Source organism: Chenopodium quinoa, unplaced genomic scaffold (assembly GCF_001683475.1).
Source record: "Chenopodium quinoa cultivar QQ74 unplaced genomic scaffold, ASM168347v1, whole genome shotgun sequence".
Taxonomy (NCBI): domain Eukaryota; kingdom Viridiplantae; phylum Streptophyta; class Magnoliopsida; order Caryophyllales; family Amaranthaceae; genus Chenopodium; species Chenopodium quinoa.
The window spans coordinates 1,738,503-1,810,591 of NW_018742483.1; the positions used below are offsets into that span (position 1 = coordinate 1,738,503).

At 34.9% G+C, this 72,089-nt stretch overlaps 4 protein-coding genes across 4 annotated transcripts; 3 read left to right on the forward strand and 1 right to left on the reverse strand.

Annotated features, from left to right (window-relative positions):
• The first annotated feature begins 6,760 nt into the window (after nt 1-6,760).
• Nucleotides 6,761-12,955, forward strand: LOC110719117 (ATP-dependent zinc metalloprotease FTSH 2, chloroplastic-like). The gene is made up of 5 exons (XM_021898020.1): nt 6,761-6,909; nt 8,689-9,892; nt 9,996-10,309; nt 11,597-11,837; nt 12,451-12,955. Exons 2-5 carry the CDS (start codon nt 8,714-8,716, stop codon nt 12,790-12,792), a joined length of 2,076 nt encoding a protein of 691 aa, XP_021753712.1. The 5' UTR covers nt 6,761-6,909; nt 8,689-8,713; the 3' UTR covers nt 12,793-12,955.
• Nucleotides 12,956-26,721: 13,766 nt separating this feature from the next.
• LOC110719119 (pentatricopeptide repeat-containing protein At2g41080) lies at nt 26,722-29,073 on the forward strand. The gene has a single exon (XM_021898021.1). It carries the CDS (start codon nt 26,811-26,813, stop codon nt 28,830-28,832), a length of 2,022 nt encoding a protein of 673 aa, XP_021753713.1. The 5' UTR covers nt 26,722-26,810; the 3' UTR covers nt 28,833-29,073.
• Nucleotides 29,074-30,424: 1,351 nt separating this feature from the next.
• Nucleotides 30,425-38,953, forward strand: LOC110719120 (ras-related protein YPT3-like). Its single transcript, XM_021898022.1, has 2 exons — nt 30,425-30,821; nt 38,194-38,953. Exons 1-2 carry the CDS (start codon nt 30,601-30,603, stop codon nt 38,624-38,626), a joined length of 654 nt encoding a protein of 217 aa, XP_021753714.1. The 5' UTR covers nt 30,425-30,600; the 3' UTR covers nt 38,627-38,953.
• A 4,680-nt stretch (nt 38,954-43,633) lies between these two features.
• On the reverse strand, nt 43,634-47,954 carry LOC110719121 (probable WRKY transcription factor 69). Its single transcript, XM_021898023.1, has 3 exons — nt 47,409-47,954; nt 46,914-47,060; nt 43,634-44,554 (listed from the first exon to the last, which is right to left on the reverse strand). Exons 1-3 carry the CDS (start codon nt 47,552-47,554, stop codon nt 43,978-43,980), a joined length of 870 nt encoding a protein of 289 aa, XP_021753715.1. The 5' UTR covers nt 47,555-47,954; the 3' UTR covers nt 43,634-43,977.
• Nucleotides 47,955-72,089: the final 24,135 nt, after the last annotated feature.

The following is a 72,089-nucleotide window of genomic DNA, read 5'->3' on the forward strand; positions in this document are numbered from 1 at the left end:
CTGTGCAGTCGGCTTGTCAGAGCAGGCGGTAGGCAGAAAGGGTCCAAAATGTCAGAGCAAGTTCAGGGGTCCGAATGTTCTCTCACAAAGTTCTCAAGTGTGAAAATGACTGAAGTCAACACTCCCTTATATAGGCGAAGTGAGAAGGCGAAGGGTCACTTCCAGAATTCAAAATTTGGGCGGGAGAATCTCTCGGCCTTTCGCCGAGTGACACCTGTAGCAGGCCGTCGCCTGTTACAGTGCGACACCTGTCACAGGTAACACGTGACCAGTCACGTGCCACCTGTGAGGGGCAAATGATTAGGGGATTTTGCTCCCACCAATCGGAATGCGCCACGTGGGCCAATCAGGTCCTGCCAAGTGTCCCCCAGTTGGAACTGTCAGGGCTTGCCACGTGGCACACGCTTATTCGTCCACCTTGGACCTATTATGTCATGACACGTGGCATACTCCATGCCTAATGGAGAAATCGGCCACCCAGGCCCAACTTCCGAGGGAAGCCCAATCAGCCCTAAGTTAACCTAAACCTAGGATGGGCACGTTTCCCAAGGTTATAAATACCTCCCTTAATCCTCATTAAGGGAGATTACGCAATAAAAAACTCACATAAAACACTCTCACCTAGAGAGACCCAATCACTTTAATTTCCGCATTAATTACTCCTTAATCAAGTACTAACTTGACCGTTGGAGGCGGAGCTCCCACCACCAGGAGTCTCCGTTGTTTTGCAGGTACAGGCGTCCGGTTCCAGTCTCGGAATTGTAACTCTCCCGCAGGACATCAGAAAACCCCGAAACAATTATTATTATTATTATTATGCCCCCCCCAACTCACCCCGTTTTTGTTCAATACATTAGTATATTAATTAGTAACCGTGTACTTGTAAGAGAAAAACTTTAATTTAATAACTTTTTTAATTAGTAACAGGAAATGTTGATTCATGAAATTAGTTATAAACAAAATGGAAAATCTTAGAAATAATAAGTTTTTAGCAATTGAAATAGTCATTTAGTTTAAGATTTCATTGTGTCATATATACACGAGCAAAATAATAAAGAAAATAATATAAATCTTATCGATGGATCACCTTAAAACAATTAAAAAGCGTTAGTTTACTTGTCAAAGGAACTTTCTTACAAGACTAGCATCGAGATATGATTAGTTCCGTTGAAAAATTAATCGTTGAATTGTGTTTCATTCTTTAATAAAAAAAATGTAACTGAAAAGTCTTCATTTTTATACGTATGCGACACACGTTATGTATAATAATGAAAGACGCTGATCCTCTATGTCTCTTGGAAAGAATGTTAACTAAAGCCCTAAGTAATCAATTTAGGTCAAAGTTGTACGCTTATTATGATCTCATAAAGTAAAGGAAATGCAGGCCACATTGTTATTGTTTTTCTTACAGTAGTTGTTGTTGTGATGTTATTTGTTTTTCTTTTTCTTCTTCTATTGCTCTGGATTATTATTATTATTATTATTATTATTATTATTATTATTATTATTATTATTATTATTATTATTATTATTATTATTATTATTATTATTATTATTATTATTATGGGCCTTTGTTAAGACAATAAATCTTATCTTAAGAGCATCAATAGGTAAACCGTACATGTTCTAGTTACCAAAAATGAAGTATGATTTTATAAAGCGATTGTTATAGTTACTAAATAAATAACTATTTTTGTATAAGCTAGGATAGTCGCATACGCATAATATATTCAATGAAAATAGGTTTTTTGTAAGTACATACTTGGGTTTGGAGAGAATTTTTTTTAAAACAAAAAGTCATAAATATTTAATTTTAAATTAATGAATTGATTTATAAATTGTAATAGTGAACTGTAAATGTCAATTAATACTTTACGGTTACTAGAATATTATGTATCTAATAGCATAAGTGAAGTGTTCACCAACCGTTACCTATTTACGTAATTGTCAACCGTTACTTATTCACATAATTGGCAACCGTCTCAATGTATCCATATATATATATATAGTACCATACAGTAGAGGTGAGCATGGGACGGGTACCCGTACCGTTAGTACTAACGGTTCGGGTACCCGATACCCAAAATCCCTAAAAGTGATATCCATATCCCGAACCGATAAGTTCGGGTACCCGGACTTCAGGTACCCGAATTTTCAGATCGGTTATCGGATACCCAATAAGATATCTAATAATGATAATTAAACTTAATTATGCATTTATTATAATATAATTTACCACTAATTAACAACAATATCATATAATTTTGACCAAATTATTAATAATATTACAAATCATTGATATTATAAAATAATTATATAGTAAAGTAAGAGTTTAGTTTTGAAAAAAGATAGATTTAAGTAGGGAAAAAAGGCAAAAAAATGCTTGTCGGAACGGATCGGGTAACCGTTAATTTTAAAATGATACCCAATAACCATACCCGATAACAAATTATCGGAACGGGTACCCGAACCGTTATGATTATCAGATCGGGTACCCTAATTTTTGGAACGGTTACGGATCGGTTTTTCGGGTTTTCGGTTTTTCGGGTAGTTTTGCTCAGCCCTACCATACAGTTGTAACATTATAGAAACATTCTTTTTTTTCAATTTTGAGGATTGATCAATAAGAATGGAGGGTTCTGATGATGAGCCAAAAAAAAATCTAAATTGGATGGGCATAACAAAGATAAAGGAAAGAGGCTGCTTTTAGAAGCAAACTCATTTCAAATGTTTGATTCAAAGGCTCATTAGCGAAAGAAATTCGAGAAGGTGATGTCATATACTGTCATATTTTACATTACAAGTTTGGTTTATTTTGTTTTTAAAAATTACATCCATGTATAACAACTAATTATATGAACACGTTGTACATTATTATTGCTACATTATAGAGAGAGTGTTCGATCGCTAAAAAGATGGTAAAATGTTGTTGTCAAACGAGGATCAAAATAATGAGGAAGTTGGTTTCGATTGGTGCATCACCGAAGTCAAAAGGTTTATTCTTTCAATTATGTGACAGGCATGATTTCCTACCAAATGATGAAAATGGATTAGCGTCTTTTGTAGGGGATGAATCTGTAATGCACCATATATGGTTGAAATTATGCGAAAAAGATCTTGCAAAGTGTATGGTAGTTTGCAGGGAATGGGGAAGGGCTATACCCAATTGGAGGCACTCCATGGGTGATCCTTGGTGTATTCCACCATATATTCAAAGACCAAACAACCTCGATCCATGTAGTGATGAAGAATCGAATACCGACAGTGATGATGGACAAAAATACGTTCAATTGTATATAGATTTCTTTGGTTCATTGTTTGTATTAATTATGATATATTATTAGTATTATTTGTGTTAATTCATTATTATCTTTATATATTGAGATATGTTATGTCATGCATATGTGTTTTATAAGTTGTTTTTTTTTACTAATGTAACATGTGAATAGGACTCATTTGTAATGTAACACAAGTATGTATTTTTATTATTATTATTATTATTATTATTATTATTATTATTATTATTATTATTATTATTATTATTATTATTATTAATAATAATAATAATAATAATAATAAGCGATCAATTACAACTCCGTACATATTCTAGTTAAAATGATATGATTATAGTTACAAAATAAATAACTATTTTTGGATCAGCCGGAAACGTCGCATACGAAGAATATCTGAATATATATAATCAATTCATAGGTTTTTTGTAAGTAAAAACATGGGATTGGAGAGATTTATTTTTTAAATTAATGTATTAATTTATAAATTATAATTGTATGAAGTGTGAATATCAATTAATACGTTGATGTTACTAGAATTTTTTGTATTTACTAGCATATGTGAATTGTAGTGTTTATTTTAAGTACGTATTGAATTATACATATAATCAATAAATACTTTTGGACCAATCATATAATGAGAGATGTACGTATATGGTCTTTATATCTACATAAAATTTAACACATTTGAAATTGTTTATTCGTAATGAAATTTTAAACTAACTCATGTACGTAACAAACTTTATCTGAAGTATGACGTAACGTAGGTTTTCAATAAGGTATGCGCTAAATGATCTAGTTTTTTGTCGTTTAGATAAATTTGTTTGAACCTATTATTAAGGGAGTTGTCCCGAACATCAACAGTGTTTTAACCATGAAGTGATAAGATACAATAGTTTAGGATACAATAATAATGTTTTTGTTAGTAGTTTATGACACATATTTTATATTCATGTTACTTATAAAATATTAAATATAGTTATTGCAAAGAGTAGTAAGACCAACTAAAACTCAAAACATTTTTCACATTAGTATCTATTGATACTACAATTTTGTACCTCGTTACTAAAATAATATGTAACTTGATAAAATCAACTACAACTTCACACATGTTCTTAATGGGGTTCTCTAAACCTTTGTAATAAAATGTTATGTATTAGTAGTTTGTCAAAATCAAATTTATAAATCAAATCTATCTAAATCTGAAAATATTCAAAAACTCTAACTAGTAACGGCACATGTTCCCAGCCCATTACATTTCTGTAGCTTTTTCTCTAACCCAAGTACCAAATGTTTTATTGCATTTATTAATCTTTTAAGTCTTTCTGTAAGTCTTTCATTAAACTTATACTTCATCTTAAGCTCCCTTCTTCAATTCAACTTTTTACTTTTTTCTTTTTAATTTTAGCCTCTCCTGGCCACCTCCTTTTTCCTCGATGGAATCAAACAAAATGTAATAAATTATAATTTAAAGACACGATATTATCAATATATATAAGTGACGTTTTATTATAAATTCGTAAAACAACCAATACATTGCACTTTATTTTATTTTACTTTTTTTTTATTTACAAACAATGACAGGACCATCATCCGAGCCAAAAACTAGTTAAGTTATATCTTAACTAGTTAAGTTATATCTTAACTAGTTTTTGGCTCGGGTGATGGTCCTGTCATTGTTTGTAAATAAAAAAAAAAGTAAAATAAAATAAAGTGCAATGTATTAGTTGGTTTACTAAAGTTTAGAAAACGCTAATATAAGTGCTATCTCATTCATATGTACTAAAGTTTAGAAAACGCTAATATAAGTGGTTAATTTGTACATAATACAGGTCGGGATAGGTAAATTTACTAAATGAATTAGCAATTAAATATGAAATGAATAATACGAAGGTTGTATCTAGGACGTTTTAATTTTTACCCGGTCAATCAAATGATATGACTTTTCTCAAACAATTGTTATTGTTACTATATAACTATCTAGCTCTGGATCTGTCGGGGAAGTCCCATGCGAAATACATATGCACTTATTGAATAGAATTTTTGTAATGGTCTGTTTTGATTTACTGAACTGAACTATTTTATGAGAGAATTATATAAAAAACCGAATTGAACTGAATTGAATTTAGAATATGTTGCGGAGAACATCCCCTTAGTATTGTACATAAATGGGATTGGATAGTTTATTTTTTAAAAGATATATAATTAATTATTATTATTATTATTATTATTATTATTATTATTATTATACAATTGAAGGATAGCTATGTTGATTATAGTTGTTGTTTAAGATTATTTTGTTTTTGACATGATTATGTAGTAACAATAATTGTTTGGTTAGTTTTAATTTTTGTAATTATAACATAACCTAACAAGCCATTTGTATTCGGGGCTTCAGGGTATAGTGTGCAAATTATTAAAATAAATAGTTAATTATTTTACTTATACTTAGTATACGCTAATGTAAATAGTTAATTTTTTTCTTAATAAAGGTCGGTATAGGATTTGTTACTGATTTAATTAGTAATTGATTAGTATCTAACACATTTGAATTTGTACATGATTAGTGGAAAAATATTATTTTACTTAAACAATTGTCCTTGTTACTAAATATATACTTGTATGTATCTATGTATTAGCCATGAAAGTCGCAAGGACTGAAAATTAATTACCCGTTCAAGTTCAGAATCTAGTTTGGAAATTTTGTGGAAATCTTAATACGAGAAATGAATGACATTATTTCAATATAAAAGTATATTTTATTTAAATTGATATCATATACTGGAATTTAATTAGCCGTTCACCGTTAATTGTTTAATTGGAAAAGCGAGATAGATAAAAGCAGTGAAATTCATTTAATTAAATTGAAGAAATGTTAGAAATAAATCGATCATGGTGGATTGTTGATTGTCCAAAATCGAATTTGTTTGTCCAATAAACATGCTTGCGAATAGAAAATTCTGATTCGAGTAACAATTGTCGGCGCTGAATTCTGTAATCTTCACTGGCGTCCTTATCATATCAACCTGTATAATAGTTGTGATACCATCAATGATAAAGTAATAGAAATTTCAGGAAAAAAAAACAAAAATTCATTTGTGTATTAAATGCGGTTAGGCGTCAAGAATTTTCGCCAGCCATTTTCCCGCTTTAGTAAGTCCTTAGCGCCATTGGAGGTGAAATTTTTCCCCCTAATATTCCCTTTTTTTTTGCTCTTGCTTATGTGGCAGTACCTCATCGGGAATGTATGTGGGCTCCACATACACTAAATGTATGTGTATCATTGTCCATTACGTGTACTCAATGACTTAAATATCCAAATTCTTTTGTCAACAAATCCAAACCTATTCGTTATTTTTACGGATCCAATCGTAAATTTGAAACCATGAATGCATCCAAAAGAATTTGTAGGCAAGAGCAAAACAACACTGACAAAAAAATCTCAAAGTTTAGAAGGTAACTAAAGGATCATCACTTACCACTATAAGTATGCCACGTAACCAATTCCGAACCACATCCACCTCCTCTAAAATACTCAACGAACCCCTCTTCTCTTGTATCCTTCTTCACCCTTTTCCCTCCTCAAATCCCCACTTTCTCTCCTCTGAATTCTACCCGGGTACTTTTCCTGCATTTTTTAGCTTATGTTTTTCTGGTTTTGTTTTATTTATGCTTAAAGTTTATTATTGTTGTTATAATTGTTCATGAATTCCGCTTAGTTTCATATACTGTCTTGAAATTTACTAACTTTTTACAAAATTATACATACCCACTTGTGGTATTATGTTAATTGAATGGTTTTTCTTTGAATTGACTGAATTTTTTTGAGGGGTTTGGAATTTGTTGCCTATTTAGTTTGCTTCATTAGAAATGAGATATTGGAAGTGTTTTTAAGGCTCATAATTTCCTGGAATATAGTAAAAGTTGAGTTGACCATGATAATTATAAAGTTTTCATCATTAATACAATCATGGGTGAGGAAAATTTGCTTTCAGTTTGTAGCAGTTTTTGAGTATTGGTTTAATTTGAGCCAAAGTGTGTTACTTAAGAAGCTTTACAAGTGAATAATTGATTGAAGTGTGATTGATTTATAGTAATGGACTTTAAACCCTCTAAAATAATCTTGAATGTGTATGAGAAATTGGGTTTTCTTATTCATGATAGGGGTGAATTTTCCATCCGCTGTAGTGCCTTGTCCAACTGCTTATGCAAACCAAGTAGTGAATCTTCTATAGTCCTGCCTTTCTGAGAAGTAGGAAGAAATTAGTTCTCTGGTCCTTAGACTTTGTATGCTTCTCATTGCTCTTGATCCACCATATAGATGAAATTCATGTGATATCTTAGCTGCAGATCTCAGTTCTCTACTCTCTAGGGATATCCCACTTTAATTATTTAAGCGTATCTCCTTTCAAATCCTTTTAAAGCATGTTTGGCATGGTGTTTAAAGGGATGGAAATGGATTTTGCTAGTGATTTGTGTTCCAAGTTTATGCAGCTGGATATTTTTCACCGAGAAAAGAAAATTCTGAAATGCAATGCTGGAGAATTGTTAGTGTCCTCTAAAATATTCACCCCCATATGGCCATATAGCCCAAGTTCTATCTTTACCTTTTAGGATGGCATTTTCTTTAGTGCTCTTATTTACTCATTCATCAAGATAGCCTTTTGGGCTTAGGTTTCATGTAGATGTCATGAGAGCATTGCAATTAATAGTAACTCTCTCAGTGGTGCTGCTGGTGCATCAAAGGAATTACATTGAAGTTTGCTTCATCCCTGTATGATAACCTCAAACTTTGCGAACATTAACCATTAGGCTCTAATATATACCTTACCAAAATCTGACATTATGATTTTATAGAATTGTTTATATCAAGGTTCAAATTTGAAAGCTTGCAAGGCTTGAGAATATTACAGAAGCACCAAGTCATATTGTTAAAATGAAATAAGGCATAGGTTTGTATTCTGATAAAGATAAAGAAGTACCTTCCCATCTCATGTCAGTAAATGAAGGTCAATACCGGCTTTTATGTTAAACTGCATCAGTAAGCTTCAGATTTGACGATTAAGAGTGTTATCAGGTTGCGAATTGTATTGTAGTGTAGAGGTACTGTGTTCACAAACGAAAGAATAGTGTTTTCATTACAGAATACCAAGAACTAAAGATAGTTGGTTCTCCAAATAAATATATAATCTAAGCAAAATATAGGTTTGCAACATCATAGAAAGGGGTAATGGCTGCATTAAAATGCTTTATTATATGGGGCTTATAGCTGTAAAATACATTATAAGCAAGATGTGGGGCTTTTCCTCTTAAATGTTGTTGAGCAATTGTTATTTTTAATATTCATATTATTTTTTTTTTGAGGCTTTGAGCTGATTTTTGTCCTTCATTTTAATAGGGCAATCACTTGCAGATAGTGTGAAATGGCTGCCTCATCAGCCTGCCTTTTGGGACATGGTTCATCAACCTCAAGCAGTAAAACTATTTTGAAAGAAAGGCTTTTTCATGGGCACCTACTTGCAGGACGTTCAGTATTGCTAAGATCACAAAAAGCTTTCATTGTAAAAGCATCTTCAGACAAGGCACAAAGTAATGGAAGAAGAGGCTTCTTAAAATTATTGCTTGGGAATGCTGGAGTTGCTTCTACTTTAGTCGGTACTGGAACTGCTTATGCTGATGAGCAAGGAGTTTCTTCTTCAAGGATGTCATACTCGAGGTTTTTGGAGTACCTTGACAAAGACAGGGTGAAGAAGGTAGATTTGTTTGAAAATGGGACCATAGCTATTGTTGAGGCCATATCTCCTGAGCTAGGTAACCGTGTGCAACGAGTTCGGGTGCAACTTCCAGGTCTTAGCCAGGAGCTGCTACAGAAGCTTAGGGAGAAAAATATTGACTTTTCGGCACATAATGCACAAGAGGACTCTGGTTCCCTGCTATTTAATCTGATAGGAAATCTTGCTTTCCCACTTATCTTAATTGGGGGTCTTTTCCTTCTCTCTAGACGTTCTTCTGGAGGAATGGGAGGTCCGGGTGGTCCAGGATTCCCTATGGCCTTTGGCCAGTCGAAAGCCAAGTTTCAGATGGAGCCTAATACTGGGGTAACTTTTGATGATGTTGCTGGAGTTGATGAAGCGAAGCAGGATTTTATGGAGGTAGTGGAATTCCTGAAAAAACCTGAAAGGTTTACTGCTGTTGGAGCCCGCATCCCTAAGGGTGTCCTGCTTGTTGGCCCGCCAGGGACAGGAAAGACTCTACTGGCTAAGGCTATTGCTGGAGAAGCTGGTGTTCCTTTTTTCTCCATTTCTGGGTCAGAGTTCGTTGAAATGTTTGTTGGTGTGGGAGCATCTCGAGTGCGCGATCTTTTCAAGAAGGCAAAAGAAAATGCTCCTTGCATTGTGTTTGTTGATGAAATTGATGCAGTAGGAAGGCAAAGAGGTACTGGAATCGGGGGAGGAAATGATGAAAGGGAACAGACATTGAATCAGCTTCTAACTGAGATGGATGGCTTTGAGGGTAACACTGGTATCATTGTTGTTGCTGCAACTAACAGGGCAGACATTCTTGACTCTGCCTTGTTGAGGCCAGGACGCTTTGACAGACAGGCAAATCTTTGCTAAAAAAGCAGACCCATCTCTGTGATTTTTTAGTATGTCTTTCAGGTTACTTACAGGTATAGGGTATTAACTAATCTTTGTTATTATACAGGTATCAGTAGATGTTCCTGATGTACGTGGACGAACAGAGATCTTGAAGGTTCATGCTGGCAATAAGAAATTTGACACTGATGTTTCCCTTGATGTGATAGCTATGCGGACACCTGGTTTCAGCGGAGCTGATCTGGCAAACCTGTTAAATGAGGCAGCTATATTGGCTGGACGCCGTGGGAAGACAGCCATTTCTTCCAAAGAGATAGATGATTCAATTGACAGGATTGTAGCTGGAATGGAAGGAACAGTCATGACAGATGGCAAAAGCAAAAGTCTTGTGGCATATCATGAAGTGGGACATGCCATCTGTGGGTAAGTGGAAAAGACATACTACTCAATTTATGATATGTAGGTATAATTTTTGAATGATTGGAGTACAATTAAAAAAACAACTTGATATATTCTTGCTAGTTGTTTTAACAAGCCCAACATGTTTGATGAATTTAGCTAAATGTGATTGAGTTTAAACAATATCAGTGATTGACTTTCCAGCAATCATTACTTTGTTAGTCATACTTAGTATTCGTTATTTTTCATGTCTTCCTAATTTTCCTTTCAATTAGAATCAATGGGTATCAAGGTCGCTGAATTTGATTTTTTGTTCCTGTTTTAAAATAAGACTTCCTGGCCCTGAGAAAATTTGTTCTGCTGTTATTTAACAATATCATTTCTCCCTTTTACTATGTTCCTATTCAGCTAGGTGTCCAAACTCCAAAGGACCTAAACCCTAATTATAATAATATCTTCCTCCAAAATAAAACCAGAGTACTTGGTCATAATTGTAAAATCTTTTGCCAATTCTGAAATGTGTTAGTCCTATGTTGCACAGACTTGAGTTTGGATGTCTTATCCAAGATAGCCGATACGAGGATACGGTCAAAAGAGTGTCTTGACTGATTTTTTAGACACAGTTGACATAAAAAGTGTCTTGACTAATTTAGGTCCTTTCTGTAGCAAAGACTTTAGAAAGATAATAATGGAAAGATTACTGCTGCAATTTTGAAAGTTATTTTTTTTGGATGCCCTCTATTGCTAAATTTGGATGTTTACTTAGATATGGAGGTAAACTTTAATATCAAACATGAAAGATGTAATATTTGCTTGTCATAAAAAACAGATAATATAAAGAATTTAACAATGATGGATTTTGTTGGCCTTCTGCCAGATCATTATGGCTTGTGGAATAAACTGTCTGGCTTTGGTATCTGGTTGTTTCTAATCTATGTGATTAAGCTTGGATTTCTTCAGTTAACCATTTCTAGTTGCTATATGTTCTCCCTGGTTTGATTGTATGAACTTCGACATATTATATGTATTTCATTGTATGAACTGCTTTATCACCACAACATTGCTAATATTTATGTGGATTTCATTTACTTTCTTGTCATTCTTATTGCCATCAAATTTAGCTCACAAGTATCTGTGAATCACAGTAAAGCAGGTCACTGACTTTTATCATGTTTGCTTGTTTGTTTAAGTGTAATATTATTGTCGAAGATGTATGTCCATTTGTCATCAATAAATGTTCAGAAAAAATTGAGCTTATTGGTTTTCACAAAGCTAATAGTAATAATTGTGGCAATTTTCATGTGGCTGCAGAACTTTGACTCCTGGACATGATGCTGTCCAAAAAGTCACCCTTATACCACGTGGTCAAGCACGAGGACTTACCTGGTTCATTCCCTCAGATGACCCAACCCTCATTTCAAAGCAGCAACTCTTTGCGAGAATTGTTGGTGGTCTAGGTGGCCGAGCCGCGGAGGAAATTATATTTGGTGAACCTGAAGTCACCACTGGAGCAGCTGGTGATTTACAACAAATCACTGGTTTGGCTAAGCAGGTAACTTTGCAACTACCTCCTCCTCTGTTGGTGAAAATAGATGACGGATTGGCGGTAGTGCTATCTGTGTTATTCTTCGTTGCATCAAGTCCCCAGCCCCCCCATTCCCAACCCCAACCCAAATAAATAAAAACAAGTACAAAGAATCCTGCCAGTTTCAAACAATGGTTAGGTCCAGATTGTCCCCTAATTAGTCAAGATCTTGATACTCTTCCCCCCCCCCCCTTCTCTCTCTCTCTCATTTTTTTTGTCTTCCCTGTTGTCAGTAGTAGTTTATGGATTGCCCTTCAAAATGTGAAGCAGGTAGCCAGAGAATTACCTCCCTCCTAGTCAAAAAAAAAAAAAGTGCTTGATTATATCATTATTTCCTGTGCCCTTGGTCAACAGAAACCAATATGAATATCGCTATTTAGATATGGTTTATTGATCGTCTTTAAGAACTAGTAGCAATGAACTTAAAGTAGATCGTGATTACTCTTAGTTTGTAGCTCGAAGTCGTGAATAACTTGTATATGTCTTTGAGGTTGTTGAAGCCAATTCATTGTATTCTCTTGCCAGATCTTTTGATGGTTTTGACTAGGAAACTGATGCATTAATGTGTATAATCTTACAGATGGTGACTACTTTTGGAATGTCTGAGATTGGTCCATGGTCTCTTATGGATTCATCCGCACAAAGTGGAGATGTCATCATGAGAATGATGGCAAGAAATTCCATGTCGGAAAAGCTAGCTGAGGACATTGATGCTGCCGTGAAGAAACTCACAGATGATGCTTATCAGATTGCCTTGACCCACATAAGAAACAACCGAGAAGCCATGGACAAAATTGTTGATGTTCTTCTAGAAAAGGAAACTATGAGTGGGGATGAGTTCCGCGCACTTCTGGCTGAGTTTACCGAGATTCCTCCTGAAAACCGTGTACCTGCAGCAACTGCTTCTGCTGTTACAGTATAAGCTTATATACATATACAACCAGGTGTACTTTTTCCTCTATACCAAGATATAGCATTTCCTATAAAGATTTTGACCAAGTTGTTCTCTTGTAATTTAGATACTGTATAATTGTAATTAATTAATTAATACTTGGAAACTAATTCCTCTGTGATCTCCATCCTTCCCTCCATTTAGTTCTTGTGTGCCCTATACTGGCCTACACATCAAATACTTTGCCATTGCTACAACACATCAAATCGAGAGCTGCAGAGTGATGCAAGCCGTGCATTTAGCGAGGACGTCTAGGACCTAACCCCCCCCCCCCCCCCCCTCAAACGTCACCCTCTTTTTGTCCCAAACAAAGGAAAACAACGGTTGTTTTTCTCAAGATTAAACATTTCCCTCCTTTAAAAATCCAAACAAAGAACATAAGCATTGTGGTTAACTGATTATTATATAATTCTCTCTATCAGTTCTTTTATCAGACAATTTCAAATTACTATTTTAGCCCAGCTCACCGGTAATCCTAAACTGCATTAAGGAAGTTATCGTGTGACCTTAATTTGCCATATTATTTGTTTCACAACATCAAGTCGATAAATTGAAGGCTCAAAGTTTCACAACATCAAGTGTATAAATTGGAGGCTCAAAGTTTCACATTGATCCAATTGTTTTGAGTCTTAATTGGTTTCCTTTTCCATGTCTATTGAGTTTACCAAGGACAATGATAACATACATTGTATGTACATACATTATATGTATGTGGTCCCAACATACATTACCAATTAAAAATTGACAACTCATTATTAGTTAAAAAAAATGAGAGGGAAATGTTTATTCCTTGACTTTCTCTACCCCTAATCTTAGTAGTTTATTTTCCCTTCCATATTATTAATTTGTTACTTAATAATTTAGATTGCTTTAATTAATTAGGAATAGAAAGACCAGTTTTCCTGTAGATTCGAACCCTATTTCCCTATCTGCATTAGTTAGATGATTTAGGAATTACTTTTGATTGGGTGATACGACTTTAGCTTGTCATAGCTCTTGAGTTCTCATAAGGAGTAATTATATTGGTTGAAAGGGTATAAAGTTAGGAATTCATGACAAAATCACGCGTTGTTCGGCGTAATTAATGTTAATTTTACTCTAATAATTTCACTTTAATTCTCTTATCTAACGCCCGGGGCGCTCATTAGCTTTTGCCTTTGTATATTAGTATAGAAATTAATGGTAATTGAAGTTCATATTTATTTTGATATTTTGTTCATATTTGTATTTATATATGTTCATTTACATATTGGTAAATGTTCATTCACACATATATGCACATAATTAAATTAGTTTGATAGATTTTTATATAATTTAATTAAATGTTCAATTGCACATTAAAAAATATTCATTCGAGTTTAATAATGGTTCATCTTTATATTGTAAAACATTCTTTGAATATTAATACCAAGAATTAAATATAAGAGAGGATGTTCATTTTAATTTGAAAGACAAGTTTTACATTTTGGAAGCTAAATAAATGCTTATTTCTAATTTATGAATTCATTCTAATTATTGGTGGCTAGATGATACAAAACATTTTGAGCATGCATATGATATTTCTATTATTGATTGTTGTTCCTTATGAAAGGTAAACCTGGCGTGAATGATCAATCATACAAAATTCAATGCTCATATATATTAGAAAAGCAATATGTTCATAAACATAAAACTAAATGTTCAAAGCAACTTCGTGATAGTCTTCTGACTACTCCGAACAATAATATAGAGGTAAATTTAGGACCGATACCTTAGTGGGAAGAGTAGTGTCCTAAAACGTTCCTTGTGAATTGTAGGCGTCGTTTGAAGTGCGCCTACGTAAAAAGCATGTTGTGAATATGCTTGGCACTCATAGGAAGTGGGAATTGACATTAAGATTAGGGACAACGTTAGGGACAAATAAAGTAGGGAGCCGTCAACAAGTTTTTGAGGAACTTGTAAACCGTTCACGGATCATAAAAAGGCAACCACGATAAGGGACAACGATAGGCAACAACGATTGACCCGTGAAGGTTACACCCCATTCATAATCCATGAGATTACTAACTCCATATGGTTCGGAACCACGAAAGGAGGATCGGGGATGATGGTACGAAGTGAGTCATGGAGTCACATTCGCCTGTATTGGCCTCTACTCGATTCTTATATTGAAAAGCATTCCTGTGATCTCAAAGGCATACAAACAATAATTCAATTCGCTCAAAACTATTATTTAACTAAATTGGTTTAATATTAATGCACACATAATTCTAAAATATCATGATCACTTGAATTAAATAACAAGATTAAAAGAAACCTAAACCGGTTGTCCAAATTATCTTATTAGGCGTGATTTTCAATTACATATTCCCTTTAAACATGCAATATGGTGATCATAATAAAAATAATAATAGAATCAACATTAATACCAATTTAATCACAATCCCAACAACATAAAATTGTTAGAAAAATAATAATAATAATAATAATAATAATAATAATAATAATAATAATAATAATAATAATAATAATAATAATAATAAAAGAGCATGATCCTTACTTTGAATCTGTTTGCTTGCAACTACAAAATAATAAACGAGTTAGTAACTTCAAGGAAATAATAAAACAATAATTAAATTAAATTAAATTAAATTAAATTAAAGTTGATTTTGGGGCCAAACCCTCAAACGATTCTACCTTTCACGCCTTGGCTTAAGGACAGAACCTCGAGTAAAATATGGACTCCTTTGAGTGCTTGAAGAAGGAATTTTGAAGTGAAAAGGGTAGGCTAGTGTTTAGGTTCGTAGCATAGAAGAAAGAAAATAAGAATAAAAAAATTCTGGTTGCCCCGTACATCAGAAATGAAGGGGTATTTATAGGGAAAATGTGTTGATGGAGCACACGGAACCCTAAAATGATAAAAACCCTAAAAATGTATCCCGTGACACGGTCAGACTGTACCGTGACACGGTCAGACTGTACCGTCAGATGGTACACTTCCCCGTGACACGGTACAGTTTTGGAGTGACGCGGGAAATTTTCAGAAAACGGAATAAAAAACGCGTTAAGGGTTTACGCGGAAAGGACACGGAACGTCCCGTGTCACGGCAGACCTCCCGTGTCACGGGAAGTCCCACCGTCAGACGGGAAGGGTTCCCGTGACACGGTCAGACTGTACCGTGACACGATCACTTCCAGTCCATTTTTCCGTCTAAATTCATTTTTAACCCTAATTTCTTTCGGCTTTTAAAGTGTCGATTGATAATTTCGGGCTTTTTTCTGACTTTTATCATTCGGGCTAAAATAAGAAAATAATAAAATAAAAATAAATAAAATGTTTGGGCCAAAAATAAATAATAAAATAATAAAATAAAAAAGGTTTGGGCTTAAAATTAATTAATAAGCTTGGGCTAAAATTAAAACTATGCTTTTACCAAACATCAAGACTAATCCATGGACCTTTCAAAGGTATGAATTTAATAAAATACGATTTTTTAAGCACTCTCGGGATTAAATACTAAACCCGACCAATAGAGGCGGTGAAAGTTTATTTATCATCGGGTTTGGTTTTGGGGAGACATTTTTAGGTGTCTACAGAAGCCCCCACTTTGACTGAGTTTGTAGAAACTTTAGTTTCGAAAACGATAGTCAAAGTAGTCGATAGGGACGGAGAATGATTAAAGACGTTCTGCGATCCTAAATCATTCTGTATACGCCGATACCTGCAGAAAAATGTTAGTTCTACAGATAAAAGGAGTAAAGGGATAGAATACGTATCTGACACCAGTGTATCGGTGACAAATGAGTTTGGTATTTTCCTATGCTTGAAGGAATCCACCCGAGTGACATTTGTTGAAATGCTTTCCATGCTTGAGGAAAGCCGACTGAAGACTTTGGTAGCTTTCTAAGCCTGAAGAAAGCTACTGGATAATACTTTCCATGCCTGAGGAAAGTCGATGAACGAATTTGGTGTCATTCTATGCTTGAAGAATTTCACCAATAATATCTTCCATGCTTGAGGAAAGCCGACAAAGGAATTTGGTGGTTTTCTATACTTGAAGAAAAATCCACCGATAACGCTTTCCAAGCCTGAGGAAAGCCGACTTGGCGGTTTTCTATACTTGAAGAAAAATCCACCGATAACGCTTTCCAAGCCTGAGGAAAGCCGACTGATGAATATGGTGTCATTCTATGCTTGAAGAATTCCACCGATAATGCCTTCCATGCTTGAGGAAAGCCGATTTGGCGGTTTTCTATACTTGAAGAAAAATCCACCGGATAATACTTTCCATGCTTGAGGAAAGTCGAATGAAAGATGATGAGATTCCAAGTCTCTGTGTAGCGAGAACCTTGCGTCATGAAATGATGGTGGTCCGCTTGTTCCCGGACGTGGGCTGTAGATGGTCCGCTTGTCCCCGGACGTGGGTTGTAGATAAGACCTGCAAAAATAAATTTGCCAATGGACTCGTATATACTGTGATTGACTTGACCAACTGACTTGACCCAGTTTGACTTGACATGACATGACATGTGTATGACTTGTGATTGTGTGTGTCTTGAGTGAGTGTGTGTACTGACACAAGCAATTAAAAATGCAAAAGCAAAAGACTTGACCAAGTTTGACTTGACATGACATGTGTATGACTTGTGAGTGTGTGTGTGTGTGTGTATATGTGTGTGTGCAGACACAAGCAAACGAAGATGCAAAAGCAAAAATTTTCCGTCAATTTTTGTCATGAGTGGAGGGTACCGACTTTCTCCCGAAAAAGAAAGATGTGAAAACTGAACTTTTATTTTCAAACTTCCTTCGATGAAAACTTGAAAAAAGTTTTTTGAACTTCCCCAAAATAAAATAATGAAAAGGGAGAGAAGTTTTAAACTTCTTCCTTGAGCAAGACGAAATGATTCGTATGGATTGAATTGTTTGTCCTGAAAATAATGTATGCATGATGCATGTTCTTAGGCCAGGAGGCTAAGGACAATTACATCATGTGACACGATAGATGAATGAACTTAAGTCATGGAGCTAAGCATCATATATGGTGTAAAGAAGCGATTTTGAACGTCACTTAGGTCTGGAAGCTAAGCACGTATAGTGATTATTACATAATGAACGTTGCTTAGGTCAAGGAGCTAAGCACGATATGCTTTGTATGATTAAAAATCATTGATATATAAATGTTTCTTAGCACATTATGCGAAACAATGAACATTGCTCAGGTCAGGAAGCTAAGCAAGTATACAATGTTTCTTTAAATATGATGAAACATGCACAGTGTTGAAACAAGATTTCATGATAAAGGGCTCTTAAAGGGAAGGATGATTGATATGGATATGGATGTGTGAGTGAAGTGTGTGAATGTGATACTAAGGCTGGCTGCAAGGGTTACAACGATGGAAAGAGATGTGAGAAGAGTTAAAGATGATGACTCTTCAGGCTGGGTAAGCTAATGTGATTTGGGTTCAAGCCCCAAAGTCTAGCTCTAAATGGGTAGGGATAAACATTGGATATTCTTTGACTCGATCATGTATAGATATGAATGTGAATGTGGTCGCACCTCAATGTGAGGTTGCCTACGTATCCGTTAGGAATCAGGCCGAACGTAGCTCTAACCGAACTTTGCACAAGTGTATGTACACCTCAAAGAGGTCTTTCAAGGGTTGTAATGTGGTTAAGTTGATGGTTTAAGGAAGAAAGGGATAAAAGGCTCAAGACCCGAGAGAATCCCCAAGATGTGTAATTTTGAATTTGAAAATTTTGAATTTTGCAAGTTTATTTTCAATATATATGTTTTTCTTCTTTTTTTTTCATTCTTGTGAATCAATGTAGGCAATCTCAGATCATGCGGTCCATCACTCACTTGGCATTCATGTTTCTCAGGCACGGTACCAAGCACTCGATGAGAGACGCAATTTGAGACGTGTTCATATCAAAGACATTGGAACACTTGCCTTTAGACATTGTTTTATTGTTGCTTTGCTGCTTTTATTTTAACTTGCTTTATGAATGTTATACAATTACACATCTTCAAATCCCAGGGTTGAGTGAATGTGGGTTGAAGAAATGAAGGACAAACGTTAGACGAGGCTCAAAGTGGTTGATGAAGAACTGGATATGTGATTGAGTGGTTAATGGGGAATGACAGGGTTGCAAAGGTGCCTCAAATCATTGGTGTACCTTGTGTTTAGTTTGGCAATTTTTTTTATTTTTTTTTTTGCTAATCACATGATCGACTGTAAGAAAGAGATGCTCATTTATGAAGAAGGTAAGAAATGTGACACATAGATACATGGATAACGGGAACCTATGCTAGACTTATTGGGGGAGAGGGTTGAAACAAAAGAATAAGAAAAAGCATGAAATCTTGCACGAAGGATCTATGTGCCTTGTATTCATTACTTCTTGCCGCCTGGAGGGACAAGAAGTTTATTTGCATCCATCAAGTCTTGAATGACGTCCTTCAAATTCCAACATTGCTCCGTAGTGTGGCCCCTTCCTCGATGGTACTTGCAATGGGCATTGGGATTGCATTTGGAGCTCCTTTCTTCAGGTTTTGGCTCTGGAAATGGCCCAATAGGTGTGATCAAGCCTTAACTGTAAAGGCGATCAAAGGCCGCATCATAAGTCATTCCTAAAGGAGTGTAAGTTCTTTTCTTTTTGGGCAATGGAGTATCAAGAGCTAACACTTCATTGAGATCAACTTGGCTTATATTGTTGGTAGTATTTTCGTGCTTAGAAGAAGAAGAAGAAGAAGGATGGTCGTTCTTCTTGTTTTTCCAAGTGTTATTATTGTTACTACTAGCAGTCTTTATTAGCTCATCCTCGATATTGATGCCAATGTCGTATACAGCTTCGACAGTGTTCAGTGGAAGAAATTTGAGATGTTCCCTATATTTATGAGTCAGATTTTGAATAAAGAGGCGAACCATCTCTCTTTCTTTGGGGGGATCTACCAAGAGTGAAGCTGTTTCCCTCCACCTGTTCAGGTAAGCGGTGAAGCCTTCATTCTCTTTCTGTTTGAGAATGGAGAGTTCACGTTCAGAAGTTTTAGTTTGAATGTTACACTTGTAACGATTCATGAAACTTTCGGTGACATCTTGCCAAGTCGCAGTACGATTGGCATCTAGGGAATAGAACCATTGTTGGCAAGCATGTTCTAAGGAGAGAGGGAACACCGTAGGGAAGAGTGTTACGTCCAATCCCTTAAGAGCCATGGTTGCAGAGAACGCCTTCAAATGGAATATTGGATTGTCAGTAGGCTTGAACTTTGGAATATCAGCAGTGGAAAACTTTTCAGGGAGTCTGTCCTTCACATTCAAAGGAGTGGGAGGCCGTTCCACATAAGTGAAATCCTCAGAAATCTTACTCATTTGTTCCTTCAGTTTGTCAAGGGTGGAAACAGTGACCTTGTTTTGTTCCATGGTAGTGACCCTAGTGGTAAGGGTTTGCATCATGGAAGACAGTGCCTCAATGGATTTGTTGATGTTCTCAATATCTTCTTTAGTGGCCATTGAAAGGTGATGAGTAACGGAGATGACAAAGTTCTCTTTGAACGCCTATTAAATCTGAGAGATTGTTGCGGTAATGGCTCGAACCGTATTGATCTATCTCTGTTCCTTGACCAAGTACTGTGAAATAAAATAATTCACTTAATTGTTTGACTCATTGCTCAAGATAGGAAAGGAAGGAAAAAAATAGACATTTGAAAACAGGTGAGAAAACTCCACTCATTTTTTATTATGACGAAAAAAGGGTGCATGAACCTAATATACGATCATAAACGACCTGGTGCACGACTCGAGTCGGAACATAAAGAAAGTGTGTGGACTATACTTGACTCGTGAGTGACTAAGTGATGTTATAAGACTCGTGGTATGATCGTATGGCTAGACATGTGAACAATAACCAAAATGACTGACGCGAGGACCAAATTAACATGGAAGACTTGACTGACGCTTTTTTTTTTTTGCCAGGGGGTGACGTGGCACGGGAAATTTCTCCCGTCAGACGGGATAACATCCCGTGTCACGGGAATATTTGACATTTTTTTTGGCCAGGGGGTGACGTGGCACGGGACATTTCTCCCGTCAGACGGGATAACATCCCGTCTCACGGGAATATTTGACAATTTTTTTTGCCAGGGGGTGACGTGGCACGGGACATTTCTCCCGTCAGACGAGATAAATTCCCATGTCACGGGAGTCTCTCTTTCCTTTTTTCTTCGTTCAGGCCCACCGTGTCACGGTGAACAGTACCGTGACACGGTAGGGTATCCCGTGTCGCGGCAATTCCCTTTTTTTTTCACGCAAAAACAAGACTTCCCTAAAATACGGTCAAAAAAGTGGTGCACGACTTAAAGCAAAAAAAGTGTGTTAATGGACGCGTGTTTAGACCGTATAGCTAGACACGACTCAAAACTGGACACAGCATTCGCACAAAAATCGAGAAAAAGACTGACAGGACACTTTCCTGGGCACCGTGTCACGGTGCAGACTGTCGTGACACAGTGCAGTCTACCATCAAACGGTAGACTTTCTCGTGTCACGGCACTGTTCACCGTGACACGGCAGAACATGTCGTGACACGGTGCGCAGTTCCAGGTCAATTTTGTGATTTTTTTTCAGATTTTAATCGATTTTAAGTCCGTACTAATTACTATGTGAGAATAAAAACCCTCAGTCATGGGTTAAACAAAAAGAGCAAACACATGAGGGTTAGCATCAAACAATCACATAGCATTTAGGCACGATGATGTAAAAAAAGTTCGCAACCTAGGGTTGAGATCTATGTTCAACTATTGATCAAGCTTTGGGTGTCAAAAGGGTACCATGGTTAAGAGTTTGGACGCGTTACCAAGGCAGCCTCCCTTGAGGGTGTATGCCAACGGGCGGCTCCGCGAGTTCGTGATGAAATCGAACTCGACTCCATGGTTGGGTGGATTTAATAACTTGGATGAACCCTTATTGCCATGAGCGTTTTTGGGTCGATAGAGCTTAAATCCCCCAGGGCTAAGACGCATGTAGAACACATACGTTTTTTCAGAAAAATTGAAGGAAGTCGACTGTGAGAAAAGAAAATAGGCCACCGGACTGATTTTTGGACTGCCGTGGCACGACAGACTTTCCCGTGTCACGGTACAGTGTACGGTCAGACGGTACATTGTACCGTGACACGGCAGACTCTGCCGTGACACTGCAGTCAGAAAATCTGACTGGTACCCTATTTGCTTTTGCGCGCAACCAAGTTATCCAATTTTTCCTACGGGACAGACCTGAATGCGACGTTAAAACGTCTGTGCAGATGCAAAAATGCCAAATTAATCACAGGAATATTTTTTCAAGAATCTTTCAAGTTTCATCCACTCATCTTAATTAAATACCGATCACCCAAATCGATAAATAATTAAGAATCCTCCCCAGTGGAGTCGCCAAATTGTAGGCGTCGTTTGAAGTGCGCCTACGTAAAAAGCATGTTGTAAATATGCTTGGCACTCATAGGAAGTGGGAATTGACATTACGATTAGGGACAACGTTAGGGACAAATAAAGTAGGGAGCCGCCAACAAGTTTTTAAGGAACTTGTAAACCGTTCACGGATCATAAAAAGGCAACCACGATAAGGGACAACGATAGGCAACAACGATTGACCCGTGAAGGTTACACCCCATTCATAATCCATGAGATTACTAACTCCATATGGTTCGGAACCACGAAAGGAGGATCGAGGATGATGGTACGAAGTGAGTCATGGAGTCACATTCGCCCGTATTGGCCTCTACTCGATTCTTATATTGAAAAGCATTCCTGTGATCTCAAAGGCATACAAACAATAATTCAATTCGCTCAAAACTATTATTTAACTAAATTGGTTTAATATTAATGCACACATAATTCTAAAATATCATGATCACTTGAATTAAATAACAAGATTAAAACGAACCTAAACCGGTTGTCCAAATTATCTTATTAGGAGTGATTTTCAATTACATATTCCCTTTAAACATGCAATATGGTGATCATAATAAAAATAATAATAGAATCAACATTAATACCAATTTAATCACAATCCCAACAACATAAAATTGTTAGAAAAATAATAATAGTAATAATAATAATAATAATAATAATAATAATAATAATAATAATAATAATAATAAAAGAGCATGATCCTTACTTTGAATCTATTTGCTTGCAACTACAAAATAATAAACGAGTTAGTAACTTCAAGGAAATAATAAAACAATAATTAAATTAAATTAAATTAAATTAAAGTTGATTTTGGGGCCAAACCCTCAAACGATTCTACCTTTCACGCCTTGGCTTAAGGACAGAACCTCGAGTAAAATATGGACTCCTTTGAGTGCTTGAAGAAGGAATTTTGAAGTGAAAAGGGTAGGCTAGTGTTTAGGCTCGTAGCATAGAAGAAAGAAAATAAGAATAATAAAATTCTGGTTGCCCCGTACATCAGAAATGAGGGGGTATTTATAGGGAAAATGTGTTGATGGAGCACACGGAACCCTAAAATGATAAAAACCCTAAAAAAGTATCTCGTGACACGGTCAGACTGTACCGTGACACGGTCAGACTGTACCGTCAGACGATACACTTCCCCGTGACACGGTACAGTTTTGGAGTGACGCGGGAAATTTTCAGAAAACGGAATAAAAAACGCGTTAAGGGTTTACGCGGAAAGGACACGGAACGTCCTGTGCATGTCACAGCAAACCTCTCGTGTCACGGGAAGTCCCACCGTCAGACGGGAAGGGTTCCCGTGACACGGTCAGACTGTACCGTGACACGGTCACTTCCAGTCCATTTTTCCGTCTAAATTCATTTTTAACCCTAATTTCTTTCGGCTTTTTAAGTGCCGATTGATAATTTCGGGCTTTTTTCTGACTTTTATCATTCGGGCTAAAATAAGAAAATAATAAAATAAAAATAAATAAAATGTTTGGGCCAAAAATAAATAATAAAATAATAAAATAAAAAAGGTTTGGGCTTAAAATTAATTAATAAGCTTGGGCTAAAATTAAAACTATGCTTTTACCAAACATCAAGACTAATCCATGGACCTTTCAAAGGTATAAATTTAATAAAATACGATTTTTTAAGCACTCTCGGGATTAAATACTAAACCCGACCAATAGAGGCGGTGAAAGGTTATTTAACATCGGGTTTGGTTTTGGGGAGACATTTTTAGGTGTCTACATGAATATTTTCATATGGCTGAGTAAAAAGATAGTTTAAGATGAAACTGGGTTGAAACTAGGTTAGAGTCATGCCAACACTTGTCTTAATATTCATTCTCAAAATCATTAATGTTCATGTTCATATTTATACATGTTCATTTACATATTGATACGTGATCAATTCATTTAATAAATATACATTGTGATATTGATACACCGTAAATGTTCATTTTCGTACATATAAACGTGCAATTTTATTTTGATGGTATTGTTATTTCAATTTTGATGTACATTCAAATGTATACATATTTTAAATGATACATGCTCATAATAAAGAAACACATATTTTCAATTACATTTAAACTTAAAATATACAAAAAGTATTACGCTCAATCTTACAATAAATGTTCAAATAATTGTTAACGAAGATTACAAATCAAGTCCATATATGAATGTCCTACACAACAATATATTATTAGAAAATAAATTACTTTGACAAAAAACACATTAAATGCAATGTATCAACTAATATAGATGTCAAATAATAATAATAATAATAATAAGATTATTTTTTTATATGCTTAGACATTCACATGCCTTTTATTATAATGAACCATATATGAAAACAAATAACTACATCTGTCGTACATGTTCATTTCAAAACGCAAATATGTACAATTTTAAAGGGTAAATATGTCCATTTCCATGGTCACAAGTTACGAACATGTATATGATAATTTCAGTTTCAAACATTTTTTTCTTTCTCATCCTCAATTCTTTGATTTGTTGTCTCCTACTTTGACCCAACCTTAACTTCATCCACCACTCAATATAACTACTATAGTTTCATCGCCACTGCAACCACAACAACAATTAATATCACTCAAATAATTATTAATTAAATAACTTCAAAAAAAAAAAAAATTTCAAAACGCATCAAAACAAGCTCGAAATCAACAAAATTTATCAAATTAAGCATGCAAATATAACTAAAAACACAAAATCAAAATCACGATACATTTAAAAAAACACACATAATATGAAAGAATTTGAGAAGAGAAGAAAAGAAGGGTAAAATATGGAGGAGAGAGAAGGGCGAATACAAAGTGATTGGGTACTAGAGTGTCCGCATGTCCAGTTGTCCGTATTGGACTATTGAGCAAGGAAAAAAAAATATCAGGTATGGAAGAAAATGGAATGGGGATGGGGGGTGTAGGTAGTAACTATTCCTTACACTAGGGTGTAGGGTAAAATTTGAACAAAGTGGTGGTCCATTTTTCTTTTTCAGTTATTTTGTTTTATTATGCCTTTAAATTTTCTTTTTTCTTTTCATCTAGTTGAGTCCATAGTGATATAGCCCAAGAATTTTTCAAGGCAACGACGACGAACACAGATCGACAAATTCAAGCTCCAAATACCCTTACCCGAACTTGGTCGCAATTTTTTATTTTTTAGGGTTTCACTTTGCTCTCCCTAAAAAATTTTGGGAAATGAAATTGTTTTCTCTCTCATGCCTCAACAGCCTACGAAGTCTAAAACCAACTATCAACTCCTCTTTTCATTTTGAAACCCTTTTCAGCTTTTCTTTTATCACAAACTTTTAAAAAAAAACGGTTTACAATAAATTCATTGTAAATCGGACCGTATAAAGCAAGTGTGGGTTTGTGAGTAACTCATTTTTTTTACTCTATATTCCATTTTCTCTCACTCCCTCATAGTACTTCTTTTATCTCATTTCCCTACTTTCAAAGATTCTTTCAATTCTCCTGGATTTTTCCTCTCTCGATCCTCTCCATTGATGAACTATTGTACTTCTTTCTTCCATTTTCTTTGGTGGTTCAAGCAATCTTTTTCTTCCATCAAATTTGAGTATTCTTTTTTACTTCTTCAGTTTTAGATTAAAATGGTAAATTTTAAGCTTATGAAGAAGAAGACAATTCTACTAATCAAAACGGCGAAATTGAACTTGTTTGAATTTATTTCTGACTTGTTTTTTTTTTTAATCTTTTTATTCGTATATTTTTAATTAAATTCATTAATTTTTCAGTGTTTTACTCAAAATAAATATTACAAGTAATTTTTGTAGGGTAACTTATGTGATTTTATGGGGTTGGTCACTTTTGTGCATTAAAGAGTTACTTCGACTTTTATGCATGAAAATGATAACTTTTGTGGGTAAAAAGGGGTAACGTTTATGTATGAAAGGGTAATGTTTATGGATATATTGGGTAACGTTTATGTATGAAAAGGGTCATTTTTGTGAAAATAAAGGGTTACTTTTGTGAAAATAAAGGGTTACTTTTGTGTAAAAAATGGGTCACTTTTATGAAAATATGGGTCAGTTTTGTAAAAAAAAGGTCACTTTTATAAGAAAAAAGGGTCACTTTTCGCAAAATATTCGATGTACAATAAAATTATTGTAAACCGGGGGCATGCAAAAGTTTTTATTCATTTTAATTAAATGACGTAAATTTCTTTTTTACCCCTGACATAACTACTTAATAGAGGTGATCAAGGTTAGCCCGGCTCGTTGGCCCAACCCAAATTTGGGCGTGTTTTGGACAGAATTTTTTGGCCCGAAAAATTAAAATTTTTGGGCGGGTTTAGGATTACATTTTTACACATGTTTTGTTGATTTTTAGGCCCAGCCCGAAAAGCCAGCATGGCCAATCATTTTGGGCAGGTTTGGGTACAAAAATTCCAACCCGACGCTTGGCCCGACCCGAGAAATGGGCATGTTTTTTAGCTTCGGCCCGGCCCGGCCAATGATTACCTCTACTATTTATCATGCTCCTATGCGAACTTGTATAAACGTCGCGCAATGATGCAGTCCGGTATCAAATCGCTTCGCTCAATCTGCTGCTTCTCTCTGATTATCAGAACATCTTTCAACACTTGTTCTACTTCTTCATACTCTAGTCAACCATTGAACACCTCCTCGATTAACGTGCTAACCAATCTCTGCTCCAAGGGACGCATAAAAGAAGCATTTGAGAGCTTCAAATATGAAATATGGTCAGACTCAAATCTATTTTCTCATTTAATTCATGGTTGTATTTCCAAAAATTCGATTTCATGGGGAAAACAGCTTCATGCTATTACTATTACATCTGGGTGTTATTTAGATAAATTCGTTAATAATCATTTGTTGAATATGTATGGTAAACTTGGGGAATTGGAGACTGTTTTAGTGCTGTATAATGTGATGTATAGGAAGAATGTGATGTCTGGTAACATATTGATTAATGGGTATTTGCAAAGTGGTGATATTGAGAGTGCACAAAAGGTGTTTGATGAAATGCCTGAACGAAATGTTGCGACTTGGAATGCGATGGTCACGGGGATGATACAGTATGAGCATAATGAGGAGGGGTTGGGTTTGTTTTCGAGGATGCATTTGTTGGGGTTTTCGCCGGATGAGTTTACGTTGGGTAGTGTGCTTCGAGGATGTGCTGGTCTGAGAGCTTTGCTTTGTGGGAGGGAGGTTCATGTTTATGCCATCAAGAGTGGTCATGGTCTGAGCTTGGTTGTTAGCAATGCATTGGCGAATATGTATATGAGGTGTAGGAGTTTGGAGGAAGGGGAGAGAGTAATTCAAGGGATGCCTATTCATAATGTGATTGCTTGTAATACTCTAATTGCCGGAAGAGCACAAAATGGGTGCCCTGAGGGTGCTTTAGAACAGTATAATATAATGAAAAAGGCGGGGTTCCAACCCGATAGAATTACATTTGTTAGTGTCCTTAGTTCATGTTCTGAATTGGGGACCCTGGGACAAGGCCTTCAAATACACGCTGAGGTGATCAAGCGAGGGGTTACTGCTGTCGTTCCTCTAGTTAGTTCATTGATAAGCATGTATTCTAAGTGCGGATGCTTAGAAGAATCAATCAAAGCTTTCATGCAGTGTAAAGATGCAGATGTTGTCCTTTGGAGCTCAATGATATCTGCTTATGGGTTCCATGGCAAAGGAGGGGAAGCCATTGAGCTTTTCAAGCAAATGGAACAAGAAGGAGTGGAGGCAAACGATGTTACTTTCTTGAGCCTGTTATATGCTTGTAGTCATTGTGGACTGAAGGATGAAGGACTTGAATATCTTGACCTAATGGTAAAGAAATATGGATTAAAACCTAGGTTGGAGCATTACACTTGTGCTGTTGATCTACTTGGGCGTTCTGGTTGTCTCTTGCAAGCAGAAGATATGATCAGATCAATGCCTACTAAAGCAGATGCTGTTATATGGAAAACTCTGTTATCTGCCTGTAAAACCCATAAAAATACTGAAATGGCTAAGAGGATCGCTGAAGAGGTCCTCAAACTTGATCCTCTGGATTCCGCTTCCTATGTTATGCTTGCGAACATCCAGGCCTCTTCAAAGAGGTGGGATGAAGTTTCTACTGTCAGAAAAGCCATGAGGGATAGACGAATTAAGAAGGAACCGGGTGTTAGTTGGTTTGAGTTCAAGAATGAAGTACACCAATTCACCATGGGAGCAAAGTACCATCCTAGGTCCACAGAGATTTATTTATATCTAAAAGAACTAATGTCAGATATAAAGGAATGTGGGTATGTTCCAGATACTGGATCTGTTTTGCAAGACATGGATACGGAAGCGAAGGAGCAAAATTTGGCTCAGCATAGTGAGAGGTTGGCCATTGCATTTGCTCTAATGATCACTCCTCCTGGTTTCCCTATAAGGGTGATGAAGAATCTGCGTGTTTGTGATGATTGTCATGTGGCTATCAAGTACATATCTAGGATAAAGGACAGGGAGATTATAGTGCGAGATACTAGTAGGTTTCATCATTTCAAAAATGGTGAATGTTCTTGCAGTGATTATTGGTAGGATAATTGACAGCAAGAGGTTGGCTGTTCATGCAAATTTGTTCAAGCGCTATCAAAACGGCACCAAAACACGTAGAAAGTTTGTTGGAAGGACTACAGATAGCTGGAATAGGTGAGAATTAAACAAACAAAATCCGAACACCTGTAGGAATTTTTGTTGGGTGGATCTGGAGAGACTGCAAAGTGCATATAGCTGGAAAAGGTGCAAATCTATATAAACTCACCCTAACACTTCTTAGTAATCCAAAATCGTACATAAGCACATAATCATCGATTAACGACCTCAAATTAACATCATTCAACAATTATTCGATCAATGGCAAATTATTTCAATTCGAGCATGCTCAAATAGTTATGAAAACAACCTGAAACAAGGAAAACACAAATGAGGCATGATAATGCACAAGATGGATAAGTTTAGGGGTGTACACCGGTCCAAAACCGGACCGGACCTGGACCGGACCTGTTTGGACCGGGGACCTGAATTGGGTAATTATGAGGACCGGGGACCGGACCTGAATTAACAGGTCCGGTTCCGGGCCAGACCTGAAAAATCAGGTCCGGTCCGGGTTTGGACCTGAATGGACCTGTTTTGTGTCTTTTTCGTTTTTTTTTTTAATACAAAACCTGTTGGACCTGCATATGGACCTGCATATGGACCTGTTTTGTGATTTTTAGACCTGTTGCATAATTTAATAATTACATACAAACCAAAATTATCAATTACAAAACTACATAAAGTCTATAAAGTCCCGATTCTCAAACACCAAAAATACAAATGAGTCCACCGAAAATACAAATAAGTCCACGAAAACTCAGTTTCAATTTTTCAGAGTTTGGTTTTCTTCTTTTTTTTTTTTTTTTTTTTTTTTTTTTTTTTTTTTAATTACGATTTTCCCGGGTTTCAGGTCCGGACCTGAAAACCCCGGGTTTGGACCGGGTCCGGACCGGGACCGGGAACCTGGATTTTTAAGAACCGGGACCGGACCTGAATCAACAGGTCCGGGTCAGGTCCGGTCCGGTTCAGGTCGGTTCAGGTCCGGTTTCAGGTCCGGGCCAATTTTTGTACACCCCTAGATAAGTTATGTAATAATAAAACTAATAAAATAAATAAATGAACTAAGATAAAATAAACTACAAAGGCGACTTATATATTTCTAAAATGATCTATGCAAACGTAAATTAGTCATTTCTCGCAATTGAAGATAGAAGGAAGATGCCCCTTAAAAATAACTATCAATTATGACTCGGCGACCAAATTTTTGGTGGAAATTTGAGCTATCAATTCGAGTGTTTGGATTGGATTTGGGTTGAGTGAATGTGAGTTGGGTTAGTTTGGGTACATTAATTATAGTTATAAGAAAAATTTGTCAAAGATAAGCTAATATTTACGTGATTAGCTTAAAATAAGCCAACTTTTTAATTAATTCAAAATGAATTGATTAATTGGAACTTCCATGGAAATAACATTATTTAAAATCATAAACGACCAAATTTTTTAACATACCAAAATACTTAATTAGTCTACCCACAAGGTCACCACTACACCCCCATTAGCCAAAAAGCCCAGTTTAAAGAGAAAAAAAAAAAAGAGAAGTTCAAAAAAGAGGAATAAAGCACTCAAAATACATCACCCCACAAAAATCACCAGTGACTTTCGTTAACAAGCAATTCCCACTACTCTTTCTCTCTCCTCAATCAATTCTGGGCAAAACCCATCACTCTCAAACGGTCGAATTACCCAAAAACTTCCTAAATTTTCCATTAAAATGGCAGGATATAAAGCAGATGATGATTATGATTACTTGTTTAAGCTTGTTTTGATCGGTGATTCTGGTGTAGGTAAGTCAAATTTGCTGTCAAGGTTTACCAAAAATGAGTTTAATCTGGAGTCTAAGTCTACTATTGGGGTTGAATTTGCTACTCGGAGTTTAACTATTGAAAGTAAGGTTATCAAAGCTCAGATTTGGGATACTGCTGGCCAAGAGAGGTAAACCCTCCCTTTTCTCTATGTTTCATAATTTTGCTTATTGTTTGTTAGGTTTTCATGTAATTAATTGTATTTATAATGAAGTTTTGTGTTACAATTTTGGGGTTAGTGTTACTTTTATGTTAATATGTTTAGTTTTTATGACAAGGGGTTTCATTATTTGGATGAAAATCTGATGGGTTTGTGATGTAATTGGGTATTGGATTGATAATTGGTAAAAATTTTGTGCCTTTTGTTTAGTGGGTTATTTAGAATGAGGCTTAGAATCTTGTGTTGTTTCGTGGCGGAGGCTTATGTGGGTATTCTGCTACTTAAAAGATTGCCGATATATTTGATAAATTTGGAATGATCTAAGGGAGATTAACGTGGCCTGTGCTTGGGTAAGGATGACGCACACGGATCGAAGACGATGACACATAGGTTTTGTATTTTTGTATTCCAAACCCACTTGCTCAGGGAGATGTTTATGGATTGTGTATACAAGTGTTGGGAGTTTGTGCGATACCAAGGTTTGTTTTGGTATAAGCGGCTGATCGAGGGTGACCAAAGGATATAGATATTTGGAATTGTGACCCATGTTAATACATATCTATATCATTATTGTATGAAGTCTTACTGTTGATGATGATCTATAAATCATGCTTCCACAGTGGCAATAATGTTCATGGTATGCTTGTGTTTCCTGGATATGTTATAATGCTATCCATGTGATTTAATAATCATATATGAAGTAATGCTAGGATCATCCACATCTGGTCTTAATCTACTTATTCCAAAGTAACAACAGTCTTGAACTTAGTTGTCAAAAGTATAAGACACATAGAGGTGATTGCCTCATTGTAACGGAGAACCCTGGTCCTAGTGAAGTTTGCGAGGTCCTTTGCCTAATGAAATGATTAAAGTTATTCTGTGTGGAATCGGCTTAGGCCCAACCACACCTGCATTTTTACCCAAAGTTTGACAAACTTTTTAGGCAGTCATACTATTATATTTATGGCAAGCTCTTTTCTTTAGAGATTTGTTAGTGTCTCCTCTTCTATCCCATGACCCTTTTTGCCTTGGAGCACCCTGAAAAACCAAGTTCCTTAAATTTGATGATTTATGAACCTTATTTTAGTTGCTTGAATGGATGAAGATTGAAGAGTCAAGATGCGTAACTAAATTTAGATACATTTGGATGTCTTGGGTTGTGGAAGGAAATCTGGAAGAACAAGTAATTCATTGAGGTTGCAGTTCTAGCATGAAAAAATAAATTAATGGATGGTGCCGATGGTCCCGGGTGACCCATAAATACATGAGGAGACATTTGGTAGATGCCAATACAATAATGGACGATCCCAGGTGACCCATGTATACATTAGGAGACATTTACAGGTGTCTGTGTTCTTGGATTTTGCTGTTATGTCAGCGATAATTTACACTTTTTGATTAGTGTATAGAATATAAAGTACCTAGCAATGGGTTTTCGAGGTTTGTTCGGCTAAAGCCTCTATGGATGGCCTGTGACCATATTAAAGAAGTTTATTTAAAGATCTGATCATTTAGAGTTTTGGGGCACATACATATTTCTTGTAGACATTTATTTTAGTGTGTCTTTAACTATCTCTTGCCCGCTTTACATTAGGTACAGGTGAAATCCTATAAAATTATACCTTCCTAGATGCTGTTGGTGATGGAATCCGATAGGTTTTCTTGTGAGCTTCACACTAGCTGTATTGTATTTCATTGGGCTGAAATGACATTATGGAATATTAAAGAGAAGGAGTTCACATAGAGAAAAGAAAGTTACTAATTACTAGTGACATTATGAGGAAAATTATGTAGGACTTGTGTGTGTGAGTGAGTGTGTGCGCGTGCGTGTGCGTGTGTGTGAGAGAAAAGAAAGTTGTTTGTGTGAGTGTCTGTGTGAGAGAGAGAGAGAGAGGAGGTATGTTTGCTTAATCTTATCGAGAATCTGCACTAGGTTTTACCATCCAAGTGCAGGACATTGTCTTAAGACCTCTTAGTATACCGTGGACAACGCTGAGTAGTTTAGGGTACTGTTTGACTATGTTGTTTTAGCTATCACCAGTTGCAAATGCTTTCTAAGGCTTCTTGAAAATTCATTTAACTCCTATCTTCATGTATATGCTTGTTACAACTTTGAGAAATAGCTCACACTCAGGCACTACTTAATTTACTTGGTGTATGATACACTTAGTACTTAGCAAGTAGCATGATTTATTTCGTCTGTTTTGCTAGCTTTCTCATCTACATAAGGTGCTTATAGAACTGATAAAATTCCAATATCAGTATGTAAGGTGAGTGGTAATAAATGGTAGTAGTAATTTTTTTTTTTTATTTTTTTTGATAAAAAAAAGTATGTGCTAGATTTGCTATGTTTGAGTCGATGCCCATGGTATTGGAATTCTATCACCAAGTATGGGTATGTTTATATATATTCTCGGTTGAATGTGGAAATCTATGAAGTACTTGGATGCTGGAAAAGATTAGCATGAACATTGTTACGACATACGAGACTTTCCTTGCAAATTACTTATTAACTTGTTACTATTATTTGCTATTTATAACCAGTAACCAAACAGGTAATTAGATTCTGGATCTATTCAGTATACAAATGCAGTTTTGTTGCATTTGGTATTTCATTGTAGTTGCTTCTTTACTCCCAGGCTCTTTACTTGCATAGAGCTTTGTCTTTGTTGTGCTGTTTGATACCTTTCTTACCTTTCCCTGGACTCACCCTCCGCATATTACCTGTTCTATCTTTTTGGGTCACATATAATTAGATTATACTCCAAAATATTGTTAATTTTTTATTTTTAGGTTATCCAAGTTATTCAGCTTCTTGTTTCAATGGTTGAATTTTGTGGATTTTTATGCTTAGCTCTCTACATATATCTTAAGCAAACTTTAGAAAGTAAAGGTCTAATTGGATTTTGTGCTTTCCTATCATACCATGAATATCTTTCCAATAACAATTAGTTTGTGGTCTTTTGTTGGTGTGTCTTGTCATTTAATTGGGTTCATCTATGAGAAAAGTGACTGATAGAATGGAACACAAGTGTAATAGCTACTGGTGGTTGTGTGCTGTCATCAGTGAATGATAAGGATCTGACAGGATAATCTTATTTAGTTACCAGGACAATCATCATGATTTAGCTATAAGCGCCCTTTTACAACCAAGTGAATCAACAATGTCATTAGCTGAGTGTGGGAAAGGAAACTGAGTCTAAAGTTGTGGTTATGTGCTACAATAAGTGAACTCAGCCTATTATTCCAACCCATTGCTGATAACCATGTTGATTTCCCAGGGCTATATTACTTCAGATTGGATAACTTATAAAAATAGGGAGAGATGCTTTGTAATTGTGTGCTTGGCAGTGCTGTCCACTCACTCTTGTTAAAGCAAGATCTTGTGTGTTTTTGTATAGTTGTATACCATCTAAAGTGGACTACAACTGATTGTTTCTTGGATTGTGAATTTGTGACCCTTGTCCGTAGCCCTATGACTTTCACATTGAAAGGTTACCTGCTAGATTTTTGAATAACTATGTGTTGATATGCCAACTGTTCTCCCAACTGTTTCCATACCCCCTCCCTATCACAAACAAAACAATACAATAATTATAAGAAGGAATAAATATGAGGAGAAAATAGTCCACCTATATCTGAAACTGTAGGAGGCTGACAGTTCTATGGCCCTTAACACACAAAGGAAGATTATTGGATACAGGGAAAAAAAATTATTTGTTAACTGAAGTTGATTAAGAGTCGTTGCTCTCTTGCTTATATAACTTTGTCTCTTTTGTAAGAAATACTAGAGTGTATCATGGTTTGAAAGAAAAAAGAATATGAGGCTGGTAAATATTTTCAGATCCCAATAATATAATTACATGTTTAGAAATTCTATCAGAATATAGCATGGGAATGAGTAGGTGATATGTATTCTCACTCTGAAATGTCAATTGCAAGCTTTAGGTATTGCAGTGTCCAAAAGGTTTGACAAGTCTGCGAAGCTGGGAAACATTAAGCGAAAATATAATGTTATGTATTATCGTAGTATTAATTTAGAATAAATATCTTCTGGAGTAGTTTGAAGCCATGTCTTATACAAGTTTAGCGGATGATTTTTAAGGTTGAATATATATATATATATATATATATATATATATATATATATATATATATATATATATATATATATAGGGGAGGGATCCGGTGAGAATAGGTTCATATGTGAGAATTCATACTTATATGATAACTGATTTTAAATTTAGAACATGTGAGTAAAAGTTTAGAACATACGAGTAAAAATTTAGAACATGTGTCTGAAATTAAAATTTAGAACATCTAATTAATAATTTAGAACATCTAATTAATAATTTAGAACATCTGAGTAATATGTTTAGAACATTTGATTTAAGAATTAGAACAAGTGATTAAAAATTTATAAAATCTACTTTATGAAATTTTAAACGTATGAGTAAAATTTAGAACATCTGTTTAAGATTATGAACATGTGAATAAAAATTTAGAACAAACTGATATAGAATATAGAAAGTGTGAGTAAAAAATTTAAAACATACGAATAAAAAAATAGAACATACACTTTAAAATTTGGAACATATAATTAAAAATCTTAGAACACACATTTTAAAATTTAGAACATATAAGTTAAAATTTTGGAACAAGTTATTTAAAATTTATGATATTAAACTTAACTAATTTATGGTTTAGAACATGTAAGTACTAAATTTGAACATTTGATTTAATTTAGAACACCTAAGGAAAAGTTTAGAACATCATATTTAAAATTTAGAACATACGAGTAAAAATTTAGAACATAAAGAGTGTTCTCACATAAGAAAAATTCTCACATAAGAAAATTTCTCACGAGAGCCTCCCCCTATATATATATATATATATATATATATATGCCAATTGACCATATTGGTATAAAAGTTAACACCCTTATGACAGATTGGTATAAAAGTTATTGCCGGCGACATATTGGTATAAAAATTAACATGTGGCGACATATTGGTATATAAGTCAACAAATTGCAACATTTACCCCTATTTTCTCGTCGGAGGATATGCGTATGATACACGCGCTTAATTTTAGTGCTAATAACTTTTATTTGACATTTTTTTTTGTACTTTTCTCTATTTTTTATATTAATTTTAAAAAATTATGAAGTAAAAATCCAAAAAAAAAAAAAAAAAGTTGAAAGCCCAAAAGTGATGAGAAAGAAGCTAGGGGAAAACGAATAGGAAAGCTTGAGCAAAGGGATATAAGCTTGAATGTATTGAAGGCGAAGCATCACAAGGGTAGATTCTTCTTTTTACAAAAAAAAAAAAAAACACTCATATATATATATTTTTTCTTATTATATATAAAATTCAATATGCTATGAGTTCTGTGCCCTTCTGTTTGGTGTTTTTGCTCTTTAATCTACTGAATTTTTTTATTTATCTATAGTTGTATAGAAAGGCGTAGTTGGATTTTGCATCAACTGATGTATTGTATTGTGGTCCTAGAGAAAGAGTGCCTGCAAATAATTAGCTACTGTGACCTTTATACATGGTGCTTCCTTTGCTGTGAGCCTTTATTTAACATGTGTCATGAATCTCATGATTCAAGCTACATATTGGCAACTTTATGGATTTTTTTTCAGATATATACATTGACATCACTAGTTTGAGTTAATCAGTTAAGCATCTCTCTTGAGGGGCTTTTTGTTATCTTGAGTGGATTTTATTGATCTAACAATGGTTCTTTTCAGTTTTTCATTAGAATTTCTAATCTTCAGTATATAAGCTTGTCTAATTGGTACACTATGAAACATTAGGTTTTGGTGGTTTTAATTTTGTTGGTTGAGGTGGAGAATAGCAACATTTGTTGATATTCGAAACTATCCTTCCACCCATTGTGTCGATCATATTTTTCTATTTTGGTTTTTCCCGAAAAGCTCTAATTCTTGGTTTAGTAAATGTAGTTCACTTGAGTAAATGAGCTATCAACAATCAGAGGATCTCTGAAGTACATTGAGTGTGTAGGTTATGATATATATTACTCGTACTTATTGACAAGATGCTTATTTTTTTTATATATACCCTTGGGGTGGTTTTTATTTTCTTTTAACAACTATTTATACTTGATAGATGGGATTTTTTTTTTCTTATAAATATTGTGACTTGTACTTAATCACAGGTAATGTTTCTTCCATCTTATTCAATAATCCATCTCAAATGCGAATTCCCTAGTATCTTGACTTGTGAGCAACAAAAGATGATATGACTCTGAAAATTGCCTCTGCTATGTGTCGGATATGTAGTAGATGTGATTTTGTATATTTAAAATTCTTAATAATACAGCAAGATGCAGGATAGATCTATGCGTCAGAGATAAACAGACAGAATTAAAAAAAGAAAGAAAAAAAAAAAAAAGCATTGCTGCTAATTGAGATGCTCTGAACCAATAGTTTATTGTTGATGTAAGCATGACTCATCATTGTTTCATGTATGCGTGGACATCGAATAAGCATTCTTTATAGAGAGGAGGTTGTATCTATGCCTTTCTGTGCAGCTGTGCATACTTGTTATCTGTGATTTTTTTTGGTTGTTAATTGCCTCTCTTTAAAAAAAGCCCTATGCTTTAGTTTTGCAAGATAGGATGATTATTGAAACTCTGCATCCTAAGGGGTTAAATTCAATGAGCTGCTATTTTATGCGTCAACTCCTTTTTACATGGAGACACACTTCGTAGTATATTGACTATATTCAACGGTCTTAAAAATTTATTCTGCATAGGATCTTGGTTTACTTTCTTAATATAGTTTTCTCTTTAGGTCCTATTGTGTGTCTGTGAATCATTGTAGAAGCTTCAGTAGATCAATGTAACACCTAATATTTCGTATATGGAGAGTATCTATCTATCTTTCCATTAAAAATCACTGGGTTGATTATACTCTTCATTTCCTACTGGTAGCTTTTGCTTTATTCAGACAAATTGTTTAGTACTATGAATGGGATATATTATTTGCGAAAACAGTACAAAGTATTAAATAATGGAGTCCCTAGAGAAAACAAAAATTGGGAAGTTAGTGGGATAGACTGTGAAGTACATAAAATTTGAGTATTGGAGTTTTGGAAGATTATGGGTGAATTGTTGTCAAAATGACTAAAATTAATGCTACGTACATACATTTATTTCCCTTCCATTTTCTAGAATGCACAACTCGATTCTTTTCTTCTAATTTTTGTGAGAAATGATATACATATTGTGCTAAGAGTAATTTAAAATTATCTCTTATCCCATTTGTGAATGCCAGCAATTAACAAAATTGAACCTGTCTTTACTGTTGAAATAGGTATCGTGCCATAACCAGTGCCTACTATCGAGGTGCTGTGGGTGCTTTGCTTGTGTATGATGTCACTCGGAAAGCTACATTTGAGAATGCTGCAAGGTGGTTGAGAGAGCTACGGGAGCATACTGATCCAAATGTTGTGGTCATGCTGATTGGTAACAAGTCAGATCTTCGGCATCTGGTTGCTGTTACTACCGAAGAAGGGAAGGCTTTTGCAGAGCAGGAGGGTCTTGTCTTCATGGAGACTTCTGCTCTCGAGGCAACCAATGTGGAGTTGGCTTTTACTGAGGTTCTTACTCAGATCCATCGTATCGTCAGCAAGAAGGCAGTTGATGCTGGTGATGCTTCTGCATCGGCTGTTCCATCCCAAGGAGAGAGTATAAATATAAAAAGCGAGACCTCAGCTTGGAAGAAGATAGGCTGCTGCTCAAACTAGATACTTACTGTAGTAAGTCTTTGCTGTCACACCTTTTTGTTTTGCTGGGAAAAAATCCTAACTGGTTGAACTTCTGCGGGTCAGTTCCGTCCCTTGAAAGAAAGAAAGGATAGGGATTTTCGTTGTCTATATAATTAATAGAAGTCTAGATGCTTACACATTTTAGTAGAAGCTATTTGGAACTGTATTTTTGCATGGATTTGATTGATGAGGCTTCTTTATGTTCAAACATGTCATTAGAAGATCACTTGGATGATGCAGTAGTTTATGAATCTGCATTTCTATTGCACATACCATAATTTCAGGTCTTTGTTTTTTGATTGATTATCAACTGTTTTGATGCAGTGCCTTTGGATGGTAAACACTGCAAACATGCTAACAAAATTTCTGTTGCTTCACAAGGTAGCCTAGAATACCTTCGATGAATGTTGAATTAATCAAAATTTCTGTTGCTTCACAAGGTAGCCTTGAATACCTTCGGCTGGTACTAAGTATTATACTCTCTCCTTTACATATTACTCGCAACAAAGGAATTTTTTATGTCTCACTAATAATACCCCTTTGTTGCGAGTAATTCGTAACGGAGGAAGTAGAATAATAGTACCTCCAATCTAGAAATAGTTGCACCATTTTTTTTTTTTACCTATTAGTATAATTTGCTTGACCTTATTTTTTTTTTTAAACTTACTTACAGTCATATAGATAATACAAGTATTTATTTAAAAAGTCATTGGATTTGCAACTATTTCTACATTATAAAAATGTTGCAACTATTATATAATGGGATTTTTTTTATTTAGAAAATATAGTGGGCTAATATGATGGTTTGTTGAAAAAGTGTTTTCAACATTAGCAAAATTGCTACTTGGCATAAGACTTGTTTAGGCATCAGTTTCCATTTCTGATCAAAACATGTACACCAATTACTACTAACAACAAATGAATGCATTTTTGTTTTGTTATGTTAGGAAGTGTAAAATGAGAATTTATCAGTTTCTGAAGAAAATTCCGAGTAAAGAAGAATGTCATTCTCATCTTCCACAATGGGTGGCTTTGCTTGCTCTGGATGAATAGATGATGTTCTAAATTAGTGAAGTAAATTTTCGCCTTCCACAGGAATGTTCTAAACAAGAAATGAACAAAATATGCTGCAGTTGATGATATCAAATGCAAAACATTTATGATAAACGATTTAACCTGTTTTTATAACAGCCGCAGTTAATATTTTCGCCTCTTCTCTTTAATCCTTCTCTAGCAAACATAAACAATACTCGTAATATTCATGGACTGTAATGCTATTTATGAAGTAAATTTCAGAGGCTAACATACACAAAAAGAGATTTCTCCAAGAGCATCAACATTCAGTATCTTTTTTAAACATATGAATTTGCTCTTGGACTTTATTTATGTTGGCACGAACTCCTGCACTTTAATAGCAGTTAAGTTTCATATTGGCATGGACAGCAGATCATCATAATCACTCAAATGTTCAGGTTTTGTCTTGTGGATTGGATTAAACCCTTCCTCCTGCAATTCATCGACCATTGGCGCCTTATTCCTTGGTTGAGTCCCAAAAAAATTTAGTCCAAGTTCCATGATAAACCTGGCTTGGTTTAATAGCTTAAACATCTCAGCTTGAGTCATCGCCGAGTATAGTTCATGCCAATGAACCAGATATGAGTTGCGTAGTTAAGAAAATTGTGTCAATCTCTGTTTAAAGACGTACTCTGAAAGACCTGTCTTCATCCTTATCAAAGAGATGCATGTTACCAAGTGCTGAGGGTACTTGTGAGCTTAAACTGCTTCAACTAGACCTCCAAGTTAATCTTCTTTGTTAATAAATGCGGAGTATTTGCAATTAGTATTATGTGCACCTAGTGGCGGATCCAGGATTTCTAATGAGGGATAACATTGAGCAATAAGAAGAATATATATATATATATATATATATATATATATATATATATATATATATATATATATATATATATATATATATATATATATATATATATATAAACGAGTTATTATACATTTTGTATACATGATCAATTCATAATTAGCTTTAAAAATTTTAACATGTATTTTTACAAATATAGAAAAATCAGTATTCTAATTGTCAATATAACACAATGATCAAATTAAAAAATATACTCCATATGTCCCATAAATTAATTACTTTTGTATATATATATACTCCGCATCTATTATTCGTAAGGTTATAAACTAGATGATAATTTATACTGGTATAATATAAATAAAATGAAATTATTTCTCGTATAAAACTAATTAGTAAATGTATTACTTACTAAATATGTGCATTGTAAAAATGAAAAATGCAATTAAAATGTACGGAAATTCATCAAATGAAGGCCAAGGGGTCTTAATATAAAGAGAATGAATAAGCTACTCATTTTATATAATCTTTTCTTTAGATTGGGTATCATGTACGGTATTTGAAACATAATTAAAGTTCTCTTTAAAAAAAATGATTAAAGTTTTTAAACAAATTTGTATTATTACTTAAAAAGCATAGATTTTACTATTTGAATGAAAGCCTTAAAAAAAATGGACGAATACAAAATTAATTATACACACATAAACGCATACAAGATACAACTAATACAAGTAGAAGAAAAGTAAAAATAAATAATAAAAGAAAAAATAAAGTCAAAAGAAAAAAGTTAAAAAAAATTAAAAAAAAAAAACCTAAGAGGACCCGTTTTTATACAACCGGTCTCTTTTTGTTTAAAAGGGGAAGCGCGCTGTTCAGCAGATCAGGTATTAGTTTGCTATAGAATAATCAAAGAGACCTGTTATTTCAAAAAACAGGTCTCTTTTATTAACAGTGTTATTATTTTTTTAGGGGTAGCAAGTGCTACCCCTTATTACTACGTAGGTCCGCCTCTGTGTGCATCATGGTACACTTAGAAATAGGTGCACCATGTCTATACTTTTGAACATTTAGTACAAAAAATTGAACATTTTACAAAAAAAAAAAAAATATTTAGTAAAAAAAAATGAACACGTCATAAAAACTGAACATAAACTTGCAGTTTTTATGTTCATATTTTATAAAGAAATGTTCATTTTTTATACAGTAAATGTTCAGTTTATATTACAAAACTATCGATTTATCGGATATTTCACCAAATGCCACTAAGCACTTTAATAATTCACCAAATGCCATCAAGGTTTTTAAAATTCACCAAATGCCACCCAAATTTTATAAAATTGACCGAGTGTCATTAATGACTAATGGTCGTTAACTCCGTTATTCATTAGGGTTTCATTATGACACATGTCATGATATGATTGATCCATTTATCTTAATTTTATAAAAATTAAAAAAAAAACAAAAAAAAAACCCAAAATTTTCCCAACCACCCACCACCGCCAAACCCTAGCCCTTCCCCTTATCTCGCTGGAAAACGGCCGGCCACCCCCTTAACCACCAAAAATCGACCGGCCGACCCTTTAGCGCCCCTCTTGACCCACCACTGACCCCCAAAACCACCCATGCTGCCCGCCCTGACCCCAAAAACCACCAACACGAGCTTTAATCAAGCACCCTCTCCTTTTCTCCATCGCCAAAATCGCCCCTCCTCCCGTTCCCCACCCTTGAAATCGGTCGTACGTTTCGATGGTGGGAGAAGGGAGGAAGGGTGTTTTTACTGTTGGTTGTTGGGATCGGGCAGGCTGTGTGGGTGCTTTTTAGGGTGAGGGAAGCTCGTGTTGGTGGTTTATGGGGTCGAGGCAATTTGTGTGGGAGGTTTTGGGGGTCGGCGGTGGGTCAGGTGGGGTGATAAAGGACCGGCCAGCCGATTGTTGGTGGTTAGGGGGTGGTCGACCGTTTACCGGCAAGATAAGGGGAGGGGCTATGGTTTGGCGGTGGTAGGTAGGTGGCTGGAAAATTTTGGGGTTTTTATTTTTATTTTTATGAATTAAGATAAATGGTCCAATCATATCATGACATGTGTCATGATTAAACCTTAATGACTAACGGAGTTAACGGCCGTTAGTCAACTCCGTTAGTCATTAATGGCACTCAGTGAATTTGTAAAAAACTGGGTGGCATATGATGAATTCTGAAACGTTCGATGACATTTGGTGAATTTTTAAAGTGCTTAGTGGCATTCGATGAAATAGCCGTTGATTTATTACGAGTCAGACAAACTTTTTTCAAAATTTGTCTAGCTCGCAATAATTCAAAATTTGCGATTGTTCATATTTGTTTACTAAATGTTCAAAATTTGTTATTGTTCATATTTTTTTTTACTAAATGTTCAAAAGTATAGGCGTGGTGCATTGCGATTCTTCATATTTTTTTTACTAAATGTTCAAATTTTGCGATGTTTAGATTTTTTACCTAAATGTTCAAAATTCGAGATTGTTCAGATTTTTTTACTAATGTTCAAAAGTATAGGCGTGATGCATTGTGATTGTTCATATTTTTAACTAAATGTTCAAAATTTGCGATGTTCATATATATTTTTACTACATGTTCAAAACTTGCAATTGTTCAGATTTTTTTTATTAAATGTTCAAAAGTATAGACGTGGTACACCTAGATCTAGGTGCACCATGAGGCATCTTAAAATTTGCTGAGTATTTTGAAAAAAAAATTATATATATATTTATGTGGATCTTGTTAGATAATTTAAAACTAGGTTCAATTTTGACTTGACTCGAGAACAACAACCCCGAAACTGTCCTAAATTGTGAAACCAATCAGTGCAAAGTTAACTAAATTCAATGATGTTAAAAAGTGTGTTACAGTTACAGTGACTACAAACAAAAAATTTGCAAGAAAGGTATGAATTGTTATACTATGTACTTCTAAAGCTAAAGGACACTAATTATGATCTTAAATTGCTCAAAATCTGGGTTTTTTATATATATAATAAAAAGTAAAATTGTAGTAGTACAAGAGTGATCAATTTTCAAATCACCAAAACAATAGTACAATCTCTAATCCTTAATTTAGTAAAGATTCATACAAAAGAATGCAAAGAATAGAATAAACTATCCATTTAACCAAAGTTATGAATCAACCGTCAAAAAAAAAAAAAAAAAAATAAAATTGTGTGAATCTGTTCATTCTCAACTCTTTGTAGTACAGTGTAAAAAACACGTTTTGGTGTTTTATGTAACAGCTAAACAATCACCATAAAAGGAAAAACCCAACCAACGGGATTAAAAACAAAATACTACTTCCCTCGCTTCAAAACAAGAGTTGCTCCTTTTGCTTTAATTCTTAAATATTTTTCTTTTTACGATATGTGGAAGCAATTCAAATATTTTGAAACGAAGAGAGTAGTAAAAAAAAGTTACAAAATTAATTTTTTTAATCATGTACTCCCACATATCGGAGGGGCGGTAGTACACCTGTCGATGCTTCCTTGGCCACGACGGAAAACTAGAGAACATTCAGGGAGCTCATCCAAGTCCCCAAATAATGACTCATCCTCCTCTTTCATTGGAAATGTTGCCACCTCAACATCATCACATTTAGGTCCTACTAAAGCCGGCGTGTAGAATGACAAATCAGATATCCAATTGCACTCAACCCCCACATTTCCTAACATCAAGGTGTCACCAACAAACTCTAGATGAGGTGGATCACCAAACGGATTAATGTGCAACGGCGATGACGGCGACGGAGACGGTTCCTCCCCCCCGTCCTCGGCGGAATCGGATGGAGCTACCGAGATGGGAGGAGTTGCTGGAGACGGAATATTCGGAGAGGTTGTGGTGGCGCGAGGCGGTGTTTGGTGGTGGTGATGGTGGTGGTGGTGTTTGGTAGTAGGTAGAGCATGGTTGTGCTCACAAGCATAGGTTATAATAAGCATTGTGGGGTCCACACGGCTCCTTTCTACTTGTTTTCTAGCAGGGCAACCCTTGGAGCTACTACATCGATAATATCCCCTGCAAAATAAAAATTAAATAAAATCAATAAATTTATTAAAACGGATACAAACAAAAGCACATCTGCACATGAGTATTTAGGCATTTTTATCATGGTGAAAAGGAAAAGGGAAGAGTTGGTGCGCACGTAAAACAACCAATAAGACAAATATGTAAGATAAGCTTTTCCTATTAATGCGCGTGTAATACTACAAAATGTAAAACACTCCATTTGTTTCACAACTTCCCATTTACGGACTAATGTACATCAAACAAACACAAAAATAATACTCTGTATGGAGTAGTACTCTCTTCTTTTCAATTTAGTTTACCCTTTATCAAGACACACAATTTAGGAAGAGTAATAAAAAAATTTGTTAACAATTTTTATTTCAATTAAAGTTGGATGTGATTTAAGGTAGTTGAGTGTATATGTAAGTAAACGAGAGATGGTGTGATACCTTAGTTTTTTATAGTGAGAAAAAAAATAATAATAAATAAAAACTTTTAAAAAAATAGTGGATCCTTAAAAGGAAAAGAAAGGAACAAGTGAAAAAGAAAAGTAAGCAAATGTAATAAGGACATAGAGCTCGTAAAAAAAAAATAGGGACAAGAAAATAAGTATTTGTGATTAGAGAAACGAGAAAGTGTACTAAAAAAATAGCCAACTTAAGTCATATTGTAGTATTAAAAAAAGTGAAATAAATAAAAAAAATATTCTCTTTTTTAGTAAGTGTAACGTTTTAGCTTTTAACTATTCATATAATATTCTTTAACCATCAAATTTTTTACGGTTCGCAAGCAAAAGGTTTGCACTCACTAGAAGTTTTCATCTACTTGTGTTAGCAAGTAAAGTCCGTGAGACTGAAAAAAGGATAAGAGTAACCCTACTCCCATATTGATTCCCGATATCAATATTTTAGATACAATTCTTATCATTAGAACATATATTATTTGGTATGAATAACAATGAAAAATTAGATGTAATTATATTTTAGATGTAAATATGACTTAGTACTTTAAATTGTAAAATAGACATGTTTTATAAGATTTTGAGTATAGTAAGTCTTTTCCCAACTTTTAGGAAAATGGGTGGCATTGGACAAAAAGATTTATCTTTCTTCTAAGTAATCGATTGATTTTACTTTTTTTTGTTGTTTTATGAAATTCATTGAATACACAAGTTATTGGATAAGTATGTGATTCTATACATTTAAAGTAAATTTTGTATCCAACATGGATCAAATTGTCAAACGTCATACGTGAGAACATGTTACAGAATCTTCTCATGTTCTCCCAACTACCATAAATGCAAAATGTTGTGGGATTTAATTAATACAACTATTTATCTAAATAAAAACATACTCCCTTCGTAAATTTTTTGCATAGAATTATCAACCTTAATTTTACTTAATTTTTTCCCTAGGAATATCAACATTGATTGAGTGCTAAAAAATCATTTATTTAGTACATGCTTAGCTAAATAAAGATCAATTAATCAAAGCCTTTATCCTAGGCAATTTCTAATGTATTTGATTAGATTATTATAGTACAAAAACTTTTCATTATTTCGTATAAGGATAAATGCATACTTAATCGTCTTTTATCTCCTCATAATTTGCAATGTTTCAAAAAAAAAAAAATCCCAATAAATTAAAATTGTTAAATAGTGAATTTTATTCTTTTTGTCTTATTACCAAATTGGTCTATTGAGAAATTATTTTTTTTTTAAAAAAAACAACAATATAAAAGAAGGTTAATTTTTACCGAAATCCAACAATTTTAATATTACAACAACACATGTTAGGGATCTTAAGAAATTCTAAACCATAATCTAATGCTATTTTTCCTTTTCGCTAATAATGATCACTTTTTTAAAAACAGCTTGTACTATACAATTACGGAGTTATTAATACAAGAGTATTTTTTTTTTTTTGAAACATTAATACAAGAGTATTATTCAACTAATATCAATTATTTTAATTTGAAGTGATTGGACCGAAATTAAATAATACATGATTTGTCTTCAGAGAGGTAGGTAACAACTCGTATAAAAAAACACATTTTTCCTTGATAATTGATCTAATAAAATTAAAATCGGGTTCTCCGCCAAAAATTGAAAGATATACGTATATTTTTTTTTTTCTATTCTAATTTTAAAAACTTAAACATTTGTTCTTTAGCTAGATGCAGCGTGAACAACACGCACATAAACAAGGATGTGACAACTCCCACGATTGGTTTCCAACCACTCCATGGGAAGGAAGGCGTATGATAGCACGAGCCGCCTTCTACGCTAACATACGCCAATCTCTCGGCTCTGATTAACACCCCTAGATATGATTACATACAATAGGGCGTAGGATAATCTCGTACATACCTCGGATAAGGAGAGCCTTTGATTGGTTTCTGACCGTACTTTCTCCAAGCCCATGAATCCGACGGTGGATATGTCTCCCCTTTGCTCCTTGATCCATCTACTTCTCCTATTGGTACTGATACCACTCTTTTTTGTATGCTCCTCCTACTACTCACATAATTAATTAATCATCATTAGCATAATTTTATTTACTCCTAGTACAATTATAATTATAATTATAATTATAAACATTTGAAGTATATATATATATAAGATGAAGAGAAATAAACGTTTTTTTGGGGTATGTATGGGATTTAATTTCTAATTATGATGGTACATGTTTGTTTGGTGATACAGGGTTGGTTAGCTCGTCTTAAATTTCCCTCGTGCCCGGCATGATGAGCGCCGAGGGGAAGGGAGCTAACCAACCCTGATAGATTTTGATGATTATAAACAAATGAACATAGAAATTCACAAAAAAATAAGTTTTTACTAGTTGTGGCATTTTGGACACACCTTTTTTTAGGAGGAGCGGTGGCGGTGGCTCTTGAGTCGTCGCCGGAGAATGGCGAATCGGGTGCTCCATTCTCTGATGAGCTTTGAGGGTCATCTTGCTCATGTGTGATATATGAGCTTGTTCTATATCTATTATCCATGACCATGATTAATTATTTGAAGAACCCCAAAACAAAACACAAAAATCAATTGTGTTCCTTAATTAATTAAAAGGGTTGTCCTAAAAAGTTGATATTTTTGGTTAAAAATAAGAAAAAGGAGGGAGAAAAAGAAGATATATATGATTTGATGGAGTAAGTGTATGTGTTGAGGTGAGAGTTTATGTGGAAATGGTGGGATTATAGGGGAAAGGAGATGTTTAATTTTCTTCATTATTTAATTAATAAGTTAAGATTAGTGGTCATGTTTACAGATGGACAAGTGGGCATTTTTTATTTTTGGGTCGTGCGAGCAAATACGCAATCATATGATATTACTATAATCATAAATTAATTCATCATTTTATATGACAGCGTTTTAGATAATTTACACTAGTTTCCTTTTTGTTTTTTCTTGATCTAAACATTCAATGGAAAACGAATCATCTACAAGTTATTAAAATATTAAAGAGTCTAGTTCTCATATACGCGTCCAGATGGATATATGAGAAAAATGAATTAAGCAAGACTCAATTCACTTAGTGGGATATTTAACTTATATCATAGAGATATGAGGTTTAAATCTTACTAATTGAGGGTAAAAGGTGGAGACTTTACAAACTTGCCTCCTACTACGTATTATGAAGTGTAAGACCTTTAAAAATCAGTGAGTTAGAGTTTGATTAAGTTCCTCCTTATATTAACTATAAAAAACTTATACTTTATACTACCTCCGTTACAGGTTATGTGTAACGATTAGACATTTTTCCTCTCTGTTTTATGTCAAATCGTTACACATAACATGTAACGGAGGTAGTATATAAAAGGAAAATTAATGGTATTTTAACATAGTATTTTTTACACAGTTACGTACCATATATTGATTTGAAGATAGGTTAAAAGGAAAAAGAAATGAAAATGATCTTAATTGTTTAATATAATGTTGCATTTGCTAACGTATGGATTGGGTTGTAGACTCTCAAAGGTTATTGGTTAAACTTGTGTAGCTTTAGTATAGTTTAATTAATTTTATTTAATCTAAATTCAATATTCAACAAAAGGGTTGTTGGCTAGTTGCAATGATCGTGGAGGAATCAGGTGAATCACTTATTACATAGGCTAATTATTATGGAATTAGATTATAAGTTTATAATTTAAAACAATTTTTTTCATACTTATGGACCAATGATTGATTTAATGAAATTATATTCACAATCTTGGTACTAATGGACTCTTGTTTATGATTTAATTACCATTGTTTGCGGTGTTGTTAGACATGGGAGCAACAAGCCAGCAAGTAATTAAAACTGAATGTTGCTTCTTGTAGAAACTTAGAAAATTACTTGTAGGGAAAGTCGTAAACAAATAAATAACTTTAATTCCTTTTAAAGTGCAGTTGAAAGGCTCGTTTGTTTTAATTCGTAGTCCCTCCTCAACTAATATCTTTTGAAAATTTGGATGTACTTTAATTAAGAAATTTTACAATATGCAAAATCTTTTATGTACACCGAGTATAAAGTAATAATTTACTACAATATATAATAGCTAGTTGTAGACGAAGTATTAACCTTAAACCATTTTCATAGTAACACCATATTGTGCGTTGTAATATAATGATTATCTTTGTATGTAAAATAAATTTAGGCAAGATCATTACAAGATATAACTCAGTAATATAAAAAAAATTGATGGTTTGATTAATAAAGCTAAGCTTTGAGGCGTGTAAGAAAAAAAAAAAAAGAAAAAAAACATATATTTAATTTCTTTTATTTAGATGTTAGTACGATTACCTTTATATATATATATATATATATATATATATATATATATATATATATATATATATAAAGCGAGCAACTTAAGTACTTAATTATAACAACTAATGAACTCAGTAATATTCATTGTATACTAGCCTTTTTTTTTTTTATATATATATAAAAGTTGTTGGGGGTGCTATGAGATTAGATGAGCTTAGCTACACGAAAATGTGGCTAAGACTTGACTCAAGGAAGTTCTCGTTGAGCTAATCACAAGTCAAATCAACTTGCGAGAAGCTAAAAAATTCAACTACATATGAAATATAGTACAATATATTTGGATTTTTATTATTATTATTATTATTATTATTGAATTGGGTGCGATCATGTTTATATATTCCTTGTAACAAGCATGCATTTCCTTTGGTTAATTTTAGTTACCACCTGTTTCTGGAAACATAATACTCCTCGAGGTTAGGGTACTAATATCAAGATGTCTTATAGACTAATTGGTATGTCCAAATGTCCTTCAGCTCCGTCTTGCAAGGTTATATCCGAGGGCTCTACCTTGATGTCTGAGAGCTCGGCCTGCAAAACAATGAAGGTTAGTTGCCCGGGGGGTGTGACTCGTGACTCGGGAAAGCCCCTCCGATGCTTAAGTCAGCGACTGTGTACTTTCTAGAGGGAGAAAATAGAGAGAGTACTTTAGAGAGAGAAAGTAGAGAAAGAAGGAGAGAGAATTAGGAAAAAGTTACCATCATTAATGATTGAAGAGCTATTTATAGTTGTACATTCAGGTGCCAGAAATTGTATTTAGTTGGACAGATTAGGGGTAAATCTGTACTTTGCAATGACTAATGATAGGCTGGATCATGAAGGGGTATTTTCGTAATGTCAGGTCATTGGGCTTAGGACAATGGACTTTACCCAAACATCACCTTGAATGAGGAATTTTGACTGTTAGATGCGCTCATGTGCTAGATTAATTTGTCAGAGCTCTTAAAGATTGTTTGTACGCGCCCGGACGAACATAAAATTGAGTATTTATAGCTAAATGAACCGTGTCTGAAAATGAACTTGAGGATAACGTCTAATATTGTCGAATAGTGTGCTATGCTGCAGGACGCAGTGTGCTATGTTGCCCTTAATCGTAAAGCACTATAATCAACCAGGCGTGTTAAATTTTTGTTGAAAGATCATCTCAATGAAAAACTTAAGCTGATGTTTGAAGCCCAAGATCGATTTATATACTCGGTCACGCTCTTTCACATGATTGTTCATTGAGCTTGATATGTGGATGCAATATGAGTTATGCTCATACGCACTCATTGCAAAATATCCCATTTGAAGGCTGGGGTGATGAGATCGTATGCCTTTTGTGACTCATTGAATTTGATACCATATTAAAGGATCATCTCAACCAAGTTGATAGTTGAATTCCAATTCAAGATAAGTTTATATACTCTTTCATTTTCGGAAATAAAAGATAAAAAGGTTGACATAGGTTAAACTTTGTTTTCCGTCCTACACTAGAATCAACGTTGCATGCATGCTGACAAGAAGCCTACAATGTTGATGGTCAGCGTCAAATGTTGATCTTGATGTTTTATACAAATTGATTTTTCGATATATCTAGTTTTCTTAGTAGTTTATGATCACTATTTTTAGTTGTAAGCCTATGATCGATCTGAGTTTTCTTATGGCGGATGTGAAAGGGGTGTGTTGCGGTCAAGTAAGAGCTCTTCTGAAAGCATATTGTGGGGGATGATTTTGTGTGTGTGGGGGGGGTGCTGGTGGTGTCAATTCTATTATTCATGTGCTATTTCATTGTAATGTAGTAACAGATGTCTAGAATAATAGCCAATTTTGGTCCATTTTGAATGATTCTCCAAACTTCACTTTTGGCTCAAATTAAAGCTTGTGTGGCTTTCTAGTAAACTTGATCGAGATGAGTTACGTGTGTTATCATCCATGGCGTGGTCCCTTTAATTTGGTTTAGTAGGAATAAGTTGGTTCATGAGCGTTTGTCTCTAAATGCTTCACAAACGCCTGCCTGTTATGTCAAGCTTGTTGTAGACTATTGTATGTATGCGAAGGAAGTGTTCTCCAGCCAACTTCAAAGTGCAAGTCCCTCTTTAACAGCGTGGAAACGTCCCTTGGAAGGTTTTATAAAGGTTATGTGGATGCTCATCTAGATTCTTCCTATATAGGGATGAGAGCATTGGCGAGAAACCATCAGGGATAGCTCGTTTGGGCTGCGGTTATAAAAATCGAGGGTGTGTGGGAGGTAGAGTTTGCTAAGGCCACAACGCGCGTTTTGGACTCTTGGTGGCTAGGCGCTTGGGTGTGATGCAAGCCTGGCTAGAAGGTGATTCTTCTTCTATGTGTGCTGCAATAAAAAACAGTTGTAGAAGTTGCTCACCAATTCGGTTAATTTATGATGATATTAACATGTTATCTAAGTTTTTTAATGCTTTTGTTTTTCTCATGTTAGAAGGGTAGGTAACACGGTAGCCCACCTTGTAGCAAGATGGGATACTCGTGGTTGCTCTGAACTTGTTTGTATGGGTTCGTTCCCTCAGAGTCTTGTACTTTTAGTAGATTTTGATTTAATTTATAATAATAATCCTGTATAACGTTTTCCTGAAAAGAAAAAAAAACCCTATGATTGATCCATAAGGACTCCAATAGTGTTTGGACTGAGCTAATTTCAAAAATAATGATCTAAACATAGAAGGTTCTGGCAAATTTATAAAAATTATTGGATCTTAAAAGGCTAAAGGTGACGTATTGTGTACATTTCAATCATAGGTGAGAGACTACTAGGTTAAGTTGTCTACTCCATATATCACTAATAAATAAAGTCGGTCTCGCAGCTAGGCCACAGACAACAACACTTGGCATTCTTGTTTTTCGCCAAGTGTCGAGACATGCAAGCGATAAATAGGTTTTATAGTGACACATATGATGCTAAGTAATCGAATTTTGAATATTCAGACCACGAGACAGCGACACTTGACATTCCTGTTTTTCTCCAAGTGACGAGCCACATAGGTGATAAATAGGTTTTATAGTAACCCATATGATGCTAAGTATGCGTTTGGATAATTTTTTTAAGATAAAATTGTTGTATAGATTTTTTTTATCGATATAATTCTAATATTTCATATATACAAAATTAATCTTTTTTGTCTAAAAAAAATAATCATAAATTCAAAGAAATATCCTATAACTCAGTTCTATTTCTATCATAAAATTTGTTTTAAAAATGTTCTTTAAAATAAGATCCATTTATAATATTTTAATCTAGTTAAAAATTAATAGAGAATTAGTAGAAATAAGTTTTAATCGGTTAAAATAATTGTAGTCTAGTAAATATGTTTTTAGTTCAGTAAAATAATGTAAGTTCAATAAAAAATAGTTTCAAGTCAATAATAATAATATATATATTATTTTTTTAAAAAAAAGAAACACACTTTTATATTATATAAATGAGTGTTATAATATCATATGTCTAAGTATCCTGCATAATCCAAAAGGAATATTCAATTTTATTTAATATTCAAGTCAAAAAGTTTATACTAAAATTTTATCGACCATATAGACATCGCCCTGGCACAAAACCAGTAAATGATATAATGCTACATATCTTTGGAATATGACAAAGATTTAATATTCTGATTTAAAAGAAATGACAATATACCACATTTTAAATTTAAGGGTAAAATACCAAAATTTTAATTTAAGAGTTATGTTACTACTTGACGTTGGTTTAGAATAGAAGAAGAATGCATGGAGTATTTTTATTTTGTATTTTATTTCGTTGAGCAATACTCCGTAATTAAATTATATCACATATTCATACAAACTACAAGTCAGTGTAGCATAACTGTTAAGTTCTTCTGATTCAGAGAAATTAAATTCAATAAGGGACAGAAAAGGACTGTTGCTTCTCAAATCTCATCAGATATCAGTTTGCAATGAATTACTTGAGAAGAATTTTGGCCCCAATTTGCAAACTACACCCTCAGTCCTTAAACTAGATTTATATTTTATTTTAATAAAAAGGATCTTATATAAAAAAATCCAACAATTCACATTTCACCTATGCAAAATTGATACAAATACTATGCACATTTAATTCAGAAATTATGCTCAATTATTTTTCACTTTAATTTCCCTCTAGTGACAAATTTTATCTCTCATTCTCTCTCCTTCTTTCAAAAATTGTAGCTATGAACAACTTGCAACTCCAATAATAAGGATTAAATAATCAGTCAAAGTTTAGATCATAAATAGAATCTGATAAAGAATATAAAACATATTCTCGGCCTTAACTGTCAACTTAAGTTTTTGGTTAAGTTGGTCCACTATTCTGCCTGAAAGTCCATATTTTTATAAGATTGTGTACTCCTTGATTATCTATTCCTTAACTATTTATCTAATAATAAATTTTAAAGCCATTGTTAATCAGACATATTTTTTTGGAGGTATAAAACCAAAGAACTTTTGTATAGGTTATCCTAACCATTATTCAATTATACTTATGCTTGTCATGTACTACGAGGTACAAGGGGATTTTAGAATTTGATTAATTGTGTTAGTTACATACTTGTATAGCTAATTAAGATCTCCAAAATAATTAAGCACTTTCTGTTGAATACTTATCCAATGATGTAACTGGTAGGAAAACGAAAACCACAGTATTCTTTCTGACCAAAAGCATCTTTGCTTACTTAAACCATTAAAATAAAACGACAACTAATACTAATTCGTGGTTGGTCAGAAATTTTTTTATTTGTTGTATCATTATATGTTATATCATATGTTATATGTATATGTATGTGACAGTGAACTGATTCCTTAGCAAGACCTATTCTCTTGAATTAAGAAAGAGACAAATTTAAATTAAATATTTTGAATGACTTATTCTCATGTTTTCACGACAAGGATGATTCGTAAGAATTGTTAAGATGATCACAAATCTTGATGAAAATGATTTATACCCATTTTTTGCTTAATTAATTTTGATGTGTGAAAATTGAAATGGTCTTATTATAGAGATGTGTAATTAGATTGATTTAGAAGTAGCAATATCTTGATCGTTTGGATTAAATTTGGTTCAAATGAATTCAATTTGGATGATGAATTCTCAACTTAGGCCATATACAAATCTATTATCACTTATTGTATAGGTTTATTTGGTCTATTAGATCATGAAATTTTGAACTTAATTTATGTTTAGGTCAAATATTTCAGATCTTGCATGCATAATTGCATACTGTTAGATATTGTGAAACTTCACAAGTTGGAGTGATTTCCAAAATTAATATATAAGTGTTATAAACATGAGTCATGATCGTATTAGGATATCTTTAAAAGATAATTATACAACATTCACAAAAAATATATCCTAACCTATGACAAAATATATTTCCATATATTCCATCGCACTCCCGCGTCATAGCAAGAGGAGGGAAAACGCTTAGCTATATCTGACATCCATCCATAAATAGTTGTCAAGGTAAGCCTTTGGTGAAGATGTCTACAAACTTATATCAAGTAGGAATGTGCATGCAAGACCCGTACATGACTCAACAGCCAACGCCACCTTCTCTAGAAAAAAAAAAGGATGTCCATTTCGACGTGTTTTGTATGTATGCTGGTGTTGTATAGGATAATGAGAAGGATACATTGACATTTCCACAATAAAAATAATAGTATCCTTTTAAAGAGAACAAAGTAACTCAAATACGTAGAAGGTTACGAAGCCAACGAACAAGCCTCGACAATAACGTTGTAATGCCTTTATGGTCAATGTTTGCACTTGATCTCAAAAGAGTTTTAAGAAGCTTAGAAAACCAAGAAATCATATTGTCCCCAAGAAAGCAACAATAACCCACCCCAATCTGCGTTAGTATAAGTGACCAAGAGTTGAAGGATATAAATGTAACCCATGATCAATGGAACCCAAAATGTATTGTATTGCAAGAAGTGCTTCAATGCATCACCTAGGGTCATGCATGAATATATTAACAAACTTTTTCAAGTGCATATATAGCCCGACTCCCATTAGACGACCTCTAACAGGATAGCTAGACTACTGGAACTAAAACTTCAACAAGATAGACTATCCCTCCATGACTGGAAACTAGATGTATGTCAACTGCCCCTCTTCTTAAAACCGCGATTACAGGAGAAGGAAGGAGAAGGGCACTCTCCGCTGCATTGGCACTTTTAGGACTTCAACAGAATAGTCCCTTTTTTAAATGAATGGCGGGGAACTTTCCTAAGAGTAATAACTTACTTGCCTTATCCTATTTCAGGCATGTAAAAGCTAAGTGAGGTTTTTGTTATGCCCTTTCAAGACTGTGATATAGCGTTGGATTATAAAACTTAGGTCTAGATCAAACTCTACAGTGAGTTCCATTGGAGTCACAAAGTTTAAAATTGCCACTTGCGCACTTTCCTGTGCATATTTCTTCTAATATAACAATAATATGATGGTGTATGAGTATTAGTATTCCCTAAAATCAATTCAAAGGGCCCAAGCTTGTCATCAAAAAAACACGTACGTAAATTAGAGATAACATTCTCACGTAATCTATCATAAGATGTGACCAACACTATATCATCAACATACGAAAGTAAAGCCTTACGAAACCTGCAAACATACCCTGGAAATCTCCTGTCAAGAAACCCGGAGGTCGGGGTTGATTCATGATGTATACAAACTCATTCAAATCACCATGTAAAAACACATTTTTCACATGAAGTTGGTGATTAGATTACTTAAATTATGAGCCATAGCCAAATTCAACACCATACAAATAGTGGTTCGTTTAACCACCAGACTTAAAGTTTCATCACAATCAATACCTTCAACTTGATACCTGCAATCACAGACTAGCTAGACATGCATTATGAAGACATTCTAAATCACCATTAGCATTCAACTTATGTTGTACGTAATAACCATATGCAATTAAAAATATTCACCCCCGTAGGCTTAGGAATCAATTCTCATGTCCCTGTTTCAATTAAAGCTAAGCATTATATTCATCATGCATCGCTGCATTCCAATTATAGTATATAAACTAATCATGGACTTTAACCAACAACTTAAACTTTTAGTTGAGATTAGAGGTGATCAACATCGATCCAGCCCACTAGCTCAGCCCAATCCAATAAAAAATAGGGAGGGTTAGGGTAATCCTAAAAATGGATTTTTACTTGAATACACAAACCAAGCCCGATAAAGCCGAAAAGCCCGCTTTGCCCCGACAAGCCCATTACTTTTTATGGGTTTGGGCACTAGATATGATGTTTAGGTTCGATTTGACCAGATTTTTTTTATCACCTTTAGTTGAGATGGTTCTCAAACATGGTGTCAAGAGCTAGCGTGACAAGGAGGCCATTGGTTCAAATCTCATCCAACCCTCATCTCAAGTGGACTTTATTTCGCGCTAAGGTATGAGGAGCCCAACTTACATCCACGCTTGAAACCTAATGGACTCTCATGTAGAGCTGTCAAAAGCTGATACGACACGATAACCCAACACAAAATAAGTGGGTTTGGGTCAAGAATTTTGACCCATTTAAGTAATTGGGTCGACACGAACCCAACACAAAATTAAACGGGTTAGGTTTGGGTTAAAATTTTCAACCCGAAACCGACATGCATAACCCAATAATATTAATGGTTGAACGTCAAATTGTTAACTTAAATTTGACATGCTTAACTTGTCTACTGAAGTAGTCAAAATAATTGATTTTTCTTATGCCAATGTTACTAATTTAACTCTTCTAACTACATAATTTGGTAGTGTAGGGAATATTTCAAGCATTATCCCAAACTTGAACCCCACTGTGATCATACACTAAAGTACGGTGGCGTCCAAAGGGAAAGAAGATAGAGCGAAAGAGTACCCAACAAGTTTTAGGAACTTGTAAACCGTTCACAGGGTGAAGGTTACACCCCTTAACGATCCAGAAGATCGTCAACTCCAATAGGTCTGGAACCATGACTAGTAGTTCCGAGATGAATGTACAAATCCAACCTAAAAGAGATTGAACCTGCCCTAATAACAGGCCTCTACTATATTCTGATCGTATTCATGTGCGCTTTCTGACTAACATGCAATCAATAGGATTAACCCTAAACCTATTTATCTATGTTGGTTGAATATTAATGCACAAACAAACCTATTATTGGCGATCACTTGAATTATAATCAAATTAACCCTAACCAAGATTATAAATTATCTTATTAAGCGTGATTACAAATACCAATTCCCTTTAAACATGCATAAAAGGTGTGATCAAGCAATAACAATAAATAATCAAGCAACATAATAAATCATCACAATAATAATTACAAAAATAAATCATAATAATAATAATCATGTTAAAGCATAATAATAGCAAGATCCTAGGCATGATATTAACAAGATTAATAACAAACCCTAGCATGTCACTAAGCAATAAAAATCAAAGCTTTAACCCTAACATGATACTAACATGAATATTAGGAAAGAAAATAGGAAGCATACTTTTAATCATACTTGATATTAGGAATTTTTAGTTGTTACCCTAAACATGATACTAGGAAGATCAAAACGCCCTAACATGACACTATGAATCATAATAACAACCTAGCATGATTTCTATAGCATAATATCAATAAATCAATTAAAGAACTTAGTTGGATGCCTCGTACCTCTTTCTAATAACAAAATACACGCGTTAGTTTCTTCAAGGAAAATAATAAACAACAATTAAATTAAATAATTGAAAGAGAGATTTGGGACCAAACCCTCAGAAATTAAAATCTTTCACGTCCAGGGCGAAGGCAACTTCGAATTTGGATAGGTGTTTCTAAATCTTGTGAATGCGGAATTTTGTGTATAAAATTAGAGAGAAAAGAAAACAAGCTTTAGCTTAGAGGGAGAAGAGAATTAGAGAGTTGAGAATATTTGATGATTGTTGGTGATGAAAAACGGAGGTTTTAGAAGGCTATTTATAGAGAAAATCAGCCAAAAGGATAGAAAAACAAATCAGAGTTTCGCGGTCGACGAGGAAAAAAGAAGTTAGCGCCAGGCGCTAACGCTAGCGCCAAGCACCAGGCATTAGCGTATGGCGCTAATGTCTGTCGTCAGGCGTTAATTAATTTTTTCACGCGTTTTCTAAATTCAGATAAAATTTAGCCGTACAGAAGGGCAAAATCGTATTTTCCTTAAAAACACTCTTTTATTCTGATTAAAACTCTAAAAAGTCAACCAAAGTCAATTTATCAATCCTAATTGCATTAGGAATGAAAAGAATCTTCTAGAAGAATCTAGAATACTAAAACCAATCCTAATTGTATTAGGAATGATAAATCCATATTAGGCCGCATATAAGTATCAAATCGGGCCCAGTTTAGTAATTTTGACATAACTTCCTCATTATTCATCGGAATTGGGCTTATAATATATCGTTGGAAAGCTCTTTTCAAGCCCCATCTAACTACACCATTATTGGACCCTTTCCATGGACCAAACAAACTGGATTGGCTGTTTTCTTTAAAAATAGGTTTTGAAAAACAGAGAAAAAGAAAAGAAATTAAAACAATCCGCAACACTAGACTTCCTTACTTTCACTTCATTCGATTATGATTCGACGTGAAAGATACTCATCACCGGGTTTGGTTTTGGGGAGACACAAATGGGTGTCTACAGGTAGTATAAAAACTTAGTAAAAACTTTTAGCGAGGAAAAATGATTTGGTTTGGGCGGACAAATCTTACTACTCTTTCACTTTAAAGTCTTATATAGTTTTTACTTACCCTTAGTCACCCACCCTTAATTCTTAGGGCTGGCAATCCTTGACCCGAAGTTACTGAGAGAAACCCGAACCCGACTCGAACAACTCGAATTCGGCCCGATTTGACCCAAATTTCATATTTCATAATAATATTAAGTTTTACACTATTTTTGATAGTTTCTAAGCATAACCTGAATTCGACCCGAAATCTGACCTGAACCCGATCCGCTGACCCGAATTACCGCCCCTATCAATTCTTACTCTTTTTTAATTATAAATATGAATATTAATTAGTTTATTAAGTTCTAAACTATATTCCCTCCGTTCCACAATGGTGTTCTTGTTTGGAATCTTTAGATTTTAAAAAGTAAGAGAAAATCTTCTAAATTTCTCTCAATCTATAAGAACAAATATAGTCAATTAGGATCTAGTTTGATTCGTCTTGGTGAGTAGATTATTAATATCTAAATTTTATAATTTTTTCTAATGTGAGATTAAAAATATTTGCGCTCAAAGATGGGAAAAAACTTACATCGATTTACGTAAACAGGAACATCATTATGAAACGGAGGGATCTAGCTAGTTCGATTTAGATCCATAAAGGGTCAAAATGACCCTTAATACCTTAACCGAACAATTATTATCACAAAAAAAGTAATGGCACGCAAATCGAGATATTTCTTGACACGCACATGAGACATTTGCGTTATTATTTTTTTTGCTAATTTTGAGGTTAATTTTGGATCCTTAAGAACTAACATGATACCCAAAAATTTAATCGAATAATTTCGACACGCAAATAGAGACATTAGATGTTTAAAAGGGGTATTATAGTCTTTAATCATTTTAACTTAATGAAATAGTTTTTAATGGTGTTAGTCACGGTTGGGGAAAAGATTAAACCAAGGGTATACCAATAGGAAGGCCAAAATTTAGGAGTATATTAATGGAAAAAGTCAAAACTAGGGTGGTGCCAATGGGAATTTCCCTTAAAAATACTTCGTTTTGGGTGAAACACGCAAAATGAGACCTTTTTTTTATCATTTTTTGTCAATTCTGATCCCAAAATTGGACTCATAGAACAAATATGTCCCCCTAAACCTATAAAGAACATGTTTTGCGCACGAAAATCAAAGATTTTTTTTAAACTGTTAGATTTAATGGTTTTCTTGATGGTGGGTTGTAAAAAACAATTTTTAGAAATTATTTTGGTGGTAATAAACTTTTTTTTGGATGGTTAAAAAAAAAAAAGAAAAAGCACTCATAAAGCACTAACAACTAAACTAACGACTCCACCCTAGGAGGGCAGGCTCACGGGAAACCATCCATATTATATGTGTAGATTTATTGAAATTCTAAATTGAAAAGTTGTAGAAAATAAGAAAAAGGGTCAAGAAAAAAAATATTGTCTAGTTTCCCAAGGCCTAAACGACCAAAAATTTATTAATTAAAATCTTAGAAGAGAAGAAAGTGAAGGAGAGGAGATGGCTAATGGTGTCGTTAATTTAATATGTAGTATAATTATATTAGACTTGAAACCTAATTGAAACTTATTGGATGTGATTTGAACTTATTAGCCTAAATTATTAAAACTTATTGGAACTTATTGGATTTGATTGAAACTTATTTAAATTAATTGAAAGTTCATTTTTAAAGGTGAAACTGTAAGGAATATTTCAAACTCAATCTTGTGCCCCACTGTGATCATGCTTTTAAGCATGGCGGCGTCCAAAGGAAAAAAGCTAGAGATAAAGAGTCGCCAATAAGTTTAAGGAACTTGTAAACCGTTCACGAGTGTGAAGGTTACACCCCATTCACGATCACGGAGATCGCTAACTCCACGTGGTCCAGAATCATAACTGGGTATTCGAGGATGATAGTATGAATCCAACCTAAAAAATATTGAATCCGCCCTAAATCGGCCTCTACTTAATTCTTATGATATTCATGTGTGCTTTCCGATCAACATACACACATCAAATTAATCCTAAGCATATTTAACCTACGTTGGTTGATTATTAATGCACAAATAAATCTATTATTGGCGATCAATTGAATTAAAATCATATTAGCCTAAATCAAATTATTAATTATATTATTAGGCGTGATTTAAAATATAAATTCCCTTTAATCCTGCAAGATCAAGCAATAACAATAATATCATGGATAATCAAGAAATGTATAATTATTGACACAACAATCATTATCATAATAATAACATAATTAGTACTCCCTCCCCCCTAAATTAAAAGCCTCTTTCTCTCGGTTATGTGAGTAATAATTGTTAGAAAGAGGCTTTATATTAAGGGACGGAAGGAATAGGATCCCAAGCATGATACTAAATAGATTAATAACAAACCTTAGGATGTCACTAATAAATAAGATCAAAGTTTTATCCTAAACATGATACTAGAAATCATAAAGAAATCCTAACATAATACTAGAAATCATAAAAATATCCTAACATATTACTAGGAATTAAAATAATATTTTAAGCATGATTTCTATATCAAAGGAATATTGAAGTAATTGAATTACTTACTTTGATGCCTCATATCTCTATCAAAACAATACACACGTTAGTAAACTTCAAGAAAGAGTAAATCAAACTAATAAATCAAATAAGAATTAAAATCTAGATTTGGACCAAACACTCATAATTATCAACCGTTCATGTCGAGGTCGAAGGCAACTTCGAGAAGGGTTTTGAGTATTTGAATCTCGTGAATGAAGTATGGTGTATGATTAACAAAAGTATCAAAGGATGTGTATTTCGATGCGTGGGATAAGTTTAGGCTATGGCTAGGCTAAAAATCAAAGAGAGAGAGAGGCAGAGATAGAGAGAATAAGCTTTATCTTATAGAAAGGAAGAGATGATGATTGTTGGTGATAAAACTTATTGATGATTGAAAACGGGGTAATACTACCTCTATTTATAAGGAAAAAGAGGGTATAAAGATCATAAAAGAATCAAAATTCGAATCGAAGTAAAACTTCTTTTATCGTGGCGCTATAGGAGCTTAGCCGGGGCAAGACCAAAATACTTTGAGTATTAGAAGGAAAGTGTTCTCGCTTATGAGATCCTTTCAAGTTCACAACTCAAGTGAATTTCCCAATTCCCTATGTTGGGTATTACACTCCCCTTTCAAATTTTTCATGATCTCCCATGTCGATCTTATATTTGTTCTCTGTTTCCGGCTGCCTATACACCTAGTAGCTCTCAATAAGGAACACCATCATTATTGTAAATATCAACAACAAAGTTATGAATCGAATAAGACATTGTAGACACCCCAACATCTCGCCACCAAAAACACAAATCTCTATAATGTCCATTACTACTCACACAAACACCATTATCAAAACCACACCTTCTTTTTATTCTCTCTTACACTGACCCATCAACCATCGTCTCCATCAAAATCACTACGTTTGGCCTCTCTCTCAAGCATAAATCCCGGAGATTTCTCTCCGTCCAAGGGTTGCCAACCCATTGAACATTCCAACTTAAGAGTTTCATTGCTGTTCGAGGGCATGGTCAACACTATCACCCTCTACTTGTTTTATATTGTCACCAGATTGAGCATCAACCAAAAACTTCTTCCTTTTTTCAACAACGTTTTTCCCAACCACTTCATTCAACTCCCTCTTATTTTTCTGATCACACACTCCCTGAACCCCCCCTTCCAATAGCCATACCTTCATTGTCCCTCTCATAAGACTCCTCCATTCGCACCACTCTCTTCCAAGTTTTTTGTGTTTTTTGTATGACACCCCCACCAGCACCTCTCACCTCCTTTTCATAACTCTAACATCATCCCCCCTCCTGTGGTCTTCACTTTTGCGCACAACCCCACTCCCTCCCCACTCACTATCTTCTCCAATAGCAATGGTACAACCACCCCACCATCCCTCAACCTAGATTTCTCGATCTTCACAGCCTTCTAGATCAGTTCCCCATCACCATGGCTTCCACTATTGTTATCCCCGTTATACTCATTCAAGATACTCCTCGGCCTTAACACATGTTTATTGCTTTGGGCATCAGACACCATCGCAAGGGTTGCTTCTCTTTCTCTAACCTGATCTTCCCCTAACCGATCCTTTAAGTTAGAAAACATAAGTCTTCTAGAAGCTCCCACTGGCCTTAAATTTATTTGTTTTAGAGTATTAAGAGAACGGTTTTGGCCTTCTATAATTTCACTCAACTTCTCACTCCAAACTATTTCTTTTTCTCTAACATTAAAGGTTTTTTGTGAAGGTTTTTGAGGAGATGAACGCAGCCAAGTACCTTATTGGTACAGAATTTTGATAACTTGTCTTCAGTCTTCCTAACCTCGCACTCTTTGACATTATGGTTCAATCTCCCACAGAAGAAGAAAAATCAGCCAGTCTTTCGTATTTATTGTCCACCCACTTTGACTTTGAAGCACCATCAGTCACAAAGATGCCTCTTCGTAGCGTTTTTGTCACATCAACACGTACTTTGATTCTCATAAATTCACCCCAGCCAAGAGGGTCCAACTCATCAAACTCCAAGAAACCGCCCAGAGCTTCACCTATATCATACATAACCAATGGATTTAATTTCCTGAACGGGACATCAAGTAAATGAATCCAAAAATGGAAATAATGAAATTCAACTTCAGAGGGATGCTTGCCCCCTTGAATCTCTTTCAGTAGAAGAAGTTTCCTGTCAAAGAACCAAGGAAAACCTTCCAAGATTCGTGTTCTATCAGCCTCCGAGAAAAATTAGAACACGAATAAATTCGTGTCTACCATTTTAATGGCAATGTTATCATTAAATTTCCAAACCATCGTCAAGGTTTGTTTCATAGCCTCAACGTTAAACGTTTTCACAGTCTATAATTTCCCAATAAGAGCCAATTTGATTTGGTCACGCGAAGCATCTCCTTCATCTACTTCTCCCAATCCTTAATCAAATTCGATTCCATGATCAAAGAGCAGACAATTAAGAAAGATAAAAGACACAAATTCACACAGAAATCATGACAAATCAAAACCACAAAACCCTAGAACAAGGACCACAAAACCCTAGACGAGGGACAAGGGAGTATTTTAGATTGCTTAAATTCCTTATTTAGTAAAGCTTTAATAATACTTAATTCAATTCTCTTAATTAGTGAACCTAACATAAATTATATTTTATTTATTTTATTTTCTCTCTACTCCAATTCTCTCAACTACTTTTGCTTTTTACATTTTTTATTTTTGAAAATAAATCAATTCATTAATTAAAAGTCATACTACATCTATAAATGAGTCTACATTAACACATTAATACATGAAATTGAATCAAACTAGGGTTTCATTCATCAAAACTATGATAGTTGAATAGATCTTACATTGTAATACATCTCTCGCACACATTGCTGGAATATACAACCTTATCGGAATGAAGGTCTAACGATTTGTTGTAGTTTTAAGGATGATTTTCATATAAAAAACTTGAACACATAACATTTGAAAACTGTTGGGAAAATTGATTTATCGCGTCACAAAAATGCAACGAAAAAGGACAAATTTAACACTTCGAGGTCGGCATGAACAAAATCACTTTCCCAAAGTAACATTTTGACCTTAATATAGACACTGGGGATCACGAAAATGTTAGGAGATAAAACAAAGACAATCACAAAAGTGTATAGTATATTTGTGATCTAATGTAACCAAAACTTAAATAAGTATGTTGGCAATAATTGGGAATTGCAAAAAGAATAAACTGAATTTTTTTAACTTCAAATTCCATCATCATATGTTCATCAAAACATATTTATACTAAGATCAAAGCACCAAGAAAAACCAACGAAGAAATTGTCACTCATATTTTAGACTTGAACTGCGCCCGACCAGGCGAATTTGGCCTGGTAACTAGGGGTGAGCATGGGACGGGTACCCATACCGTTAGTACTACCGGTTCGGTTACCCAATAACCAAAATACCTAAAAGTGATATCCATAACCGAATCGATAAGTTCGGGTACCCGGATTTTCAAATCGGTTATCGGGTACCCAATAAGATATCCAATAATGATAATTAAACTTAATTATGTAGTTATTATGATATAATTTACCACTAATTAACAACAATATCATATGATTTTGACCAAATTATTAATAATATACTAATTATTGATATTATAAAGTAATACAAAGTAAAGTAAGAGTTTAGATTTTACAAAAATAGATTTAAGTAGAGAAAAAAAAAGCAAAAAAATGCTTATCGAATCGAATCAGGTAACCATTAAATTTAAAATGATACCCAACAACCATACCTGATAACAAATTATCGGAACGAGTACTCGAACCGTTATGGTTATCGAATCGAGTACCTTAATTTTCAGAACGGTTACGGATCGATTTTTCAGATTTTCGGTATTTCGGGTATTTTTGCTCAACCCTACTGGTGACAAGCCATGGACCCTCTTGCGCCCGACCAGATGGCGATGAAGCCCAAATTTCCGAAAACAAGCCTCGTGCCCTATAGGGTGGAGATATCCAAATCCGGGCAGCAAGACTTCGCAATTATTCTTCGTTCTCGAGCCTGATCGGGCGGTGGTGTCCCTAACGGCCTGGCCCTCATCCAATACCAGACGTGAGCCCAGTCAGGCGAGCACCACCCTAAACAGGAAGCCTTTCTTGCCCCTCTAAAACAAAGGTACTTCCCTCTAAACCGAGCATTATTGTTCTTAACCTTATTTAATAAACAGACAACACCTTAACCTAAGTTTATTTATCAAACATCATGATTTTAGTCTACAATACTCTATATTAATCAACAAAAACCTGACATCCATTGTGATCTTAAATAAATATTTACCAATGAACTATAATAGGGCAAAAGATGATTACTTTTTTATTAGCTCTAACACACAAACAAACCCTAACCATAAACAAATAACTAAATTAACAAAAACTAATGATTCCACCATAGAGAGACACACAATCCACCATAGGGAGATGGATGAATCTACACTACTCATGTAGATTTATTGAAATCTAGATTGCAAAACTAAAGAAAATTAAGGGAAAAGGGTTAAAAATAGTCTAATTTCTTAGAAATAGTCTGATTTCTTAGAAATTAGACTATTTCTGGCCTAAATTGCCAAGAATTCGGACAAAACCTAGAAGAAATGAGGAGAGAAGAGGAGAGGCGAGAGTTTTTATTTTTTAAGTGAGTACTCTTCTGTTCTTTTATTAGAGTCTCGTTTCTCTTTATTATGTGAGTAATTAATGTTAAAAATGGGACTCTAATAAAAGGACGGAGGGAGTACAATTTTTTATTCTTTCACCTACCCCACTACTATACCTACATATTTTATTATTTTCTCCAATTTCTCCTAAAACTCCACGCATGGAGAAATTGATCAAGTATAATTTTAAAACGAAGGGAGTACTTTGTAATACAAGTATGAAACTAAAATTGATACTCGTAATAGTTATTCAATCTGATGCTTTGTTTATAAAAAAAATGGAAAAGGGTAGGTTATATTTCAAGCATCCCAAACTTAAGCCCCACTGTGATCATACACTTAAGTGTGGTGGCGTCCAAAGGGAAGGAATCTAGAACAAAAGAGTCGCCAACAAGTTTTAGGAACTTGTAAACCGTTCACAGGGTAAAGGTTACACCCCTTCACGATCCATGGTATCGCTAACTCCATAGTGAACCTGAACCATGATTGGATATTCGGGAATGTAGGTACAAATCCAACCTAAAAGAGATTGAACCTGTCCTAAAAAGGCCTCTACTTTATTCTTCTCATATTCATGTGCGCTTTCCGATCAACATGCAATCAATATATTATTCCTAAACCTGTTTAATCTATTTTGGTTGAATATTAACGCACAAATAAGTCTATTATTGACGATCACTTGATTTAAAATCATATTAGTCTAAATAAAATTATTGATTATCTTATTAAGTGTGATTTCAAGTACAAATTCCCTTTAAACCTGCAAGAAAGGGAAATATCAAGCAATAACAAATTATATATATCAAGCAACATATAATATTGATACAACAAATCATCATCATCATAATATTCTCATCAAAGCATAATAATATTTTTAGCAAGATCCTAAGCATAATACTAACATGATTAATAACAAATCCTAGCATGTCACTAAACATTAAAGATCAAAGGTTTATCCCTAACATGATACTAGCATGGGAGGGAAACTCATCAGTAGAGAACAAACAATAATAGAGAGACGAGAACGTAGTAGTACTCCTAGTTGCCACATAGCAGGTTCGGAGATTATGACCCTGATGGATGCTGACAGAAGTACTTTGGAAAAAAAAAAGGGGATGAAAATAAGGCAGAGAAGGATGAGAACAGGGAGTATGCCAAAAATTCAGCACCTTTGACTTTTGTAGTTGGAGCAGGTGGTACAAAAAAATCGGTGAAGAGGGGTGTGAAGTTTTAAAAGAATGGTGTGGAGGATAGTGAAATGGGTAAGTAGGAAGTAAAGAATGGGAAAAGGAAAGAGATGTCAGCTAGTAAAGAGATGGAGATTGATTAAGTGCACAAAAAAGCTAAAGTTGATAATGCTTTAGTAATCACGGAAGTAGCGGGTGTTGGGTGCAACCAACCCCGCGAACAACAATGATAGGCCTTAGCTGGAACTATCGGAGATTGGGGAGTCCCCAGGCAGTCACTGCTTTGAAGGGTATCCTTCAAGTAGAACATCCTCACTTCGTCTTTCTTTCCGAGACAAAGTTAGAAGGTCATGAATGGGAAGGGTGTGAAAAGGAAGTTGAATTTTCATAATTTTGTTGGTGTTGACTGTGAAGGTTCAGGGAGACATCGTAGTGGTGGCTTGGCTATGTTTTGGAATGATTTAATCGACTTGACTTTAAAGTTTTCTTCTTTGAAACATATGGATTTTGAGGTATGTGATGATGAGCAGTTTGTATGGAGGTTAATTTAACTGGAATATATGGTAACCCGAATGATGGGAAGAAACATGAAACTTGGCAACTGTTAGAGAGACTTGGTACTTCAAATGTACACCCTTAGCTTTGCTTTGGAGACTTTAATTGTATCCAAGCTCACGATGAGAAAAAAAGAGGTAATTCCACCAAGTAAAGTGACATAGATGGAATTCGTGAAGCTATTGAAAAATGTAACTTCCTGAATATAAATTTTAAAGGGCCATTATTTAAATGGAGTAACAATAGGGTGGCTGATGATAATATAATGGAGAGATTGGATAGATTTTTTGCTACTAATGAATGGCTCAAGCTCTTCCCCCGTACGATTGTGGAGCATCTCCCAAAGCGCCGCTCTGATCATTTTCCCTTAAAAATCACGATTCAAGAGCAGCTTATCATTGATAAGAGAAAAAAGAGAAGATACAAGGGGTTCAAGTTTTAAAAGGAGTGGCTTCGAGACGATGAATGTGGGAACATAGTTACCGAGTCCTAGAATGTACTTGATGGGTCTGATGTAAGAGGGAAAATTGAAAGATGTTATGCCAACCTGAAATAGTGGAGCAGCAAGCGCACAAGAAACTTTGATTTTGACATAAGCTAGAGAAGGGAAAAGATGAAGCCAGCTATGTTAAAAGAGCCCACGGAAGAAAACTTGGAGGAAATTCGAGCCATTGATAATGAAATTGACGAGCTAGAAAAACGCGAGGAAATTTACTGGGCTCAACATAGTATGCATGACTGGTTGAGGGAAGAAGATAAGAACACAACCTTTTTCCACAAAAAAACTGAGTGGCATAGACAAAGGAATACCATTAAGGGTATCTTGGATTAAGGTAGAAATTGGAGGAAAACAGAGGTGGAGGCTATTTCACTACTAAAATTCGGCCAATATGCGACCGTTTTCTACGACCGTCATGGAAACGGTCGTAAAAAATGATATTTGCGGCCGATTTTTACACGGTCGCAAATTTGCGGGGTTATAAAATGGTGGCAAAGGTACTTAAATATATTTTTAAAATAAAATTCATGTGAAAAATTATTCAAATTAAATTAATTCCGTTACGACCGTTAGTAGTGGTCGCAAAACCGGTCGCAAAATGCGACAATTATGACCATTTTAGAAACGGTCGCAAAATTACGATCGCTAATACCGGTCGCAATTTTTTTTTAAAATTAAAAAAAGGGTATAAAAAGAGATCCACCCAAAACCTAATTTATTGGAAGCATCCGCCTACGCTTTCTTTCCTCTCTCTCTCCTCACGCATCTATCCTCTTCTCCTCTCTTTTCTCTCTTTCTTCTTATCTTCCTTTTCTCTTTCCTCTTCTCCCTGACCTCTTTCCTCTTCTCCCCGACCTTTTTCCTCTTCTCCTTCTCCTTTTAAAGAGTCCAGTGATGGCAGCGAGTCCGGTGTTGGGGAGTTCAATGATGGTGTAAACAATTTAATGGTTTTCAAGGCCGAATTCGACCATGAAAACACTAAATCTAGACTTTTCATGGTTGAATTTGGCCTTATTAAATCAAATTTGAGGTAAAATTCGAAGTTTGAGGTATGTTTTCGTGTTTTTGGTTTATTTTTGTTTCGTTTTTTGTTGATTTCGTTTCTTTTTGGGTTTGATTTTGTTTTTTATTTTTATTTTTGGGTTTGATTTTCGGGCACTTTTTGGATAATTTTGTGGCTTAATTTTTGTTAATTTTAAGGTTTGATATTCAAAGTGAAATTATTTGATTTTTGTTATTTTTGGATTTGATTTTTGCTAATTTTTGGGTTTTCGTGTTATTTGTTTGATTTTCATGTTCGATTTTTGGTTAATTTGGTTTACGGGTGGCTTTTATGGTGGCTGATTTGGGTTTTTTGGGAAAGGGGTGTGAATCCAGGGTGGGCTAGAGTTTTCGTGATGGCTGGAGATTTTTTTGAGGTGATTCGGGGTGGCTGGAGGTGTTTTTGAGGTGATTCGGGGTGGTTAAAGGTGTTTTCGTGGTGGTTCAAGGTGTTTTCGTGGTGGCTGAAGGTGAGTAAAGGTGGGTAGGTTTGGCAATGGTGGTGGGTAAAGGTTGTTTCGGGTTGGCAGTGGTGGTGGATAAAGGTGGTTTCGGTGGGTTGGTGAGGCTGGATACGGGGTGGGTGTGATTTTCTTTTTTTTTTTTTTAATTTTAGCAACAGCTTAAAATGGTCGCTAAATTCAATTTTTTCGACCGCTGATTATACTGGTCGCAATTATATTTATTTGCGACCGTTTTCCAAACGGTTGTTGAAAATATTAAAAACGGTCGCAAAAAATTTGCGACTGTCAAACGGTCGTAATTTTGTTTTTTTGCGACCAAGTTAATAACGACCACCACGTTACGACCGTTGACGGTCGCAATTATTTTTTACGACCGTTGACGGTCGCAATTATGTTTTGCGACCGTTTTTGCTATTTTCAATGATTGTCAGAGGCATTCGCAATTTGGCCGAATTTTAGTAGTATGTTGTGGAGTGTTTCAAGAATCTTTTTTCCACCTACGGGGATAATGAAATACAAGTTAGATGAATGAGGAACTTACAAAGCCATACATGAGGGCAGAGGTTGTCAAAGCGCCAAAAAAAAACACCCCACAAAAACTCTAGGTCCGGATGGGATGCCTGCTATCTTTTATAAGAAATTCTTGAATGTTATTTGATTAGGGGATTTTGCTCCCACCAATCGGAATTCGCCACGTGGGCCAATCAGGTCCTACCAAGTGTCCCCCAGTTGGAACTGTCAGGGCTTGCCACGTGGCACACGCTTATTCGTCCACCTTGGACCTATTATGTCATGACACATGGCATACTCCATGCCTAATGGAGAAACCGGCCACCCAGGCCCAACTTCCGAGGGAAGCCCAATCAGCCCTAGGTTAACCTAAACCTAGGATGCGCACGTTTCCCAAGGTTATAAATACCTCCCTTAATCCTCATTAAGGGAGATTACGCTAAAAAAACTCACATTAAACACTCTCACCTAGAGAGACCCAATCACTTTAATTTCCGCATTAATTACTCCTTAATCAAGTACTAACTTGACCGTTGGAGGCGGAGCTCCCACCACCAGGAGTCTCCGTTGTTTTGCAGGTACGGGCGTCCGGTTCCAGTCTCGAAATTGTAACTCTCCCGCAGGACATCAGAAAACCCCGAAACATTTGGCGCCGTCTGTGGGGAGAGTACTTCTGATATGGCATCCAAGTCTGTACCGACTCCTGAAGAGAGGCGTCCCCTAGACGACCCTCAAGTTCAGTCGGACCACGATACTGAGAATGAATTTGAAGTTGAAGCTCACACAGCTTCAGACGGGACCCTAAGGGCCCGACGTACCCGTCATACCGAAAGGAGGGAACGGGAACATCTTCATACAAGAAGCGAGCCAGCAGGCGCACCGCCTGTTCGGCAACAGCCGACTGATGGGTCTGCTCCCATCACAAGGAGTGAACTTATGACCTTCATGAGGGACTTCAAGGGAGAAATTCAAGAGTTGATCAACAAGAAGCCGCCTGCTCTGGACAAGGAGCAGTCGGCTAAGAAACCTTCCACTTCACAGAAGAGGAAGCCAGTTCAAGGGCGAGAGGCGACTCCTCGTCCTAAATCTAGGAAGCGGGAGCCGACTGTCCTTGATTTCACAAAATACCGTTTTCCTACTCCAGGAAATAGGAAACCTGTTCTTCATATTCAGGCGGACGGGTCGAGGAAATCATACACAGACGCTCGGCTACTGCTAGAGCAGAAGAAGAGTGACCGATTGTCAGAGTCGGCCTCTACTTCAAACTTCCAAGACAGTCTGTGAAATACCTCAATGAGGCATACTCAGTCGTATCATGAGAGTCAGTTAGGCGACACCTCCCGTTAGTCCGGCTTTCATAGCGACCAGGCGGTACCAAACTTACCGTTTGTACCGCAACAACAGTATTTTTTATAGCCACCTCCGTTTGGTGGACATGCAGCAAAAAACGTCCAACCTATGGATTGGCAGCTACGGTTGCTTAGACTTGGTGAACAGCCGTCGGCCTTCTCCAA

Coding starts and splice junctions, on each gene's coding strand:
- LOC110719117 (XM_021898020.1), top strand. CDS start 8,714: ATGGCTGCCTCATCAGCCTGCCTTTTGGGACATGGTTCATCAACCTCA. Junction 9,893..9,995: donor CAGGACGCTTTGACAGACAG/GCAAATCTTTGC, acceptor GTTATTATACAG/GTATCAGTAGATGTTCCTGA. Junction 10,310..11,596: donor GTGGGACATGCCATCTGTGG/GTAAGTGGAAAA, acceptor ATGTGGCTGCAG/AACTTTGACTCCTGGACATG.
- LOC110719119 (XM_021898021.1), top strand. CDS start 26,811: ATGATGCAGTCCGGTATCAAATCGCTTCGCTCAATCTGCTGCTTCTCT.
- LOC110719120 (XM_021898022.1), top strand. CDS start 30,601: ATGGCAGGATATAAAGCAGATGATGATTATGATTACTTGTTTAAGCTT. Junction 30,822..38,193: donor GATACTGCTGGCCAAGAGAG/GTAAACCCTCCC, acceptor CTGTTGAAATAG/GTATCGTGCCATAACCAGTG.
- LOC110719121 (XM_021898023.1), bottom strand. CDS start 47,554: ATGGTCATGGATAATAGATATAGAACAAGCTCATATATCACACATGAG. Junction 47,061..47,408: donor ACCGCTCCTCCTAAAAAAAG/GTGTGTCCAAAA, acceptor TTATGTGAGTAG/TAGGAGGAGCATACAAAAAA. Junction 44,555..46,913: donor AAAGGCTCTCCTTATCCGAG/GTATGTACGAGA, acceptor TTTATTTTGCAG/GGGATATTATCGATGTAGTA.